At 42.5% G+C, this 72,089-nt stretch overlaps 2 protein-coding genes across 3 annotated transcripts in view; one reads left to right on the top strand and one right to left on the bottom strand.

The window, feature by feature from the left end:
• Positions 1-9,101, top strand: part of LOC117527697 (potassium voltage-gated channel subfamily A member 7-like) — a 17,200-nt gene extending 8,099 nt beyond the window's left edge. The window contains exon 3 of the mRNA XM_034190155.1: positions 7,803-9,101. Within this exon, the coding sequence (XP_034046046.1) occupies positions 7,803-8,735 (933 nt within the window). The 3' untranslated portion in view covers positions 8,736-9,101. The remainder of the gene's footprint in view (positions 1-7,802) is intronic.
• A 6,682-nt stretch (positions 9,102-15,783) lies between these two features.
• On the bottom strand, positions 15,784-58,279 carry slc1a9 (solute carrier family 1 member 9). Of its 2 annotated transcripts, XM_034191114.1 has the most exons (9): positions 58,144-58,279; positions 56,815-56,967; positions 51,018-51,274; positions 47,167-47,272; positions 27,691-27,817; positions 20,711-20,944; positions 19,840-20,034; positions 17,453-17,587; positions 16,680-17,303 (listed from the first exon to the last, which is right to left on the bottom strand). In XM_034191114.1, exons 1-9 carry the CDS (start codon positions 58,145-58,147, stop codon positions 16,724-16,726), a joined length of 1,791 nt encoding a protein of 596 aa, XP_034047005.1. In that variant the 5' UTR covers positions 58,148-58,279; the 3' UTR covers positions 16,680-16,723. The 2 variants fall into 2 exon arrangements, with proteins under 2 accessions (XP_034047006.1, XP_034047005.1); XM_034191115.1 differs by lacking the exons at positions 16,680-17,303; positions 17,453-17,587 and adding an exon at positions 15,784-15,971.
• Positions 58,280-72,089: the final 13,810 nt, after the last annotated feature.

The following is a 72,089-nucleotide window of genomic DNA, read 5'->3' as shown; positions in this document are numbered from 1 at the left end:
TTTGGCACTTTGTATGAATGCTAATATATATATATATATATATATATATATATATATATATATATATATATATATATATATATATATATATATATGTACCTTTAATGGTACTATAAATACACTTTATGTATGTTTTCTAGAGTCGGTTAATCAATTATTCACTATACCACCACCAAGATGTAACAATTTCAGCCCCAGTTGCTCTGTCTGTCTGTCTGTCTGTCTGTCTGTCTGTCTGTCTGATAGTCTGCAAGATACCCCCAAAAAACATAAGTGGGTTTCAGTGATAGTCTGTGGACTCAGAAGAGACGGTTCCATTTTTGACCAGATGTGGAAACAGAACATTTTTTTATAGGATCTAACATTGATATAGGCATTATTTCTACCTTGGAAAAGCAGCAGTTCCACCTGCATTTAACCCCAGTTAAGGAAAGACAAAGAGATGAATATTCAGCTTTTACAGGTATATGACATTCATGAGTACACTCTAGTTTGATCTGGTGACTGGAGCCCTGGTGTCTTCTAGGCTTTCTTTAATCTTCTCTGGTTTTCACTTTGAAGTTTCCAACTTGACCAGGACATCTGCATCGCATCATCAGTTGCTTTCGATGGACCACAGTTGTGGTTTGGGGATTTTTCATTGAAATCCTGCTCATCACTGCCAAGACCCACATTGACCATCAGTGTGTCTGCATGTGGTGTCACTTACCTCAGTAGTGATATTCATGTCTCTGGGAGCTCATTCTGTTAGTCAAGAGATGTCTAAGAAGGATAACTGGACAGAGGTTGCTTGGTGATGGCAGTACTTTTGCAGCAGAGTAAAGCTCCAAGTGTTTGGTACTTCCGGTCCTACTGTAGGGTTGTGAGATCTGGATGCCAACCAGTAATGACTATGACTACATTCCTACTTGATCCCACAGGAGAATCCTTACATATGACTGGAAATACCTTTTCAAATGAAGGGTTACTTTGGGAGACCCAGTGTAGGTGAACTGCTTGTATTGTGAAGGAAAACCAGGTGACTCTACAGCCATTTCCTGCCTTTCTGTGCGTTTGACCCAACACTTCTGATGACCACAGCAACTGAGTGAGGCCCAGAAGACATTCACATATCACCCATGGCTGCAGTGGATAGTTGACTATTTTTGGGATATATGGAGCGCTGGACTGCTTGGGTGGCTGCCAGTTGGGACCCAGGGTGGCTCCATAGGGTGGTGCAGCACCAGCACAAGCACTGGTCCAAAACTGAACTTGGAGCTGTCCTCACAAGTTAGAACTATTATACTGAAGCAATGTAGAAGGTCATGATATGACAAAAAAATTAAAGTGGTCACATTCCAGAGGTTTGACTCTTTGACTGGCTGAGCAAACATGAGCACAGCAAAGCAACAGGGGTCACTGTGCCAATGATGCAGCCCTCAGGACTGAAAATAAAGGGAACTGGACGAGATACAGAAGAAACCAAGACATTTTTCTGGGATTATTTTGGACTCGTCCTTATATCTGATCCACTTAGACTGAGTGGAAGGAATGAAAGGAGATGAGAAGTGCAGTTAAACCCTGATGGAAAAACAAGAGTTGGGAAAGACGAGAGGGAAGGACGAGAAAGCGAGGCTGAGCAGGTTTAGTGGTGGGTGGGGGCACGTGGAGGGCTGAATGATGTTGAGTGAAGGGTGAATAATGAATGGGGAAGTCATGGCCTAGACAAACAGGTTTTTGATCAGAGGGTCATAGGTTCAATTGTCAAACCAGACAGGGGAATTACCCAGGTGCTCTTGAGCATGGCTTTAACTCCACAGTTGCTCCTGATCTGCAGTTGCATGACAGCAGCATGACATGGGTGTGTGAATGGATGAATAAGAGGCACCGCGCTGAGAGTGTCTGCTTTAGATGGTAAATGCAGTCCAAGAGACGAGTGTGAAGGAACGGAGACGAGCTTGTCTCACATTACCCCCCGAAGAACTGAACGGGTTATATATAGAGAGAGAGAACGCCATCAACACATAAACCAGCGTCTGTATAAATATACACAGTGACTCATACACATGGACAACGGCTCAGAAAACAGGCTGATCTTCACCTTTTTTGATGACCGCTGCAAAATAAATGACATAGTTGGAGGTGTAGGTGATTCTGGAGGATCAGGGAGGAACTCAACAGTGCATGTTGCCCAGGTAGACCTGTAGAACATGCGATTGAGAAGTTTTAAGCCTGACCCTGAAAAAGTAGGGCGTGGTTCTCCATCTTTTGTATTCTGAGAAACCAACATAGAATAATAAGTGAAATAAGGGCCTGGCTTTGATTCCTCATCACGTTTCGTGCATCTTTGACTGAACACTTCATCTGCAACATCCCCGTTCACCCACCTGTAAATGGTTGCAGTGATGGACCGGTATCCTGCCCAAGGGGAGATGCTCCTCTTATGGAATCCGGGGATTAGAACAGACACTAATGGGCCTCGGGGTCTATATAGGACTTACTTCTTCTTGTAGAGTGAAGACAAAGAAAAATACTCATCTGGCACTGATGTACTGTTAAAAATGAATCAAATTCAGCAGGTGTAAACTCTAAAGTGTTGAAATGTATTTACAGCATCATTTCAGGATTTTTCAAGCAAATATCAAGTAGAGTGAGTGAGGGGGAAAAGCAATGACAAACATAAAAACAGAGTGTCTGGGACTATACTGTGTGCTGCCGGCTATGAAAAGTTGAAAATAAAACATCTTAAACCACCAGCAACTTCCCAGAAAAAGAAAGAAAACAAGCAGCTATGTTAAGTGGACTGTCAGATGACTCTCGTCTGGGGTGAAACACAACCTGGAGTCACATGAACTTAATTCTTTTTGCATGTTTAAATATAGAGAAAGTGATTTATATAAAAGTCTGTGCAGACTGATAAAACATGTGAGTGAAAATGGAGAGGACACAAAGTTAGCACAGTATCAAAGACTGCTCAGGCTCCATCAGCTTGTGCTGACACACATCATATTCCAAATGTGCTGAGGACAAATTCTGACAATAATTACTTCTCACGTAACTCAACTCTTTGACTGTTTACACCAGCTCTCTGTGCTCAGCCTGGTTTCCATGGAGCTATTTATGATTTCTTTGACTTACAGTGCATCCGAATAGTATTCACTCTCCCACATTTTATGTTACAGCCTTATTCCAAAATGGATGAAATTCATTTCTTTCCTCAAGATTCTACACACAATACCCCATAATGACAATGACAAAAAAGTTTTTTTTTTTTTGGATTGTTGCAAATTTATTTAAAAAACAAAACAAAACGACAACAACAAACTACACAAGTATTCACAGTCTTTTCCGTGAAGCTCAAAATTGACCTCAGGTGCCTCCTGTTTCCACTGATCATCCTTGAGATGTTTCTCCAGCTTAATTTGACTCCACCTGGGGTAAATTCAGTTGACTGGACATGATTTGGAAAGACACACACCTGTCTACATATAAGGTCCCACAGTTGACAGTCAGAGCACAAACCAAGCATGAAGTCAAAAGAATTGTCTGTAGACCTCAGAGACAGGATTGTCTCCAGGCACAAATCTGGGGAAGGGTACAGAAACATTTATGCTGCTTTGAAGGCCCCAATGAGCACAGTAGCCTCCATCATCAGTAAATGGAAGAAGTTCAGATCCACCAGGACTCTTCCTAGAGCTGGCTGCCCATCTAAACTGAGCAATCGGGGGAGAAGGACCTTAGTCAGGGAGGTGACCAAGAACCCGATGGTCACTCTGTCAGAGCTCCAGCATTCCTCTGTGGAGAGAGGAGAACCTTCCAGAAGGACAACCATCTCTGCAGGAATCCACCAATCAGGCCTGTATGGTAGAGTGGCCAGACGGAAGCCACTTCTTAGTAAAAGGCACATGGCAGCCCACCTGGAGTTTGACAAAAGGCACCTGAAGGACTCTCAGACCAGGAGAAACAAAATTCTCTGGTCTGATGAGTCAAAGATTGAACTCTTTGGTGTGAATGCCAGATGTCATGTTTAAAGAAACTAGGCACCATCCCTACAGTGAAGCATAGTGGTGGCAGCATCATGCTGTGGGGATTAACATTTATTTAACCAGGCTGGTCCTATTGAGATCAAGACCTCTTTTGCAAGGGAGACCTGGACATTTATAAGTTTCCAATTCACCTAACCTGCATGTCTTTAAATGTGGGATTAAACCGGAGCACCTGGAGGAAACACACACAAACACAGGGAGAACATGCAAACTCCACACAGAAAGGCCACAGGTAGGAATCGAACCCATGGCCTTCTTGCTGTGAGACAACAGTGCTAACCATTAAGTCACCATGCTGCCCAAATGGAGACTGGTCAGGTTTGAGGGAAAGATGAATGCAGCAATGCACAGACATCCTGGATGAAAACCTGCTCCAGAGCGCTCTTGACCTCAGACTGGGGCGAAGGTTCATCTTTCAGCAGGATAATGACCCCCAGCACACAGCCAAGATATGAAAGGAGTGGCTTCAGGACAACTCTGTGAATGTCCTTGAGTGGCCCAGCCAGAGTCCAGACCTGTATATGATTGAACATCTCTGCAGAGATCTGAAAATGGCTGTGTGCTGCAAAGAGAAATGGGCAAAAGTGCCCAAAGATAGGTGTGCCAAGCTTATGGCATCATATTCAAGAAGACTTGACATTATAATTGCTGCCAAATGTGTACCAACGTAGGATTGAGCAAAGAGTGTGAATACTTATGTACATGTGCTTTATCAGTTATGTATTTTATTGAATTTGTAAACATTTCAAAAAAACATTTCTCATGCTGTCATTATGGGGTATTGTGAGTAGAATATTGAGAGGAAAAATGAATGTACTCCATTTTAGAATAAGAATGTAACACAACAAAATGTGGAAAAAGGTTAGCACTGTGAATGCTTTCTGGATGCACTGTAATTCCTTTATACTCATATTTCACAGTTTGATAGATTATGTGGTCGGTATGAGACTTTCCTGGTGGCAGGAGTGGTGGCCTAGTGGTTAGTGCCCTTGGTTTCAGTGCAGAAGGCTCCCAGTTCAAACCCTACTGCTGCCCCATTTTTCTATATAATGTGGAGTTGCATTTGGAGGGGCATCTGGTGTAAAACTTGTGCCAAATCAACATGCAGGATGGACCTGGAGTGAAAACAATGGAGCAACCAAAGGGACTTACTATGGGACTTTCATGGTATCATAACCTTCAGCAAACATACTACGGGACATAACAGTATTCCGGGATAGGCCAAAATTATATTGCACCTGTATTCATTTGAAATGTCCACCAGGTGGAGATATTGCTCTTTTTCAAGAACCTTAAGACACAGTGATGACCAACCTGTTGCTTATACTAGTAGATTAGGCACACACGGTGTCCAATGGAGTATAAAACATTATTTTTGTTTCGTTGTGCACATTATCTCTTGTTATTGCTCCCTTTCACAAGTGCAAGGAGCTAGTTACTGATGTTTGTTGGAATTAATTCAAAGTAAAATGTCACTTTTAGGGGGAAAAAAGGTCACTTGTTCATCTGCCAGAAATAATTTTCACCAACACGTAGTAACGCCCAAGTCGTCACATTTGGTTGCTTGGTCAGTGCCCCTTCATGTCACATAGTGACATATACGAAAATGTGTTTTTTTGGGGGGATAAACAGCAGCATCTTTTCCCTCTGATAACAGACTATCTGCTTGGCTTACATGTCATAGAGGAACATTTGTCTATGTTTGGGTTAGCGTTATGGATTAGGGTATGGTTAGATTAAATTAGATTACACAGAATTTTATTAATCCCTTGGGAAGACTCCCTCAGGGAAATTAAGGTTCCAGCTGCATTGTATCGTAGCACACGAGGTAATAATCACACAGAGTTCAAAAGTAAAAATAAAAATCAATTTATAAAATGTAAATACAAATATAAATACCAGAAATACTACCCACTACTGCCTTACTGGCTACTACTGTTCCTCTCCTTCCTGTCCTCTGTCTTCCTGTTACTCCTCCTCCCCCTGAGTGAGGAGTTGTACAGTCTGATGGCCTGAGGGACAAAGGAGTTTTTCAGTCTGTTGGTCCTGCACTTGGGAAGGAGCAGCCTGTAACTGAAGAGGTTCCTCTGGTTGCTGATGACGGTGTGCAGAGGCTGACTGGCATCATCCATAATGTTCAGCAGTTTGCCCAGTGTTCTCTTCTCTGCCACCGTCACCAGAGAGTCCATCTTTCTGCCAACCACCCGGCTGATTGGCGTTTCAACCTGCTCTCCTACTGTTTTCACTCCAGTGAGGAGGGTAGCATTATACCCTGCAGGATTAAATACAAGACAAGTGTATGAGCTCTTCTTGAGCCAACGGCCATCATGCACAAAGGCGGTTCTGATAGTCAACTCAGCACCAGTTCCGGCAACATGCAATGAGTTGTTCCTATGACCGTCTCAGCTATATTGTGTTGCTGACTAATAGGGCATCTCATCAAGGGACACTACACCTGACATCATGGTGCAGCCTCACAGTTTAGTTCTAAGACAGTCCAATTTAGAGTTAGAGATATGGCTACCACATGCGGGGCAACTGATGCGCTACATCATATGGCAGTGGCGAGAAGTGAGGGAAGTCAATGTTACTACATCAACAATGTGACCATCACACGCCAAAGCCACCAGAAAACTGTCTCTTAACCTAGGACCTTGGAATGTTAGAACCACAAATGGAGTGACACATCAAAAAGACCTTGCACTTTGCACTTTGAGATTCCATGGAATGTGCATTACAAATAAAATGTATTATTATTATTAAAAAACCTGATTGTGTAACAGCGATTAAGTGTGTAGAGTTGGAGAAAGGACACAGCTGCACCCTCAGTGAAGTTCAACGAAGGGCTCAGTAAATCTTATTGAAAGAAGTCATACAATATTCTGGAATGGTGGGAAAAAAATCATCAAAATGAGCCATTTTCATCAAAATGTGACAACTTGGGTGTGAGACTGGATTGAAATTGAATGTCTGTGAGCTATTTCACAAAATGTGTGATGTGTCTTCCTGATGGTGCATTGTCCTCGAGAAATGGCATATCAGTCAACAACACAACACTAAAAGACCTCGTCACGTCATGACAGAAAGACGCACTGATCAAATGTAAAAATGAGAGGAGTTGGGACAGAGAATGTGTAGAAAATCTTGCTGCATTTTCTATACAGACTTACAGAGCAAAAAAGTCTGATGTTAGCTTGTTAATAAACAAAGTTATCTGCCTTGTTAGCAACACTAGAGTTTAATTTCACTAAGCACTGTACTTATTCTTGAAGCAGATTTTTATCTGGAATTCAGTAAGGAGCTGCAGGTTGTGCAATGTTTGTCTTTCTGTTGTAGTCATTCTTCAAAAACACACTTTGCACATTTGGTGGCTTTCCTCCTATAAATATGTGTGTGTGTGTGTGTGTGTGTGTGTGTGTGTGTGTGTGTGTGTGTGTGTGTGTGTGTGTGTGTGTGTGTGTGTGTGTGTGTGTGTGTGTGTGTGTGTGTGTGTGTGTGTGTTTCAAACAAAATATTCCCTCACTCCGTCAGACATGATATACAGCTCTTGGCTATTTGAAGTTCACTGACTGACTCTTGTGGAATAAAATCAGGTTTGTTTCCAGTATTGCATTTACACCATGTAAACTGCTGTTGACATGTTTGCTGTTCTGGAACTGTGCCATTTCCAGCTGGTGATATATTGTGAGGCCGGTAATCAGCTCATGCCTGCATGATCTGGAAGACCTCAATGTTTTGTTCAAATGTTCATACATTTGTTGTTGTTGTGTTTTGCAGCAATTCACCACCATCCCTCACCCCACAATAGAGAACGAAACCATCTCTGTCCCACCTGGTTTCACGCCCTTCCAAGACCCTTTTTTCATCGTAGAGACAATCTGCATATGCTGGTTCTCCTTTGAACTCATCATTCGCTTCATCTGTGCGCCGAGCAAGATGCGTTTTTTCAAAGACGTCATGAACATCATTGACTTTTTTGCTATCATTCCTTATTTTGTCACAATAGGAACAGAGCTGGCCAAAGACAAGGATTCTCAGCCCTCCGTGTCCCTGGCCCTCATCAGGATTATCAGGCTGGTGAGGGTATTCAGGATCTTCAAACTGTCTCGGCACTCCAAGGGCCTCCAGATCTTGGGCCAGACACTGAAAGCGAGCCTGCGAGAGCTCGCCCTGCTCATTTTCTTTGTCTTTATTGGCGTCATAGTCTTTTCTAGTGCTGTCTACTTTGCTGAGGTGGACAGTCCCGGCACATCGTACACCAGCATCCCTGAGGCCTTCTGGTGGGCGGTGGTGTCCATGACCACAGTTGGCTACGGGGACATGTACCCAGAGACTGTTGGGGGAAAGTTGGTGGGCACCATGTGCGCCATCGCTGGCGTGCTCACCATCTCACTGCCAGTGCCCGTCATTGTGTCCAACTTTAGCTACTTCTACCATCGTGAGATGGAGTGTGAGGAGAGTACGGAGTACCACCATGTTTCCACATCACTTTGGGACAGTGACAAGCAAGAAGATGAAGAGGAGGAAGATGAGAAAGAAAGGGATGAGGGGCCTGAGGCCATGGGTGATTATTCGCCTCTGTATAGACACAGTAACTTCCCCTCTCCTCTTAACGGCACTCTGTTGACTGGACTTTGTGAACTTCAGCCAGCAAGCGAACAGAGACCTTTGCACTTCTGCTTAGGTGAACCTCTCATCACTCAGGTTTGATGAATAACAGACCGAAAAGTGTTTAAATTATTTGGAATCCTGCTTTTCTTTAAGAAAAGATGGAAAGACATCAAAAGAAACAGAAGGAAATGAGTAGCAAAAGAATGTGGGACAAAAAAGAAGAGTAACGCTGTATTCATATGTTGATGGTAACCACTGGGCCTCCACACCCCCCAACTTTATACTCATAATAACTGCATTTAGCATTTTGCAAATCAAAACAGGAGTGTCTCATTTTTGATTGATTCACCTGTCTGTGAAGTTACAACTTATTTTTTCTTTGCAGCATTACACTAATCATCCCTCTTAATGGTTAGAAAATCAAATGTGTCTGCAAAAAAGAATGAATCTCTCCCTGTCCATCTTTGATCAAAAAACGTAAGTCCCTTCGGCTGCTCCCTTGTTTGCACTCGGGGTCGCCACAGCAAATCCAAGGTGGATCTGCATGTTGAATTGGCACAAGTTTTACGCCGGATGCCCTTCCTGACGCAACTCCACATTACATAGAGAAAAGTGGCAGGGGTGGGATTTGAACCCAGAACCTTCTGCACTGAAACCAAGTGCACTAACCACTTGGCCACCACTGTTGAATAATAATAGTAAGTTGCTCATAAAACCAAGGGACACAACTGTAAGTTGATTTTATATTCAGCAAAAGTTAACTTCTCAAATGAAGTCGAGACCTTGCTGCACTTTGAAGCAGTTTTTGTCACCATCTAGTGGGTGATGTGAGCATTTCTGGGCTTCTGGTACATTTAACTTGAAACCCAAAATTTTGTACAAAAGGCATTTATAGATGTCAGAAATGCATGATTTTTTGGCACACAGAGCTTTGACCACTCAGTATTAATGTATAGAAATTTTGATTTTGATTTTGAGAGTTTTACGATTCTTGACTTTTAAGATATGAAAGTTTGTTGGAAGGATGTACAGAAGGAGGAAGGATGGAGTTTCTCCTGACATGCATAGCTTACAGTTGTGAATAATAATAATAATAGATAAATAACACACCTGCTTTATCCTTGCTGAAAAAGTTGAAAATTGTAAACATTTGGTGACCCATACATGATTTATAGTATACTCCTCTCACAGCCAGTGGTGGTGAGATTTTCCAGTATCTTTTTCATAGAAAATAAAGGTAATTTTTTCCCCATGTTCCCATGCTCCATTCTCTGTGGGCTGCTGCCTTGCTGAGTTGGCTGCTTTGGCAAATTAAAGCCAGAGTTGAAGAAATAACTGCTCCTGTGAGTCTGTAACTTCATTTTTAGAACGTGGCTCCAGGTTCTTGTCTGTGCAACTTCTATAATGAACACCAATTTGTAATATGGAAACAGCAAACCGCTCACAGCCCAACACACGTGTTTACTTTCAGCCCATCGCCCTGAGAACAACACGTAAGAAGTCATTCATGTGATCATACAGGTGCAAGAGATGCACACGTAAAATACGATAAGTTACAAACAATACTGCAATTAATGTAAAATCATACATTAACAAGACAACAGTGTTTCCTAACATGTAGCACTATGTGCAGTGACAGTAACTAAACTTGATTAGAACATTTTAAATAATTAAGGGAAGCCAAGATATGATCTTCAGGTAACATGACGTAAACATAAACAATGGAACATCTGATTTATTGCCGACTGCCACAAAACCACAAACGTGAATGCAGCTTTACACTCCACACCAGTTTCTGATTACTATGAAGCACTTAAGTTGTGTTTGACTGCAATGAAATTGTGAATGTAGATTTTATATCTTTTGTAGGATTAGTCAAGAAAATGCAGTGATTTTTGAACCCTGAACTGTACATGATGTATCAGTTCTAATCATTTACCAACAAAAATAAAATAGAATTTGTTTGATCTTTATTTTATTTTATTTTTACTAAATGTTTTGTCCTTTGTTTCACTGCACTCAGTCTTTGGGAGATGAAGGCACAAAAAAATCTGTCCATGGTAGATGAAGCCACAAACTGGACAATATTGTTGTAAAAAAATAAAAAAATAAAAAAGAATGGTTACGACAGTTGTGAAGTAGCCTGTCATTACTTTGAGGTTCTGCAACTATTCAATTTTAAATTATTGTTTGATGATATATACACAGATAGTGAAGAGCTTCGCTCATTAATGTTAGTGACATCGAACACATAATGTGTGAAATTCCAAGTGTTCCAATATTTTTGGAGGGCACAGTATCCTAACCTTATGATGAGTGCAAAATGAGTGTGGTATTATTACTGTTTTGTTTAAGAAGGTTTAATTTTCACTGTTGCTGCACTTTGTGTGAAATCACAGTCATATATCATATTGATATGACAATACTGAAATGTTTCTGTGTAGGCTCTCAGTAGTCCAGGTGGTTTCCATAGTAGAGAAGCTTGAATCTTCGACTGGACTGGGTTGCTTGACGCGAGGACATTTCGCTTCAAATCGCAGAAGCTTCCTCAGCTAAAATTCTTGCTCTGGTAGTCTGACTTAAGGCTGGGTTTCAACTATTTCACATACAATGCCTCCTTCACCCCTCCCTCAAACCATTTCACATAGTTGAAACAGTTGAAACCCAGCCTTAACTGGGTAGGGGGTCTGAGACACGCTTTGTCCCCTGTTTACAATGGGGTACTCAGGTCAAAGCAGTTTCAGTCTTTTGTTCATGGTAATGAGTCATTCATGTCATCAGGAGAGCCGTCAGGAGAGGCATCAGTCCCATCGTTAGGAGGGACAGCTACCCTGTCATTAGGAGGTTGCTAACTATAGCACAATAGGTGCTAATTAAAGCAATTGTTTAGTCACTAGCCAATAGCAGTCGGCCTCTCGGTAGGAGGGGTCTGGTTAGGTTTAAAACTCCAGCTTTTGTGGCTTCTGTTTGTTCTTCTCTACAAGAGTCAAGACAGAAGTCAGACTACCAGAGCAAGAATTTTAGCTGAGGAAGCTTCTGTGATTTGAAGCGAAACTTCCTCGCGTCCAAGGTTGGGTAGGATTACTTTCAAATGTAATCCAAAAGTAATCAGATTACAAGTAATCCAAATGGATGTACATAGATACATGTTATCCACATGTATTCTGTCAAAGTAATCCTACCCAATCTTGCTCGCGTCAAGCAACCCAGTCCAGTCGAAGATTCAAGCTTATCTACTAATACTGAAATACGATAATTTGGCTATATTGTACAGCCCTACTGTCAACTATCTGAAAACTTTGAATATTAATTTACATCTACATTTAAAAAATGATTAAAGTGACAGGCTGTTAAGAGGGCTGTAATTAGGGGGTTCTGGGGGATGGAGCCCCCTCCAGAAGCTGAAAGGCAATATATGTATATATATGTGTGTGTGTGTGTGTGTACTTAAAAGGTGGGGGTCTGGGGAAGCGGAGCCCCCCCAGAAGCTGAAAGGTTTTAGCCATGCTAATGCTCCCCTGAAATATTTACTACTAAAAAAAGTCTGAAGGACCTAAATGACATGGTGAGATGTTGAAGAGCTTCACTGGTGTTTTAGTAATAAATAAAAATAAAAATTTGGATGCCATCTTGAATAACTGGCTTGAGGCCAGTATTTATTTTTGAGAACATCCTAATTATGTTTTGGGGTCATCTAAGGAACCTAAAAAAGTTTGTTTGGTTTAGGCCTGGGGGTGGGGGGTGGGGGTTGCAAAGGTAGTGGTTGTAGCTCCCCTAGTAGATGGGTTATAGAGTCATATATCCTCCTAACCTCTGTTTTCTCATGATAATGACACATTAAAATGATATAAATATGCCATGATTGAAAACGTAGGGTGCACACACACACACACACACACACACACACACACACACACACACACACACACACACACACACACACACACACACACACACACACACACACACACACATATATATATATATATACATATACACATACAGGTTGAATAACATTTTGGTTGAAAAATAAAGTATTTTTTAATATAATTGCTTCCTTTTTAATTTCAGCATTTTGAACACTCTTTGATGCCTGTGTAATAAAGTATTTTCTGGTGAATTCTGCACACTACAGATGGTCACACACACTCGCTGAGAGGGTGTCGACACCTTTGGGAGTGAAGTGGAGCCTGACTGTGCTGTCATGAATGATGTTGCCTCTAGATGTCAGACTGGGTGTTAAAACAGAATTGCTGTTTTAACATGGAACCTGTTTGGACTCCTGATTTTACAGCAGTGCAACACAAAAGATCTTAATAAAAGCCAAATGCAAATTCTCTCACATGAAAACAATCATAATTCTAATTTTGAGTTCCAACAAATCCATGCGATCCAACATATGTCATATATATATAAAATATTCATAGTAACTACAGACATCAGAACTTAGTTATTGAATTAAATGTTGTAATATTTTTTCCAAGTTCATGAGTTTAATTTTGGAATTGCATTCACATAAATCTAAATGAATGCAATTACTATACTTCAATTATGCTGATGTGGTTTTAATGTCAGAATCTTCTGTTGGTGCTAAACCAAAAATCTACTAAAGTGTAGTGCTGTCTTTTAGTATATTATTACCATTTATACCCATGCTAAATACCTACCTTTATAATTCCATTCTTGGAAATAGAACAAAGGCTTGCTTAAAAACATGAATATGAATCACTATTGAATCACTATTTTCCCTGTAGTTTACTTTTTCATACAAGTTTAATTCTTGAGCAGCTATTATTTAGATAAGCAAACAACAAATACATCTTGTCAAGTCAAGGGTCACCAATTGGCAGTGAAGTGTCACAGCCACACAGTAGGACAGGAAGCACCAGGACCCTAAAGACCCAGACCTTGGCATTGATGAAAACCTCTCTGCATTGACCTCATGACTCCATGAATTTCCAGGTGTCGCTAAATCTCAAAGGCCATGGACCCAGAGACATGAATGTCACTGCAGAGACAAACCAACGGCTCTCCAAGTCCAACACTGTCAGCACAGGTACACTGGTTCAGGAAGTTGTTGAACTATTCAGAATGAATGCAACCCCATTGTGCCACATGGTTAAAATGTCGTAGCTGATGTTCCCTCTCAGTGCAAGTCAAAGTCAAATCCAAAATATTCCAGTCTGAGATTTTACTCCAGTATTTGCTTGATAGTCTTGGGGCAGTTGCAGCATATACAGAACAGCAGGTTGTCCACTAAGCAAAGGGGCGATGAGTTTGATCCCCACATACAACTGAATGTCAACATGTTCTAATCTGGTCGTCCTCGGGGAGCGTCAAACCCCGAGGACATAAGAAACCGCAAAAGTGTCAAACTACTCTGTCAGCGTTACGACATCAGATTGAATAAATCACCTGACTGTTAGGCCAGTTTGATTTACAGCGCCTCCAGTGGCCTGTGGTGGTGTAACATCTCCATGTTGGATGATGGACAGCTCTCTCAGGCTACACAACAGCTCTAAACTCATCATAGATTTGACACATTTTTTTGGACTAAGATAAACTCATTGCCAAAGGTATATCTCATCTGTGACGTACAATATCGCCAACATCAGTCCTGCTTGCGATTACCCACAATGCCCTCACTCGGTCTGGGAAGAATGAAAAGGACTGACGTCTTTCTGGCCATCTGCCGGCCCTGCTCCCTGTGGTCTCGCTCATCTCTAACTCTTCTTTGAGAGGATTAAGTGAGTTGGTATCACTGTGTGTCTTTGTCTCATCAGTGTGTAACTACAGCCTTGTGAGTGAAGTGCGCGTTTTTGTCTGTGTGTTAGTCGTACATTTACCACCTCGTAATATCTGCGTTTACTTTATTTGTAAGTCACAGACGCATGTCCTGCTTTCCCACGCAAATCCTTACACAGATTGTGCAAGATGTTACTTAAGCAGCAGAGAAAACACGTAAGAAGTATTTAAAATAAATATCTAACATTTTATTACACAGAATATACACACAACCTGCAAATCTGAGTTAAGACTCGAGGACGGGGAGGCGGTCTATGAAGTTTGAAAAGTCAATTCAGCAGGACACAGGAGAAGGATGTTTTACAGTAATTAAGAAATCATCACAAGAAAATAAGAGTAAGTATTCATTAAAATTAAAAATATTTAAACATACAACAGAACAGAATTACAGGCATTTGAACAAAGACGTCTTATCGTTTCAAACATCAAACCACAACATAAAAATACAACGCATAGCTAAACTCTTCATCAACAGACAGTAGACATCAATTAATATTGGTCGGAAATGAGGTTATGAAGGGGAAAAGAGAGATTATAAAGTTTAATTTACAAATAAGCTTTTGATCATGAGGTCATCTGACTTTTTTTGCATTTTCTTCTAAGTTGCATGTTAAAAAGCTGTAAAAATCCAGCTATGAGCTGTTCACTAATATTTTGGTATCGGCATTATTTTTGCCGATATGAAAACTTTTATTTTACAGAATAAACAATGCAGGAAAAAACACTTGTTGCCCACACTGCACTGTTTACAAAGCTGTCAAGCATGGCTGGGGCCCCATCACCCCTTGGTCACATTAGTTTCAAGAGACAGAGGCAAAGGGACCAGCTGCCATTCATTTTCAAACAGTGTGAGCATTTCACAGGAACAGGAGACAAGTGCTGGCTATCCCGCCAGCTAGGCGGGGCCAAAATAGATGAGAAGTCTATTTTATGCAAATGCTGAGTGATGCGACAGTGACTGCCAATTTGACATACATTACATTAGTTGGATATTAGTTATATTTATAGTTCTTTAAAATAAAGTTAATGTTTACATTTTAAAACACCAAGCCTCAATACATTTTTTTGTCATGTATATATCAGCAGATATATCGGTATCGGAAATTTTTACTCCCTAATATCCACATCGGTCGGACTCTAATAAATACTACTGTCAAAGTCAGCTGATCAATCACTTTTAGTGTTTTGTTGAGATCACTGAACTCCAGATACCTATAAGAAGTAGTCAGTTAACCTGTCACACATCCACTGTGGACCTCCACCAGCATGTTAAATGTTTTTAAAAGCTGTCATAAAAATAGAAACCAATTGACAGGGAAGCTTTTTCATGATCAAATCCAATCATGGCAGCTCACACGATGGGATGGCGTGCCTCCGATCATATGCAGTGTCATCGCTCTCCTCTCCATCGCTCATGTCTCCCATCACTCTCTCCCTCTCATCCTCCTCTTCTGTTTCACTCTCGCGCCTCAGCCGCTCCCTTTCCCTGTCCCTCCCTTGCTCTCTGTAGCAGCGTGGCAACGTGGGAACCTGAGAACACAATAACAGATGAATCAGATTATGTACTCCAGAGGTCTCACACTCATGTTACAGGGGGGCCACTTGTCAGGTTGTTCTCTCTGTGGGGGGTCACCCAAACATTCAACAGAGAAAACTCCATTATTGTAGTGCTACATAATGTATTATGGAGGAAAGCAACAGACGGGATGCTGCTGAAAGTCTACAGAGAAAATAAGGTTTGAAAGGAGTGTTTTGGGCATCATGTGCCACTTGTTGTTGGCCTTAACTAATTTAGATAAAAACAGTGTGCCATCAGGGCCAATAGTATGCACACACGATTTCACTGATATGGTCTAAAGCAGAGGTGGGTAATCATGTGCCATGAAGGGCCAAGACACTTTCTATACATCCACTCACTGCACTTACAGGGGACATGCTGTGGAATGTCCCCATAATTTCATTAGAACAGTCTTCAAAGTATGCATACAAAGGAGTGAACGTCAGAGAACTGAATAATGTAAATAACCCTTTTCCTCCTTGAATGAGGTGGTCCAACCAGGATTCATCACATTCCATATTCATCCCACTCCTCGGAGAGGAGTGTTCAGCATGTTGGCAAAATGAAAACTATGAAGTAATCACACTGTAGCCGTGTCCCCGTACAGGCAGGGTGCTTTACTGAAATGCATTTTGGTGGAGCCTTTGGTCTGTGATGCCACGGTGACCCCATTGTACATTTGGCCTTCAACAGATACTGGATGGTAGAGGGTTGTGCCTCTGTTTTAGCATACCGCTATGATGCCATTACATAAATGGTAAACTGACCATTTATCCCAAAACAAGGTGCAACTGATCAAAGCATTTTCAAAGTGGTGTTCTAGCAGTGGGAGAAATTTGTTTATGGCAAAAGATATTCTGGATACCTGGTTATCGTGGCAGGGCAGGGCGGAGTAGCCCGGCTCCGTCCTGCGGAGGAAGCGTGGAGAATGAGTACAGAATGGGCGTTGGGAATGGGAGCACACGGAGTGCGGAGAGGGGGAATTGATGGAGTGCGGTGAAGGCGATCGGGCGGAACGGGCCGGTGAGTATGTGATGGAATGGGACTGAGAGAGAGCGTGGCCGTGATGGTTTTGTTTCGGAGGACGGGGCGAACGAGGTGGAAGTTCAGGTGGCTTCAGAGGGTCAGCAAGGTCCACGTCTGGAATAATGGGGGGTGGGGGAATGAAATCCTGCTCCTGCGCCAACGGGAGAATCTGCATTTCTGCAGCGTCGAGTTCAGCAAGCTCCGCTCTCGACAAATGGTCCACGATCCCAGCGCCGAAAGAGTCACCAACCACGTTGATGGAGGTTCGCATTCTGTCGCTGAGCAGACAAAAGGTATCATCAGTTTTAAGGAACATCAGTAAATGTTGCTGTTAATCCAATAAACTGTTTGACCAAAAACATAAATATATTAAAAAGATCTTCACTGCTTCCAGATCTCCTGACCACAACTCGGACATCGGACTCACAGCAGCCAGTCAACGGCAATCAGCAGGCTGATGTCCTGGGTGGGTAGACCCACTGCAGTCAGGATCAGCAGCATGGTCACCAGTCCAGCACTGGGAATACTGGCGGCTCCAACACTGGCCAGGGTGGCGGTCATACTGCGGACAAAGGGTGAAGAAAACATGGAAGTTCTAGTCCTCTGTCACCGTCTATCTGTCTCTACGGTGGATGCAATGCCTGAATTTGTCAGGGAGAAATGTTTTCTGGCACACATTTATTTGTTAGATTGTTAGCAGGGTGACTTCCAACAGATTTTCCATCCTGTCATAAAATACATCTCATTCAGGGCCAGACTGAAGAAATTCTTGACATAATGAGACAAGATTTGTGAGCCACGTTGACAGCATGTGCTGTAATGAGTCGACCGTGAAGGTTGCTTGTGTTGACATGTTTGCACTTACATATCACTTGATATTAGTCCCACGTGTGCCTGCAGGCCAGTTTCTGCACCACCCCTCCCTGTGATATTTATTGTTTGACACTATTTATGTTGCCAGATCTGAAAACTGAGCACTCTATCTTGATTTTTTTTTATTTATCCTTTTTTTTACGTAGCAAACGGCAGCAATAATGATCACGCTGCAGTGCCTGGGAGGATTACTGAGGCATTTAATCCATGTGGATCTCGTTGTAGAACAATACCACCACAGATGATACAAGAGTCATACTTTTCAGAATGAGATTCAGGAATTTTGTGGTAAACACCCGTTCACAAAAACCATAAAATAAACGCTTCAAAGAGCCGAGCGCCATTTGTAACCTGGCAGCTCTGCAATCTCATCCAAACAGACTGGTTCTAATCAGAATTAAATGTTATGCCGAAATCCCACAAATGGGGAATGAAACTCTCATTACTTACTTCCGTGATTCACACAGAGTTTTGGGCTTCCATTCATCTTCAGGGATTATGGTGCACAATATCAAATGGATATGTTTGACAGCACATCTGTGTTTAGTCGAGACCACCAAAACCTTCTGATGTTTATTCAGTTAACCAAGTCTGATAAAAAGCTATTTTTTGGAATAATCTTGCTGACAAACCAACAAACAGAACCATAACGCTTTTTGGCACAAGATTTAACTGCATGGAAATGGTTTTGCTGCCAGGAGAAATGACTTAAATGTGCACGGTTTGTCCGAGGAGGAAAACCCAAACTCTTGTGTGACTGATCCATACGTCCCACGTTTTGTTATTTAGGGAGCGGGGGGGGGGGGCAATGTGTGGTCCCTTTTTAAGCACTTAGAAATCATAAAGACACCAATATTTCACAGGCTATTTAATGATGATGCAGTAGGAGCTGATGAACTGTTACTGCCGGCCGAAGAAACATTCCAGACTTCTGACACAATGCACCAATGGCTTGTTTCCAAATAATTTTTCCAATCAATCAGATCAGGTGTGTGTCTGCCAACTGAGATTACACCTGTGCTTTTGCCTCATTTGTGTTAAAGTGTAGGTGACACGATATTTAATTTTTTTTTGGAGTATTTAAGAGTAAAATTAAACAACAGTTTGAAATTGATCCTTTCCTGGTGCACAGTTACTGAAGAGATAAATACTCAGATTTTGAACTGTGCGCCACTTAAAATCAGGAACTTCCCGGTGAGTTCCGACACTTGAGAAGAAGGAGGAAGTGATATCAGCACCGGAACCATTATCTTAATAGTCCCAATAATTTCTGAATTAATTTATGGATTTTTACAGGCTACTGACAGCCCCGTTTCCACCGAGTGGTTCGGGTCAGTGATACACATTTTTTTGTACGTGTCAGAACGGTTAATTCTCACCAGCAGAATCATTTTCATTGGCAGGTGGAACACTTATATTGATAAGCATGTGCACACAATGTCTGCAGCTATTCCACTCGACACGGAGGCAAAACTGAGTATTTACACATTATTTTATTTTATTTTACTGTTTTGCAGCTCATGGGATAATTTTGTCACATGCAGACTGAGACGTTATGAGCAGGATCTGAGGATCTGCTCCAGCCTAAATCCACCTTCACATCCATTCGGTTACAAGCCATCACCTCCTCCACCTTATCTGCCTTTGAGGACTTCTTGTTTCACTAGGAATCCCGTTACCCATCTTGTTTTCGGGGTTCCTGTTGGGCCTTCATGGTTACCATAGTGGCCACAGGACACATGATCCATTAGCCAGGTGTCACCACGTGGACAAGGGGTTGGATTTTAACAACAGCTCATATCATGTTAACTTGAAGATACTGTTATGAATCTGTGTGGAATAAAGGAAACTCCTCTGTTCTGTCAAACAAGAGCACCACAGAGCTCCAAATTAGGAAAGATATTTATGAAGAGGGACGTGTCCCAGTGTTTTTTTTTTTACCTGACAGTGATGATCTGTCCTCCATCCAGTGTGATGTCATTCATCTGGGCGATGAAGATGGCGGCCACAGCCTCGTACAGGGCTGTACCGTCCATGTTGATCGTGGCACCGATGGGCAGCACGAAGCGAGTCACTCGCTTATCAATCTTCAGGTTTTCCTCCAGGCAGCGGAAGGTGACGGGTAACGTCCCCGCACTGGGAACCGACAGATAACTTTATTAAAAAAAAAAAAACACAAAATACGTAGACAAATGCTGAAAGAGAAAACCGCAGACATGAAGTTGGAGCAGAGGGGTGATGTTTGGGCAGAGACGAAAAAAGAAAAGAGCTGTGGACATTTGAGCCTGGGCCTAACAGCTGGTGCAGGACACTGTTGCAATCCGCCAACATGTGAATTAAAGGAATCTGATTCCTGGCTCCGCTAAGCTCGGGTTATAATATAATTAGACAACGCTGACAGGATTACCCATATTCCCTAAAGCCCCGTTAATGTGCCAAAATGACAGTTGGTTGCAGCAGCAGTGCCGAGCCAAGCGGAGGCCGGCGTGCTACCCACGCGGGCAGTTTGCCCGATGACGACTAATCCCAAGGCTTACACGTCTACTATGGGATCTGCCTGATGCTGGCTTCTCTATGATCGTCTGGGCTCACCCATGTTTGACCTGCTGCCCTAATGTGTCAGCTCAGTTGTATCAACAGAGAATTTTGCCATTAGTCCCAAAAGCTAAAGTCCAGTAGCAGGCGACGCCAATCAATCACAGCAAACACAGCAGCTGCTGCAGGAGTACATGCTGTAAAGAAACATGTGACGCACATATGTTAACACATGCCCAAACACACACACACACACACAGCTTGTAGTCGGCTCTACCTGCTCGCTGTGCCCAAAGCTGTGACCCAGGCCTGGAAGATTCCAGAGTAGAAGGTAAAAGGGTTTTTCCTGGTAATAGCAAAGAATATAGCAGGTAGGATCAAGCCGCCGTGGATCACCAGGCCCACTATGACCGTCACCATGTACATGCCAAGCTGACGGGCCACCACCTCCAAGTTCCCAATGGCTGCGATCTTCCCCGCAATCAAAGAAGCAATGCCGATAGGAGAGTACCTGGCAACAAAGTTACAGAGGAACATCGCCTTCATTTCATTTCTTTTGGTTATTTTCCCTCATGATCTCAGGAACATGTTTTTGCCTGATCTTGCTTGCAGCCGATGATTCCCACTAGAGGGCGACAGAGCAGCATTGGGAAAGTGTTGATCTTTATTTAAAAAAAAAATGTAATTTTTATAATAGTTTCAACATTTTTTTTTTACATATTCCAACAACATGTCACTTTATTATTTTTTAAAGTATAGTAGCAGTATGCTTCTGCCTATTTCATTATTAATATTTTTTCTATAATTTTTTTTCTACTATTTAATCTATTTTATGAATCTCTCAGCTTTATGAGCAATGTTGTCAAAGGTTTAAGCAAAAGTGCAGAATCAAATACAGAACTCTGATGTCTGGTGGGAAAACCTAATAACAGTGCAGAAGATAACTGAAACAATCCTACAAATGGTGATAGAAGCACCAAATTCAGCACAAATACTCCTTAAACCTTACACTTTTGAGAAAAAAAAAACAAACAAAAAAAAAACAATTGGCCACTTGAATTTTCAGTAGGCACCCAGGTAGGGCTCCACTGAAAAATGACATAGGGGTCAAATTAAAAGATGCTCCAGTTACATTGAAAACTATACCACATTATTTGTATGATCATAAAGATTTCACAAAGGTATAGTTTGGACTATCTGTGACTGAATTCTAAGGAGCTATGGGGTAAAAACAGCAAGAATGGTGACAGAAGTCAGTTTTAGTTTGTGTATCCATTGTATTCTATGACGTGACATATGTTACATATGTAACATGTAACATGATAACTAAGCATGACACATGTTGAAAACTAGTCCTTAACTGCTGGTAATCTCGTTCACATAAAATCCTTAGAAGATTGCCTTGCAGCAGTGAGAAGTTGGATGTCTAGAAACTTCCTACATTTAAACTCTGATAAGACTGAAGTGATGGTTCTTGATCCAGTCAGACATTGGCATCAATTTGACCAGTTAACACTCAGCCTCGGCTCGTGTGTCATACATCACACTGACAAAGTGAGGAACCTTGGGGTAATTTTTGATCCTTCGTTGTCCTTTGGCCTCCATATTAGAAATATTACTAGGACTGCTTTCTTCCACCTGCGAAATATAGTGAAGATTCGTCCAATCCTGTCTATGGCTGATGCTGAGACCCCGATCCATGCCTTTATCTCTTCTAGATTGGACTACTGCAATGTTCTATTTTCTGGTTTACTGCAGTCTAGCATTAGGGGTCTCCAATTGGTTCAAAATGCTGCTGCCAGCGTGGTGTCTGTTTTTGTAACCCTCCTGTCCTCTGCACTGGCAGAGGGTCACCCCTTTGAGTCTGGTCTGCTTGAGGTTTCTTCCTCAAATCATTAGAGGGAGTTTTTCTTTACCACTGTTGCCTGTGTTCTTGCTGTAGGGGTTGGTAAGGTTAGACCTTACTTGTGTGAAGCACCTTGAGGTACCTTTGTTGTGATTTGGTGCTATATAAATGAAAATAAATTGAAAAATTGAAATTGAAACATCTTATAAACCCTGTCCTAAAAACTGGTTGTTATTGTTGTCATTATTTATCAGCAACATTGTTCTGATAAAGAATGACAACAATAAATTGCTTGTGAATTTCTCAAAAAATAAACAAACAAATAAATAAATCAACTGCTGTTATTCTGCTGATGAATTTTCGCAATCATCTTCAGATTTAAAGAAAAATTCTGTCATATTTTGGTATGGTATGGAAAATGCTATGCAAAAAAAAAAAAAAAAAAAAACCCCAAAAAAACCTGCAGTGATCCTGACATTTACTTTGACTTCTATTTCACTGCAGAGAATATGAGCCATCATATCACATTTTATATGGCCAACTTCATATAATTTGTTAATATACGTCCATTCCTGCAATTAAAACAACCAATACATTCCATAAAAAGTTGGTATGGGGGCTATTTTGGGCTAACAATGAGGAAAATAAATACCTAATGATGTTATTTCAAACAGGTGTTTGGAATCATGATTTGGTTGTTGAAATGTTTAAAAATAGTGTTTGTCAATGAAAGATTTGAAGGGATTTGCATATTTCTTCCTCTCCACTGCAAAATATCTTTAAATGATTCAAGGAATCTGGAGATATTTCAGTGTGCAAAGGGCAAGGGTGCAAGCCTAAACTGAATGCCTGTAATGTACAATCCCTCAGACGAAACTGCATCAAGACCTGGCATTCATCAATAGCTGATATACCCACATGGGCAACAGGTTATTTTGGGAAAAGTTTGTCAAGCACTACAATATGGAATTACTTTCACAAATGCCATTTAAAACTTTAGTGTGGGAAAAAGAAAACTGACATTAATCTTCTACAAGTGGGGTCAACTTCTCTGGGCTCAGAGGCCTCTGGGTTTGACCATCACATTGTGGAAATATGTACTGTGTCAAGACAAATCAATATTCCACATTTTTTTCAAGAAATGGGCGCTGTGTGTTGCAGACCAAAGATGAAAAGTGCCCTTGCCAAAGGTAATTTACACTTCTGTGAATCATTCATTCATTTTTGATACCCACTTATTCCAATAAAGGGTCACTGGGTGATATGTAGGTGGGTACACCTTGAACAGACTGCCGGTGGTGATGGCATCATTAATGCAACAAAGTACTTTGAGATTTGAATGCAACATATGGTACCTTCAAAATAGCATCCTTTCCAGGGATGTCAATGCATTTTTCAACAAGACGACACAAAACCACATTCTGCACACATTACAAAGACATAACTTCAGAAGTAAAAGGTGCGGCTACTGGATTTGTCTGCCTGCAGTCCTGACCTGTCCCCAACAGAGAACCTGTAGAGAAATGTCACATTGACGACTCCAAACTGCTGCACACTTTAAAGATGTGCAGAAAGAATGAGAAACATTTCATCGTTTGGTATTGTAGCGTACATTCATCATGTTTTGGACATAATTCACCATACTGAGTGTGTTGCCTGCTTGGTATGTAGTAACACACCCAGATGTGTGGCGCGCAGGCAATGTGTCCTATGTCCTGCATGTGTTAACACACCGAGGTGTGCATACAGAGTTTCCTGTCTAGGCAGTGTGTGTTCTATGTATATAAGGCTCTCTGCGCCTTTGATGTTTGTTCCTGTCTTGGCTCCTGCGTGGGCAGTCGGCAATGCTCATTTCCTGTAACTGTCTCACATGCTGATGTTTCCTGTCTTATTTGTACAATCATGCTGTACATACGACAAAGCTTTCTCGGCTCCCTGTGGTGTTTCTCTGTCAGGACTCCTGTGGGGTAATGGGTGGGGCCGAGCTGTATAAGGGTCTGTGGCTTGTATGAATAAAGAGGCAAAGCAATGAAAATGTAGATATAATGAGAGAAATAAATGGCACACATTTGCGTTGCCAAAATGGGGAAATTGTGTCTCCGCCATCCATCACAATTTCTACAGTGTCATCAATGCCAAAACAGCCGTTATATTTTCTTAGAAGGAAGGCATTTACCACATGACAACGTGGTAAATGCTTTAGAGCGCCAACTCACAGCAGGTGTGTTGAGTGCATTAAAGGTCTTTACAGTGACAAACACACGTCATTTTGTCCTCACCCATCTCAGCTGCAGCTCCCTGTTCTGGCAAGTGGTTTGTCATCGGACGTGTCTGACATCAGTGTGGTGTGGTCAACGCCAAGAGTGTTGCAGCTTGAAAGTGCAAAGATCTATTTCAGTTCATTTTGTTGATTTTATGGTCATTTTTGTTGCTTTTTAAACGGTGTTAGTACCAGCATGAGCACGTTAATGTGCCAGGCAGAAGACTAGCTTCAGTAAACCAGATGAATTAAATGGTGGGAAAATTGTGTGGTTGCCAAGCAGGAGGAGTGCAAATAATCCGCTTAAGCTGCAGCAATTCTGTTTTGGGAGAGGCCAATAAGGTGAGTGATGACAGCCTACTTTGCAAAAACATCCTGTTATTCATCTGAAAGTCTTAATCATCCCCTAAAATAATTCACAGTACAAATGAATTGGTATGGTACAGCCGGCCGACTTTTCTACTTTGTTTGATGTTATCATGTGTCATCACTGATATCAGATGTTTGAAACAGTTATTATCTCCAGGGCAGCAGAAGTAGGAATAGAAATCTTCATTTCAGAATCTCGTGCAGTTTTTGAAATACATGTATAGTTAGTGGTATATTTTAGGGCATTTTTACTCTTAAAAGTCTGGAAGAAGAGCCGTACCCAGGTTCATGTTTTCATAGGCTTGGTCTGGTTACTTTGGTTTTATGTTGAAATTCTGGCTTTGTATGTAAGAACTTTCCAGGATGTACTCATGTCCCGTTATGTTCATCTGTGTGGTACATCTGCTTATACTTGACAGTGATTGGTTTGGTTTACGTCCGATTTTGGCTTATTTTCAATTTGGCAAGTAGTTTGTTTTTGAATGGAGAAAATTTTATGCATCTTTTTTACTTCTGATGAAATCACAGTTAAAAACTTCATCTCCTCCTCTCCCCATGTGCTCCCACATGCCCGTTTTACTACTTTCATTTCTTTTCTTCTTCTGTTGTGTAATGGCTTGATACTTCTGTTTTATTTCTTCTTCTGCCATTTGATGGGTGACAATAACCTGCCTTAACGTCCTGTAATTGGTCCAAAAGTCTGAACTATCTAGAAAGCATTTTTACACTGCACATGAATAGGGCTGTGGTTCAGGTTGATCCTTGATCGAGACCAACTCTTCTGGTCAGACAAAAACCTCTGGTCCCTTGGCCCTGACTGTGGTCCGAGGCAGCTTTCACACCTGCCATTTTGGTTTGCATCAACCTGAAATGTGAGAAGGTCCAGACCCAACAAGGAAGGTGTGAAAGAATCCTTAGACAGTGACCTTTGATTTGACCTTGACCTTAGACCTATGACCTTGGCATAATGTGTTGTGACAGGATAGCACACTGAGTTTTTCTACCATGTTTGATTAAAACTACAGTTTCCAACTTCACTGATAATCAATATGAAAACTGAGTTGTATTTACGTGTGATTTTTCAGTATTTAAATATCACCAGAGGATAGTAAAAAGTAAAAAATTATTTGAAGAAAAACACGACTTAAAGTATGAGTAGTTGTGCTTTACATTCATTTTAATATTCCATGATCATTTGCATCTGTGTTTGTGTGTGTGTTCTACTGGCCAGTACACCCACAAAGAAATTATTATTATTATTACTATTATTATTATTATTATTATGGAATAAAAAAATATAGCTCACATATTGACTTTAGGTGGAACTGATTTTGTGTTGACATGCCAATAAAAAAGGGTGGGGGGGTGGGGGACATCAAACACTACATTAATTATAACTCTGGGATGCCTAAAACATTTGCACAGTACTGCATGACTTTGGCACGACCTGTGTTGTGACAGGATGGCCCATTATATTTTTCCACTAAGTTTGTTTGAAACTTCTTTTTATGTCTTGAAGCCATCACCACAGGCAGAAGAGAATGAGCTGTGATTTGACCTTGACCTTTGACCTATCACCTTGTGACAGGATGGCCCACTGGGCTTTCCCATCAAATTTGACTGAATATGCTCTTTGCTTTTTGAAGCTTTTGCAGTGAGAATGACTTGAAATTTGACCTTGACCTTTGACCTTGACATGACCTGTGTTTGTGCGAGGACAGTCTACTGAGTTTATCCACCAAGTGTGGTTGAAGTCGCTTTTTGCATTTTGCAGATGTCACCACAGACAGTCAAACAGTCAGACGTGCACGAGCGTCTTTGGGCCTCCTGCACCAAATCAGCCTTCATCATCTCTTAAAACAGTTTCTTTTTTTGTCTGCATGAGTCCGTGACACATTCCTGGATCTCACGTTTTTGGAGCCATGCGTGCCTACGTGCCGCTGCAGGACGGACACATTAAACTGGTGTTCCCCTTTAAGCGGGTCTCACTACGCCACCGCGGCGTTCAGTGACAGATGTTTGCTGGACCGCGGCGTGTATACGACTCGGTGGATGCGTTCCTCGTATGATCCATGTTTTTGTATACAGTGGATTCCGGGCTTGGCGATCCTCGCCGGCCTATGAGTAATCTGTTTATACTGAGCAAGTGAGACAAGCAAGGACACAATTCCTTCGGTGTCCAGCTGCACATGTAGATGGCCTCGGAGATCTGCGAGACGAACATCACGTTGTTTTTACTCCAACCGCCCCCTCCCTGCCTCCCTCACTATAAGTGGCACTAGACTTTCTTTCCGTGCACGACTCCTGCGAAGCCTCAAAGTGTCCACGGGCCTCTCGAAGCGCGCTCTCACATGCATCCTACTGTCTGTCCCACATCTGCTTTCTGCTCTACTGCCAAGTGTCTCCTCTGCCATCGATCCATTACTTTCTGGAGACCTTCCAACCCTGATCCCCTGGGAGCCCACAACATTGTTCCGGTCCTGCTACTCCCCACATACCACAGACTCCAGCATGTCCCATGGAATTCCCCCCCCCCACTCCTCTTCACTTCCATCTGTCTGCATCCTTCACTATCTCACTGTTTTCACAGTCGGTCTCATACAATCGCCTTCCTATCCGTTGCTGTCACTCACATCTGTCTTTGGTATCTACAAAATGTCAAAGCCATGTAGCCGTTGACCCACATGAAGGAAAAACAGACACACGTGTTGCACATGCTTGCAAACTCAGATAGGCTTGAACAAATGTGTACGAGACAAAAAGGGGGGGGGGGGGCACTGACCACATGATCAAGGACACCATGGTCATGATGATCTCATTGAGGATGTTGAAGAAGCTGCACATGATTTTCCCCCTCTCTCCCATCCTGCCCAGACATATTCCAAAGGTGATGAAAAATCCAATCAAACCTTGAGAAAGACAAACCAGAGGAATGTGATGTTACAGCTGGAAAAACAGGAAGACATCCAGAATAAAACATAATATACTCATTCAGATCAACAGGAAGCAAATACTGTATCCAGGTACATTTTCCCAACAAGGAAGTTTGCTTTCTGAGGCCCTCCTGTCCTGTGCACCAGCAACATTTCTTGTATATTCACGTTGTGAATTGTTTTGTAATTTCTGTCAGTAGCATAGCTTGAGTCTGGTCTGCTTGAGGTTTCTTCCTCAAATCATCAGAGAGAGTTTTTCCTTCCCACTCTCACATGTGTTCTTGCTCTGGGGGTTGGTAAGGTTAGACCTTACTTTTGTGAAGCGCCTTGAGGCAACTTTGTTGTGATTTGGCACCACATAAATGATATAAATTGAAGGCAGGACCTGCTGGCTCACAGACACTCTGGAAGCAGACGTTTGGACTGATTGTAAATGTTTGGGTGAAATTATTCCCCAACATACAAAACCGTCTGCCATCTGCATTATAACCCCGTTAACTGTGATTCTTTATGTTTTTATCTGTATTGTTTGTTTTCTCTTTTCTTGTAAGGCACCTAGCATGAGTCCAAGACAAATTTCCCTGAGGGGACAATAAAGTGTATCGTATCGTATCGTATTGTATCGTATCGTATCGTTTTCTTCAGTTTTAGTCCTCAGTGGAAGAATTTTTACTAGATACAACAAACACTTACTTTTCTTGGGGTTGAAGATGAAAGTAGGTCTTTGTTTTCAGAACAGGTGTCACAGATCACAAAAGCTACAGTTCTGGGTTGGATGCAGTTTTATTAAGCCACGGATTGGATCATTTTTTTGGAATCAACAAAATAAATAATAAATAAAAGACACCCCTCCCCCCCATAAAAATCTTCTGTTTTTAATTTTAAAAAAAATAACTTTATGCGTAATGAAATAAAGGAACTTTTGTTTGTGGTCCTGACTGAAACACAGTGTCCAGTGTTTTGCTGAATATTTTAAAATAAAGTACTTAATTGTTGAGGAACAGTGTTGGGGTCAGAATTGAGGTAACACATGGATTTCTTTATTATTTTTATTTTATTTTATTTTATTTTTGTTACAAGGAACACAGAATACAAGATTGATCTTCCTTCTTCCTTTTTGTTCATGATAAATGTTTATGTAAGTAGGCAATGAATGAAATGGCATAAATATGAACATTATAGAACAAAATAGAATTTGTCAAAATCTTGGCAAGAACACACACACACACACACACACACACACACACACACACACACACACACACACACACACACACACACACACACACACAAAGAAGCAAAACTGATCTGAGTTAATAATTAAAATAATAATAACAAGTGGTGAGGATCCGTATTGTCTTCTGAGAAGGGATCAACAAAATTGTATTCATAACCGTTTCTGGTTCATTTAAAGGTGTCGTTCCTTTTTTGATTATATTAACCATTTAAGTCATAAAAAGGATTTTTCTCAGCACCATAATAAATTTGTTATTATGAATTAAGGATTCACATTCTTATATTGCCAATATTATCTGAATTTAACTTGCCTGGAAACAGTTTATGTTTCTAATCTACACTGTAAAAAATGTCCGTGAAAAACACATTACAGTGAAAAACTGTGAAATGGCAACAGGAATAAACCGTAAAGCAAGAAGAAGCTTATTGTTGTAGAATAAACATTGAATTACCATAAATTTAAAAACTGTCAAAAATGTTATTTTTAATTGTTTTAACATGTGAAATATATGGTGAAAAGCTGAAATGGTGACAGCATTGGACAGTCATATTAAAAATAGCACATTACTGTATTATTCACAGAATATCACCCAAGTCATCCAGAGGCATACATTTTTAACTTACGGTTCAAATTCAATCAATCAATCAATTTTATTTATATAGCGCCAAATCACAACAGTTGCCCCAAGGCGCTTTATATTGTAAGGCAAGGCCATACAATAATTATGTAAAACCCCAACGGTCAAAACGACCCCCTGTGAGCAAGCACTTGGCGACAGTGGGAAGGAAAAACTCCCTTTTAACAGGAAGAAACCTCCAGCAGAACCAGGCTCAGGGAGGGGCAGTCTTCTGCTGGGACTGGTTGGGGCTGAGGGGAGAGAACCAGGAAAAAGACATGCTGTGGAGGGGAGCAGAGATCAATCACTAATGATTAAATGCAGAGTGATGCATACAGAGCAAAAAGAGAAAGAAACACTCAGTGCATCATGGGAACCCCCCAGCAGTCTAAGTCTATAGCATCATAACTAAGGGATGGTTCAGGGTCACCTGATCCAGCCCTAACTATAAGCTTTAGCAAAAAGGAAAGTTTTAAGCCTAATCTTAAAAGTAGAGAGGGTGTCTGTCTCCCTGATCTGAATTGGGAGCTGGTTCCACAGGAGAGGAGCCTGAAAGCTGAAGGCTCTGCCTCCCATTCTACTCTTACAAACCCTAGGAACTACAAGTAAGCCTGCAGTCTGAGAGCGAAGCGCCCTATTGGGGTGATATGGTACTACGAGGTCCCTAAGATAAGATGGAACCTGATTATTCAAAACCTTATAAGTAAGAAGAAGAATTTTAAATTCTATTCTAGAATTAACAGGAAGCCAATGAAGAGAGGCCAATATGGGTGAGATATGCTCTCTCCTTCTAGTCCCTGTCAGTACTCTAGCTGCAGCATTTTGAATTAACTGAAGGCTTTTCAGGGAACTTTTAGGACAACCTGATAATAATGAATTACAATAGTCCAGCCTAGAGGAAATAAATGCATGAATTAGTTTTTCAGCATCACTCTGAGACAAGACCTTTCTAATTTTAGAGATATTGCGGTAATGCAAAAAAGCAGTCCTACATATTTGTTTAATATGCGCTTTGAATGACATATCCTGATCAAAAATGACTCCAAGATTTCTCACAGTATTACTAGAGGTCAGGGTAATGCCATCCAGAGTAAGGATCTGGTTAGACACCATGTTTCTAAGATTTGTGGGGCCAAGTACAATAACTTCAGTTTTATCTGAGTTTAAAAGCAGGAAATTAGAGGTCATCCATGTCTTTATGTCTGTAAGACAATCCTGCAGTTTAGCTAATTGATGTGTGTCCTCTGGCTTCATGGATAGATAAAGCTGGGTATCATCTGCGTAACAATGAAAATTTAAGCAATACCGTCTAATAATACTGCCTTATGGAAGCATGTATAAAGTGAATAAAATTGGTCCTAGCACAGAACCTTGTGGAACTCCATAATTAACCTTAGTCTGTGAAGAAGATTCCCCATTTACATGAACAAATTGTAATCTATTAGATAAATATGATTCAAACCACCGCAGCGCAGTGCCTTTAATACCTATGGCATGCTCTAATCTCTGTAATAAAATTTTATGGTCAACAGTATCAAAAGCAGCACTGAGGTCTAACAGAACAAGCACAGAGATGAGTCCATTATCTGAGGCCATAAGAAGATCATTTGTAACCTTCACTAATGCTGTTTCTGTACTATGATGAATTCTAAACCCTGACTGAAACTCTTCAAATAGACCATTCCTCTGCAGATGATCAGTTAGCTGTTTTACAACTACCCTTTCAAGAATTTTTGAGAGAAAAGGAAGGTTGGAGATTGGCCTATAATTAGCTAAGATAGCTGGGTCAAGTGATGGCTTTTTAAGTAATGGTTTAATTACTGCCACCTTAAAAGCCTGTGGTACATAGCCAACTAACAAAGATAGATTGATCATATTTAAGATCGAAGCATTAAATAATGGTAGGGCTTCCTTGAGCAGCCTGGTAGGAATGGGGTCTAATAGACATGTTGATAGTTTGGATGAAGTAACTAATGAAAATAACTCAGACAGAACAATCTGAGAGAAAGAGTCTAACCAAATACCGGCATCACTGAAAGCAGCCAAAGATAACGATACGTCTTTGGGATGGTTATGAGTAATTTTTTCTCTAATAGTTAAAATTTTATTAGCAAAGAAAGTCATGAAGTCATTACTAGTTAAAGTTAAAGGAATATTGTACTTGGCCCCACAAATCTTAGAAACATGGTGTCTAACCAGATCCTTACTCTGGATGGCATTACCCTGATCTCTAGTAATACTGTGAGAAATCTTGGAGTCATTTTTGATCAGGATATGTCATTCAAAGCGCATATTAAACAAATATGTAGGACTGCTTTTTTGCATTTACGCAATATCTCTAAAATCAGAAAGGTCTTGTCTCAGAGTGATGCTGAAAAACTAATTCATGCATTTATTTCCTCTAGGCTGGACTATTGTAATTCATTATTATCAGGTTGTCCTAAAAGTTCCCTAAAAAGCCTTCAGTTAATTCAAAATGCTGCAGCTAGAGTACTGACGGGGACTAGCAGGAGAGAGCATATCTCACCCGTGTTGGCCTCTCTTCATTGGCTTCCTGTTAATTCTAGAATAGAATTTAAAATTCTTCTTCTTACTTATAAGGTTTTGAATAATCAGGTCCCATCTTATCTTAGGGACCTCGTAGTACCATATTACCCCATTAGAGCGCTTCGCTCTCAGACTGCGGGCTTACTTGTAGTTCCTAGGGTTTGTAAGAGTAGAATGGGAGGCAGAGCCTTCAGCTTTCAGGCTCCTCTCCTGTGGAACCAGCTCCCAATTCAGATCAGGGAGACAGATACCCTCTCTACTTTTAAGATTAGGCTTAAAACTTTCCTTTTCGCTAAGGCTTATAGTTAGGGCTGGATCGGGTGACCCTGGACCATCCCTTGGTTATGCTGCTTTAGACGTAGATTGTGGGGGGGTTCCCATGATGCACTGTTTCTTTCTCTTTTTGCTCCGTATGCATCACTCTGCATTTAATCATTAGTGATCGATCTCTGCCCCCCTTCACGGCATGTCTTTTTCCTGTTTTTTTCCCTCAGCCCCAACCAGTCTCAGCAGAAGACTGCCCCTCCCTGAGCCTGGTTCTGCTGGAGGTTTCTTCCTGTTAAAAGGGAGTTTTTCCTTCCCACTGTTGCCAAGTGCTTGCTCATAGGGGGTCGTTTTGACCGTTGGGGTTTTTCATAATTATTGTATGGCCTTGCCTTACAATATGGAGCGCCTTGGGGCAACTGTTTGTTGTGATTTGGCGCTATATAAGAAAAAAGTTGATTGATTGATTGATTGAATACTCGGCTCAATAGAGCTCTGACTCTTTGTCAGCCTGGCTACAGTGCTGAAATTTTAACCTACTCATTTTTACTGTCATGTCTGAAGTTTTATGAAGTGAAAATATCAGATATATGTTTTCGTTTTAAAGTAATGTGCTAATTTTTAAGAACCAATCAGTGTTTAGCAGAGGCACTTTTACCCAGAATGCGTTGCAGTCTGTGTTTGTTACAAAACCTCAGAATTAGTGCATTATTCAACATTAAAAGATATATGTTATATTTTAACTTTGTACAAATGACAGAATTGACATTAATGGAGTTATTCTATCAGTATTTTCACAAAACCATAAGTTAGTATGACTTTATTTTTCAAGACCTCCGCCTGACCGGAGCATTATGATTAGTAGAGAGCTGATTTTGGGGGTGATCTCAGGATTTGTCTGTGCAGCTTCCTACAGGGGGCAGTATGGTCAAACATGGAAATACTGCTCATTCTTTGGGTCTTTTGATGCTTTCAAAAGTGATCGTGTTAAAAGTCAATTTCAGCTTCTTAGTAATTGCAAATGTACCAGAAAAAACACTGGAATTTATCGATTATCTGTAATTTCCGATACATTTTTGTGCTGTTGTTTTTAGTGGGAATAAATCATAAAATAGGGTAATAAATTATGTGGAATGGATAGAAATTCACCTTAAAAGCAAAGGGTTTATACTGTGGATTGAACCGTCATACTGTCAAGGCATAACTAATTGTGCTGTTGTTTGAACAGAAATTGACCATAAAATAGGACAATAAATGCTGTGGAATGAATAGTATTTCACTTAAAAAGCAACAGGGTTACACTGTGAATTGTATAGCTATACCATGAGCCTATATACAATTTCACCGTTATTTTAACAGTAACTCATCTTTATTGGAACATTTTAAAACTGTTGTTTTTACAAGTGTTAATATACCTTACCGTGAAGCCACATCACTGTATTTTTTACGGTGAAAAAATGGCAACCATAGCTGCCAGTTTTTCATCGTAAATTTGACAAGATTGTTTTTTTTACAGTGTAGATGTGCTAAAATACAGTAAGAACACGACTTTTTAAATCCCTGAACTGCAAACGTGGCCAGTATTAGCATCATGGAGCCAAAGAAGCATGGTGGATCTTCAATTACGACTGAAAGTAAAAAAAAAAGAAAAAAAAAAGGAGAATGATTCTTGGGGGCCCTGTCAATCAGGGGCCCAGAGAGGCCCCTAATACAATTATAATACTAACAAAATAATATGGGAGGTGCAGGCTCAGTAGTATTTCTTTTCATGGGGTCCAGAATCCCTGGTGGTGCCCCTGCACACAGGTGACCAGTGATCCTGTTTGGAAGAATTTAGGATAAGAGATAAGAATATCAGGATAATAGAACCAGGCCTCAATTCTGCTACAGGGCTTTCCGATGTGACGCATGAGACACATAAATGATGTGCAAACAACACACAATCACCAGATACCCCGGTGCTCCCGCTGCCATTCTATTCTATTCTATTGTATTCTATAGTACCAAATCACAACATAAGTCACCCCAAGACACTTCACTAGTCCTTTAAAACAACTTGCTTCATCTGTTGGCCTAAAAATAAATCAATGGGCACAGAACAGCATGATGTAAAAATAATCAGGTTGAATGTCATTTGATGTTTTTGTTTTAATATCCATGTTAATACATTTAAAACTGGACTGGTGCCTAAACTGTGTCGAAATCAACATTTACTATTCAGTAGTTTGCAAAAAAATGGGACAGAACAAGAATTAAAGAAGAAGGATAGAACAAGACTGAAATTGACGATTGGTCTTTTTTTAATTGCCAGTGTGCCGTGAACAAGCTCAGTTATGTGGGAGAGTTCATGCGTAACCAAGTCACAAGTTCAGCAAAAATTTCCGACAAAGGCACCTAAGCCACCGGTAAGCCAACCCAGTACCTGGTCTATACCAGTGGTGGGCACAGTTCGACAAATCCAATAACCGCTAATTATCGAAGCTAATGTTTTTGCTAGTGGATTAGCTTTTCAGATAACTTTTAAAACCATCAGCGGCCAATTATCTTCCGATACATTTATTTCCGATAACTTTCAGTCCGCTAACATTTTTTTTGCTGGCAAAGTGAGCAAAGTTTAACAGTCAAAAATGCTAAACTCAAACATTTTAGTTTGTCTGTTGTGTGTTTGTGGCTGTTGCTTGCTGATGACATCATTAAGCGCAAAATGTGATTCGCCGGTCGATGCAGGGAGCATTATGGGTAGTGTAGTTCAGGTTCATGCTGGACGTTACAGTGAGTGCTACCGTCCGCTTGATGCAGAAACAAAACAAATAAATTTTAACTTTTTCTTTGTGGCTTACGGCATAATTCAATCACCAAGCCTCGGTGGGAGAGAGAGAGAGAGATCTCACGGCGCAGCTGTGTTACAGAAAGAATTTATATTTACTACGTGTATTTTACTCTGCCAATCAATACGTTAATGGACGTATTTTGGTTGTTTAAGCTGCAGAGTTCAAGTGTGTGAAAAAAGGAGCAGCTTTTAGTTCCTAAATGACGGTGTATATAATACTGAGATAAACTGTGACTTCTAATACTGCATTTTACCACTTTTGAAAGTTGATGACAGTGTTTGAGGTTTTTATTCCATTCATTTTTCATGCATTCTTTTTGTGTTTGTGATCCTTGAATTTACCCAGCACCCCCTGCGGCACTTGAGGTGAAACTGGTTTATCAGAAGCCGACAGTGTAATGTGATGTGGCCACATCCGAATCAATACTAAAAGTCATTAGTTATTGGTTATCTGTAATAAAGATAATTTTTTTTTTTTTTTTTTTGCAATTTATCAGTTTAGACTTTTTGTTTTTATGCAAATATTTGCTCATTTTGAAATGGATGCCTGCAACATGTTTCAAAAAAGCTGGGACAGGGGCAACAAAAGACTGGGAAAGTTGATGAATGCTCAAAGAACACCTATTTGGAACATTCCACAGGTGAACAGGTTAATTGGAAACAGGTGAGTGTCATGATTGGGTATAAAAGGAGCATCCCCAAAAGGTTCAGCCGTTCACAAGCAAAGATGGGGTGAGGATCACCACTTTGTGAACAAGTGTATGGAAAAAATAGTCCAACAGTTTAAGAACAATATTTCTCAACATTCAGTTGCAAGGAATTTAGGGATTCCATCATCTACAGTCCATAATCTAATCAGAAGATTAAGAGAATCTGGAGAACTTTCTACATGTAAGCGGCAAGGCTGAAAACCAACAATGAATGCCTGTGACCTTTGATCCTTTAGGCAGCACTGCATTAAAAACCGACATCATTGTGTAAAGGATCTTACCGCGTGGGCTCAGGAACACTTCAGAAAACCATTGTCAGTTAACACATTTCTTCGCTACATCTACAAGTGCAAGTTAAAACTCTACCATGCAAAGTGAAAGTCATACATCAACAACATCCAGAAATGCTGCCGCCTTCTCTGGACCCGAGCTCATATGAAATGGACAGACACAAAGTGGAAAAGCGTGCTGTGGTCGAGGCTCGGACTGATAATCTGTGATTTTGGGCATTTGCCTGGTGGGCCGCTGCACGTTTAGACGTGCGTGGGCTGGCCTTCCCATATTTATAGAGATTATGGAAATATACAGTGTTCTCGAACGCTGCTGCCAACACAAGGAAAGTCCGTGATCGGTGAAGCTACAGCATTTAATCGGCGCAGCTGCAGAGCCACTTCCTGAATTTGTGTCAAAATAAAAGTTCTGTAGTGTTTCATACACGGCGCAGTCTTATTCTAGGTTTCAGTTTTGTTTCCGTTTGATCACACAACGGAGACTTACATCGAGCACAATGATTGACATGACCAACAGCCAATGACAATGGAGAAGCATACAGGGTGGCCAATCAGATTGCAGGAACAGCAGGTGGCCGCTCCGCCCCTGTGAATAGACTGACTCCTCGGTGCCTGGACTTCTCTCCGCTCTTCTACTGATACAAGGTTGGAATCATTTCTTTTATCTTAATTAACTGTGCTTTACTTTTGTTAATCTTTAAATGCAACAGCTACGGACTTCAGCTCCTTAATTTGCTGCTGTGTGAATCCTAGCAGTGGTTACACATTACCCCCCCCCCCTCTCTCTCTCTCTCTCTCTCTCTCTCTCTCTCTCTCTCTCTCTCTCTCTCTCTCTCTCTCTCTCTCTCTCTCTCTCTCTCTCTCTCACTCACACACACACTTTGGAAACACAAAAACTTTTTTCCGCTTGTGTGCATTTGCTTCCGTTTTGTCAGACCCGGCGCCAGAAAAAAAAAATATTAAGGAGCGATGAGTTTACCACAGGGGGCGGGGTCGTCCCCCCCCCCCCCCCCCCCCAAAAAAAATAGTGCGCACCGGAGGAGACGTGCGCTCCTGGAAAGCTCGTGTATTTATGCTGCACTGTTGTAAGAGACTGACCAAGAGTGAAGAGTGATGACAGTATTTTTTTAAATTATTATTTGAACTTATAGACCCTCGGTCAAGTGATCTCCTGCATACCACAGAGCCGGTGTTCTGTCGAGATGAGGTGCGCCAACTTTCGACACTCTGAGCTGTGACGTACCTTCGCATTGTCCAATAGGAACGACGCATCGGGCCAAAACACGGAAGACTCGTGGCAGAAACCACCAATCTCTACAAAATGGATTGGACCAATCTGATTGGTGCAGAAACCACTGATCTGTACAAAACATTAACGTGTGACAGGACTGCTCATTTATAGAGCAGTTTTCTGAAGAAAAATTATTGGAAATGTTTTTTTGTTGTTGTTACCTCAAAATTTCTGATTACTGTTAAAAAAGTTTAGAACATTTGTAATTAAAATAGGTAAATAAATCAATAAATGGTTCTTTAGAAACCTTTAATCTGTATTAAAACCACCTGTTATTTCAGATTAGATAATTTCTTGTTTAACATAAGGAACCTCAGACATTTATTTTTAGACAAATAAAAAAACATGGAAACTTGTATATTTTTTGAAGTCTGGTAGATTATTTATATCTTATTTCAACCAGAAAAACAAACACTAAATAAATACAAGTGTTTATTATAAATGCAAAAGGAAATAATTTAACAATGACTGCAGTGTCGTGACACAGACCCACAACAGGGGGCGTTAATGAAGGGACAATGGAATAACCAAAAAGTAACAATTTAATGTTGTGAAGGTCCACAACGGAATACAGACAGATACGAATATGCGCTATATCAATCCGACAAAAAGGTGATGTGTGGCAGGCTCGAAGATAGGAGACGTCTGGTGCAAGAAGAGCCGGATCCCACACAGACCTCACCACCAACGGACCTGAAGAACACCGGAGCCGCCAAGCCCTGCGCCCCAGGTGGCCACTGTCTTCAGCAGTCAGACCCGGTACTGCTGGCAGAAAACAGAAACAGTTCTGGATGAGTGTGAGTTCGCACACTCAGTAATCCCACAGTCTGTACACAGTAAGGAGGGAGCACCTCCACCTCCAATCACACACTTGTGCAGCTCCTGTCTAACCACTTATCTGGTTGGGGTGTGAAGCGAAGCCGTCACTGATCACACCAAACGCCAATCCCACAGATAAGGCAATCTCCACAGGAAAACGGCTGCAAAAGAAGTTCAGACTATTACACAAGGTTTTGTTCAGCAGAGAAAATTACCTGTATGGTAGAAGATTTCTCGGCGAGGAAGTGGAGTTGCAGTCCGGTCTTTGTAGTGGTGGTGATGGGTGACAGCTGGTGTTGATAGGTGACAGCTGTCACCTCCAGCGGCTCCGACGCCCTCTCGTGCTTGGAGCCCGCACTCCAAGCAGGGCGCCATCTGGTGGTGGTGGGCCAGCAGTACCTCCTCTTCAGCGGCCCACACAACAGGGCCATACCCCTCCCAGTCCACCAGATACTGGAAGCCCCGACCCTTGCGACGGATGTCCAGAAGCCGACGCACGGTCCACGCCGGCTCCCCGTCGATGATCCGGGCAGGAGGTGGTGTAGGTCCAGGGGTGCAGAGCGGTGAGGTGTGGTATGGCTTGATCCGCGACACATGAAAAACAGGATGGATCCGCAGTGAAGCTGGCAGCCGTAGCTTCACTGCGGCCGGGCTGAGGACCTTGGTGATGGGAAAGGGTCCGATGTACCTGTCTTTCAGTTTATGGGAGTCCACTTGGAGCGGGATGTCCTTTGTCGACAACCATACCTCCTGCCCAGGCTGGTATGCAGGGGCCGGGGAACGCCGGCGGTCTGCATGGGCCTTGGCCCTCGTCCGGGCCTTCAACAGGGCAGAACGGGCGGTCCACCACACCCGGCGGCACCTCCTGAGGTGGGCCTGGACCGAGGGCACACCGACCTCTCCCTCCACAAGCGGAAACAATGGGGGCTGGTACCCCAAACACACCTCAAACGGGGAGAGGCCGGTGGCAGACGACACTTGGCTGTTGTGGGCGTACTCGATCCAGGCCAGATGGGTGCTCCAGGCCGTCGGGTGCGCGGAGGTAACGCAACGGAGGGCCTGCTTCAACTCCTGGTTGGCCCGCTCTGCCTGTCCGTTCATCTGAGGGTGATACCCGGACGAGAGACTCACGGTGGCCCCCAGTTCCTTGCAAAAACTCCTCCAGACCTGAGAGGAGAACCGAGGGCCACGGTCTGAGACGATGTCCGCTGGTATCCCATGCAGACGCACCACGTGGTGGACCAGGAGGTCTGCTGTCTCCTGGGCCGTAGGGAGCTTTGGGAGGGCCACGAAGTGGGCCGCCTTGGAGAACCGGTCCACTATCGTTAAGATGGTGGTGTGGCCCTGGGACGGCAGGAGGCTTGTGACAAAGTCCAGGCCGATGTGGGACCAGGGGCGATGAGGCACTGGTAGGGGTCGGAGGAGTCCTGAGGTCCTCTTGTGGTCCACCTTGCCCCTGGCACAGGTGGTGCAGGCCTGGACGTAGTCCCGGACGTCGGCTTCCATAGACGCCCACCAGAAGCACTGCTGGACTACTGCCATGGTCCTGCGCACTCCGGGATGACAGGAGAGTTTGTACCCATGGCAGAAGTCCAAAACCGCAGCTCTGGCCTCTGGTGGGACGTACATCTTGTTCTTCGGGCCGGTTCCCGGGTCCGGGTTCTGTGTCAGGGCCTCCCGGACGGTCTTCTCCACGTCCCAGGTGAGAGTGGCCACGACAGTGGACTCGGGGATGATGGTCTCTGGGGGGTCTGACAGCTCGGCCTTGGCTTCCTCTTCATGCACCCGGGACAGTGCATCCGACTGTTGGTTCTTGGTCCCGGGGCGGTATATAATCCGGAAGTGAAAGCGCCTGAAGAACAGTGACCAGCGGGCTTGCCTGGGGTTCAACCGCTTGGTGGTCCGGATGTACTCCAGGTTCCGATGGTCCATGAAAACCGTGAATGGCACCGTCGCTCCCTCCAACAGGTGTCTCCACTCCTCCAGAGCCTCCTTCACCGCCAAGAGTTCCCGATTGCCGACGTCATAATTCCTCTCAGCCGGGGTCAACCTGCGGGAAAAATAGGCACAAGGGTGGAGGACCTTATCGGACTCCCCGCTCTGGGACAGCACGGCTCCTATCCCTGAGTCAGAGGCATCCACTTCCACTGTGAACTGGCGAGTAGGATCGGGCTGCACCAGAACTGCCGGACGAGGTTGTACAGCCTGCTGGACGGGTACTCAGCGCCCGGAATCAAATCGATGGCACAATCGTACGGTTGGTGCGGGGGAAGGGCGAGTGCCAGATCTTTGCTGAAGACGTCAGCAAGATCGTGGTACTCACATGGCACCGCCGTCAGATTGGGGGGGGACTTTGACCTCCTCCTTAGCTATCTCACCGGGTGGAACCGAGGATCCTAAACACTCCCGGTGGCAGGTTTCGCTCCACTGCGTCACAACCCCAGATGGCCAATCAATCCGGGGATTGTGTTTCCACACCCATGGAAAACTCAAAATCACTCGGGAGGTAGAAGGTGTTACAAAAAACACTATCTCCTCCCTGTGATTCCCAGACACCACCAAAGTCACTGGCTGTGTCTGGTGTGTGATTAATGGAAGAAGAGTGCCATCTAGTGCTCGTACCTTCACAGGGGAAGGCAGAGCCACCAGAGGGAGCCCTACTTCCTTTGCCCATCTGCTGTCCAGCAGATTCCCTTCTGACCCCGTGTCTATAAGTGCTGGGGCGTGAAGGGTTAAATCCTCACAAAGGATTGTGACTGGGATTCGTGCTGATTTTCGGGGTTCCCCCACGTGCGTGTTATGGCCCACCCTTAGCCCAGTTTCTAAGGACGGGCGTTGTAGTTTGACCGTTTGAGGACAGTTCCTCTGTATGTGACCATTAGACCCACAGAAAAAACACTCCCCGTGGGCCTGCCTCCTTTGTCTGTCCTTTGATTTTATTTTGGCCCTGCTCGTGTCCATAGCTTCGTCAGCAGGGGGAGCTGTGGCCACACGGGGCCCTCTGGCTGTGGAGCGTGGGGACGACGGCACCCTTTCGGACCCGGAAGGAAGAGGGACGGCCCGTGCCCGGTCACGACCCCCGCCCTGCTCCTGACGGTGGTCCTCTAACCGGTTGTCTAAGCGTATAACCAGGTCGACAAGCCCGTCAAAATCCCGCGGTTCCTCCTTAGCCAGCAGGTGCTCCTTCAGGACCGGAGACAGCCCGTTTATGAAGGCGGCGCGGAGTGCAACGGTATTCCAGCCGGACCTCGCAGCCACGATACGGAAGTCGACTGCATACTCGGCTGCACTCCGGCGCCCCTGTCGCATTGACAGTAGCACGCTCGAAGCGGTCTCGCCTCTGTTGGGATGATCAAAAACAGTTGCCCCAAGGCGCTTTATATTGTAAGGCAAGGCCATACAATAATTATGTAAAACCCCAACGGTCAAAACGACCCCCTGTGAGCAAGCACTTGGCTACAGTGGGAAGGAAAAACTCCCTTTTAACAGGAAGAAACCTCCAGCAGAACCAGGCTCAGGGAGGGGCAGTCTTCTGCAGGGACTGGTTGGGGCTGAGGGAGAGAACCAGGAGAAAACCATGCTGTGGAGGGGAGCAGAGATCGATCACTAATGATTAAATGCAGAGTGGTGCATACAGAGCAAAAAGAGAAAGAAACAGTGCATCATGGGAACCCCCCAGCAGTCTACGTCTATAGCAGCATAACTAAGGGATGGTTCAGGGTCACCTGATCCAGCCCTAACTATAAGCTTTAGCAAAAAGGAAAGTTTTAAGCCTAATCTTAAAAGTAGAGAGGGTGTCTGTCTCCCTGATCTGAATTGGGAGCTGGTTCCACAGGAGAGGAGCCTGAAAGCTGAAGGCTCTGCCTCCCATTCTACTCTTACAAACCCTAGGAACTACAAGTAAGCCTGCAGTCTGAGAGCGAAGCGCTCTATTGGGGTGATATGGTACTACGAGGTCCCTAAGATAAGGTGGGACCTGATTATTCAAAACCTTATAAGTAAGAAGAAGAATGTTAAATTCTATTCTAGAATTAACAGGAAGCCAATGAAAAGAGGCCAATATGGGTGAGATATGCTCTCTCCTTCTAGTCCCCGTTAGTACTCTAGCTGCAGCATTTTGAATTAACTGAAGGCTTTTTAGGGAACTTTTAGGACAACCTGATAATAATGAATTACAAAAGTCCAGCCTAGAGGAAATAAATGCATGAATTAGTTTTTCAGCATCACTCTGAGACAAGACCTTTCTAATTTTAGAGATATTGCGTAAATGCAAAAAAGCAGTCCTACATATTTGTTTAATATGCGCTTTGAATGACATATCCTGATCAAAAATGACTCCAAGATTTCTCACAGTATTACTAGAGGTCAGGGTAATGCCATCCAGAGTAAGGATCTGGTTAGACACCATGTTTCTAAGATTTGTGGGGCCAAGTACAATAACTTCAGTTTTATCTGAGTTTAAAAGCAGGAAATTAGAGGTCATCCATGTCTTTATGTCTGTAAGACAATCCTGCAGTTTAGCTAATTGGTGTGTCCTCTGGCTTCATGGATAGATAAAGCTGGGTATCATCTGCGTAACAATGAAAATTTAAGCAATACCGTCTAATAATACTGCCTAAGGGAAGCATGTATAAAGTGAATAAAATTGGTCCTAGCACAGAACCTTGTGGAACTCCATAATTAACTTTAGTCTGTGAAGAAGATTCCCCATTTACATGAACAAATTGTAATCTATTAGACAAATATGATTCAAACCACCGCAGCGCAGTGCCTTTAATACCTATGGCATGCTCTAATCTCTGTAATAAAATTTTATGGTCAACAGTATCAAAAGCAGCACTGAGGTCTAACAGAAAAAGCACAGAGATGAGTCCACTGTCCGAGGCCATAAGAAGATCATTTGTAACCTTCACTAATGCTGTTTCTGTACTATGATGAATTCTAAAACCTGACTGAAACTCTTCAAATAGACCATTCCTCTGCAGATGATCAGTTAGCTGTTTTACAACTACCCTTTCAAGAATTTTTGAGAGAAAAGGAAGGTTGGAGATTGGCCTATAATTAGCTAAGATAGCTGGGTCAAGTGATGGCTTTTTAAGTAATGGTTTAATTACTGCCACCTTAAAAGCCTGTGGTACATAGCCAACTAACAAAGATAGATTGATCATATTTAAGATCGAAGCATTAAATAATGGTAGGGCTTCCTTGAGCAGCCTGGTAGGAATGGGGTCTAATAAACGTTGATGGTTTGGATGAAGTAACTAATGAAAATAACTCAGACAGAACAATTGGAGAGAAAGAGTCTAACCAAATACCGGCATCACTGAAAGCAGCCAAAGATAACGATACGTCTTTGGGATCATTATGAGTAATTTTTTCTCTAATAGTTAAATTTTTGTTAGCAAAGAAAGTCATGAAGTCATTACTAGTTAAAGTTAATGGAATACTCGGCTCAATAGAGCTCTGACTCTTTGTCAGCCTGGCTACAGTGCTGAAAGGAAACCTGGGGTTGTTCTTATTTTCTTCAATTAGTGATGAGTAGAAAGATGTCCTAGCTTTACGGAGGGCTTTTTTATAGAGCAACAGACTCTTTTTCCAGGCTAAGTGAAGATCTTCTAAATTAGTGAGACGCCATTTCCTCTCCAACTTACGGGTTATCTGCTTTAAGCTACGAGTTTGTGAGTTATACCACGGAGTCAGGCACTTCTGATTTAAAGCTCTCTTTTTCAGAGGAGCTACAGCATCCAAAGTTGTCTTCAATGAGGATGTAAAACTATTGACGAGATACTCTATCTCACTTACAGAGTTTAGGCAGCTTCTCTGCACTGTGTTGGTATATGGCATTAGAGAACATAAAGAAGGAATCATATCCTTAAACCTAGTTACAGCGCTTTCTGAAAGACTTCTAGTGTAATGAAACTTATTCCCCACTGCTGGGTAGTCCATCAGAGTAAATGTAAATGTTATTAAAAATTATCAGACAGAAGGGAGTTTTCAGGGAATACAGTTAAGTCTTCTATTTCCATACCATAAGTCAGAACAAGATCTAAGATATGATTAAAGTGGTGGGTGGACTCATTTACATTTTGAGCAAAGCCAATAGAGTCTAATAACAGATTAAATGCAGTGTTGAGGCTGTCATTCTCAGCATCAGTGTGGATGTTAAAATCGCCCACTATAATTATCTTATCTGAGCTAAGCACTAAGTCAGACAAAAGGTCTGAAAATTCACAGAGAAACTCACAGTAACGACCAGGTGGACGATAGATAATAACAAATAAAACTGGTTTTTGGGACTTACAATTTGGATGGACAAGACTAAGAGTCAAGCTTTCAAATGAATTAAAGCTCTGTCTGGGTTTTTGATTAATTAATAAGCTGGAATGGAAGATTGCTGCTAATCCTCCGCCTCGGCCCATGCTACGAGCATTCTGACAGTTAGTGTGACTCGGGGGTGTTGACTCATTTAAACTAACATATTCATCCTGCTGTAACCAGGTTTCTGTAAGGCAGAATAAATCAATATGTTGATCAATTATTATATCATTTACCAACAGGGACTTAGAAGAGAGAGACCTAATGTTTAGTAGACCACATTTAACTGTTTTAGTCTATGGTGCAGTTGAAGGTGCTATATTATTTTTTCTTTTTGAATTTTTATGATTAAATAGATTTTTGCTGGTTATTGGTGGTCTGGGAGCAGACACCGTCTCTACGGGGATGGGGTAATGAGGGGATGGCAGGGGGAGAGAAGCTGCAGAGAGGTGTGTAAGACTACAACTCTGCTTCCTGGTCCCAACCCTGGATAGTCACGGTTTGGAGGATTTAAGAAAATTGGCCAGAATTCTGCTGGTTTTCGGTGAAAAGTTTAGTGGCTGATGACAGATTGTGGAGTTTCTTTCGGTTTAAGCACAGCCCACAAAGCGGATCAGCGCGGCGCGGTCGGAGGTGGCGTCCGTCTGGCTGTTTCGAGCTGAAACTTCCTAATTTAATGCTCTGTTCACCCAGGACGTCGTCAGAGAACAGAGAAGTTTCAGAAGAAGCCGGCATCAGGAGTTTATGCGGACATTCCACTGTTAAAGGAGATTTTGTAATGAAAGAACGTGCGGGCAAATTCACTGAGTCGGTTCCGTGACGACGCCGCGACAGGAAAAACAGCTCCGTGTTGAAAACCATTTGTAAAATTCAGGCAGCTTTTGATGGCTTTCAACAAGTGAGTATCTCAGAAACTGTTTAACAGCTGGGCATGTTCCAACTTGCCCGTTAAGGTTTCCAATGGAGGTGTTTTTCCTGTGGCGACCCCCCGCGGTCGGGTCCGGTCCGACATGCGACTCTGCCCACACGTTCTTTCATTACAAAATCTTTAACAATGGAATGTCCGCATAAACTCCTCATGCCGACTTCTTCTGAAACTTCTCTGTTCTCTGACGATGACCTGGGTCAACAGAGCCTGAAATGTGGACATTTTCAGCTTGAAACAGCGAGATGACGCTGCCTCGGAGCGCAGATCGCCGTCAGGCGCCGTGGGCCATCCTTACGGCGACACTTACACAGCAAAATCTCTCATCAGCTGTTAAAATTTTCACCGAAAACCAGCTGAATTTATTGAATGGTGTCCACTCAGTTGTGCCTTACAGTTTTTGAAAAAATTTTTATCAAACAAAGCCGCAGTCTCTGAGCCATTGCTAAACAATGAAAAAAACGACGAGAGGGTGGACGACTCCTCACTCAAAGACTGCCCACAGGCGAATGACGTAACCGACAGGCGTGAAAAAACTCTTGCATGCCCACGAGGGTTCAAGCATGTCTGATGTAATCACACGTGATTCAAATCCATATGGTTTTTGAAAAAAATAATAAGGTCTGTTACTTTTCTAACAGACCTCGTATAGTATTTGTTCATTGGGGGTTCGGTATGGACGGGTGGGTGTGCGTGTTTGGGGGTGGATTCATCGGGCCAATAGTGGGCTGGTCCAGAGGAAAAATGCCAGGGCCGAAATCTGTTCCCAGTCCGACCCTGCTGTGGTCTGATTGTGTTACAGGCATCCGTTTCAAAATGAGCAAATATTTGCACAAAAACAATAAAGTTTATCAGTTTGAACATTAAATATCTTGTCTTTGTGGTGTGTTCAATAGAATATAGGTTGAAGAGGATTTGAAAATCATTGTATTCTGTTTTTATTTTCATTTTACACAACATCCCAACTTCATTGGAATTGGGGTTGTATATAAACCCAGCCTGTGCCTCCGCAGTTACTGAAATATAGGGAGGTGTCATTTCAGTGTGTGTGTGTGTGTTTGGGGGGGTTGTTGGAGAAAATATTTACTTGAGTTTGTTGAGAAATTTCAGTTCAAAGTCTGCTTGTTGGCCTCAGTGGATACTGAGATATTGTGCAGTTTTTTGAGCTGTGCACTAGTCACTTGTGTATTTGTGGAAAACTCTTCATTTAGAGCCTCTCAAAAGGTCCATCCATCCATCTATTTTCTTCTTCTTCATCTGAGATCAGGTCGCGGGGGCAGCAGCTCAAGCAAAGCCGCCCAGACCTCCCCTCAAAAGTTATACGTAACTTATAAATGATTTGACACCAACATGAAGAGTGTATGACCAGCGGCTCCTGAGATATGACATAAAGTCACCAGAAGCACGTAGAGACAAACAGGTGCACTGTGCACGCTGCGTAAACCGTGTGGTCAGTGTGTCAGCTGTCACCGTGCGCTCACCAAGGACATTCATGCCCGACTTATACTCCAGTTTCTTCTTAGTGACTAAGACGGGCTCAGTTTGGTTGGATGCTGCCACCGGCACTGTTTTCAACACCGTCTGAACCTGGAGGAAAGAAGACAAGAACATCCAGACTGATCAGAACCAAACAGAACAAAACCATCTCACTCACTTTGCCTGTGAGCAAAAAATAAATAAATAAATAGAAGAAAACAAAGGTTCCTGGTTTCATGATGAGGTAAGGAGAGGAACCCAGAAAAATAAAAAGAGAATTAAAGTTGAAAGACAATTCCTTTCTGCAAAAGCAATTGTCTTTTATGTCTTCAATGAATTCCCCATGAGCACGAATAGAAGAGGCAATAAAACAGAGATGAAGAGAGAGAAAAGACATGTGGTGAAAGGTAAAGAGAATAAACAGGAGACAGAGAAGAGAACAGAATGGCCGTAAGCTGGTGCTCATCAGTCCAGGCTTTTTCACCAGCAGATGCCTTCCTGTAGTACATAAGGATGGGACTTTGCAGCTGTAGAGAGATTAGCAACAACAGAAGAGCTGACCCCAGGCAGCGCCTGATAATCACACAGAAACACAAGAAAGGAAAAGAAAACCAGGACTTAGCATGTAGACTTTGAACTGGAAAATGACTATTTCACTTCGTTTCCGGTCTCTCCAGCATGAAGAGGTTGGTGCACGCTTTTAAGATGTCCCTCCAGCTCACAGCGTTACATAAAGTGACCCGTGACGTCTTATAGTTCTGCTGAATGAGAGTGTTAATCTGGCAAAAATAAATAAAAATACTTGGGACTTGAAATAAGCAGGTGCTCAGTACAGAAGAAGATGTGTGACTGGATTTAGAAAAACAGATGGATTGGAGATGCTTCTCCATCAGTGTCTTGTTTCTGTCATGTTGTGTTTGATGAACATCATCATTTTGAAAGGTAACAAAAAGAGAACTGGGCCCTCTGGAGAACTGGGCCTGGTTTAAAAATCAGCCTGGGTTAGGATTAAGTTTAGCACTGAGCCCAGTTCAGACCCGGGGCAGAGAGAACATAAAGAGGGCCGACTCCCACAAAATGATGTAATCTGGACGCCATTTTGATTGTGTGTAACTGGGGCAGCTTGGCTGCTGCAGTGGAGTGATGTTTTGTAAACAAAACATCTGTTGAGTGTACTACAAGCTACTATTTCTATACTGTATTTACTTATGTTCATTGTTAGTTGGTTTTATATTTTCTGTTGTGTTTTTAATCTGGTTCTTTTTGTCTCTTTCTCTAAAATTGTATTGTAGCATTATTAGTTATTATTACTATTATTGTTGTTGTTGCTATTATTATTATTAATATATAAACAAAAATAAACTTAAAAATATTCCAATTTGTAATACATTTGACTCTTTTACGACAACAAATGCTGAGCCATTAATTATTATATAGAAAACAAATGCACACAAACGTGCTGACAGCTGCAACAACTTAATGCTAACTTTAACATTGAAAACACCATAGACATGCTAATGCGTTAGCATCGGTCCCGTTTTTAAATTATGAAATACATCTGTCAACTGTTTCAGAAAACCATAACAAGTCAGTTTAACATAAAAAAGGTAAATATTACTCACAGACATATGCTCTTTAGGGTTTTAGTGGGGGAAAATTAAGATAAAGCAAAATAAAACAATGAATAAATGAAGTAGTAGATTGAAGCACTGCTTCGATATGTGAATCACTGCTTCAATTGGTTCAAGGTTCAAAGCAAAGCTGCGCTGCAGAAAAGTTGATTACAGACCTGCTGCAGGTTCTGTAATCAATGTAGAGAAATTATCATTTTCCTGACAAACAGGAAAACAACAGCCACTCTGAAGGACCAATAAGGGAATCGTTAAGCAAAAAGGTTATTGATGTCAGTGGATCGAATCATTTCGTAACGATACCTGAAAGGAACCGGTTCTCGATACCCATCCCTAGTACTGAATAGCACTGATTAGTAGTCAATACTAAACAAGCACATGGCTCACCTCATTTTGTCCTTTGGAAAGAAGTAGAATGCCACTTCCTTGTTTGTTTTAGTGTACTTGGTGCAATTGATAGCCGGATGCCTTCCTGTGCAGCTTCCATGCTGCAGCATCTCCTGGGTTCCACGCCACTACCTGCAACTACTACATCACGTTAGGAAGTCACAGCTGTGCCGCCGTTCATCTGCAGTCAGCTTCAGAGCGTGCCACTCTGCTCCAGTCAGCTAAGTTCCTGTCGTCTCTGAGTCCGTGAGATTCCACCTCTCATTCTCATTCTCTCATTCTCATTGTGTTCAAAATAACAGCAGTGTGTTTAAAAAGGAGAGTAAAGCTCAAAATCCTAATAGCTTTTATTTCTATTTGCACAAATGCATTGGGAACACTGCACATTCTATTCCAAATCAAAACATGAAGAAAAAAATGATCATATTTGTTATTACTTTGCAGAAAGTGAAAAAAAAGGAATATTAGGCTGTTCAAAAAACATTTTCTTTACAAACGTTTTTCACATTGTCATTATGGGGTGTTGTGCGTAGAATTTTGTGGGGGAAAATTAATTTAATCTATTTTGGAATAAGGCTGTAACATAACAAAATATGGAAAAAGTGAATACTGCTGTGAATACTTTCTGGATGCACTGTAACAACAAATTTGCTTAATTTTTCTTTATGTTTTTGTCATGCTTTCGTCCTGGACCTGCCCCGAATCTGGTTTTGTCCCCCAGTCTCTGTCTGTTTCCCTCTCTTTGTCCTTCTGTCTGACCCTGAATGTTTATTTTCTGTTTCTTCCACTTTGGTCTTGGTTTTATGATCTGTTACACTTCAGCCACTTATTGAGTTCTGTTCTAGTTTAGTCTTCATCCTTTACTTTCTGGTTATTCAGTCACAGGGTTTTCTGTACACTCCTGCCACATGTTGAGTTCTCATCTAGTTTAGGTCCAGCCTTTAATTTTCTGTTCTGTTCCTGCCTTTGTTTATTCTGTTACCACATTTGTATTCTAGGTATCATTATTTCCTTATTGTTTAACATTTGTTCTGTCACTGTCATATTCCTCTTTTTCCTGCTTTTGTCTGACACGCCCACCTGTCACTCCACTGTCTCACTCAGCCACGCCTTCTTTCCTGCACCTGCATATCATCACGCCCTGATTATCCTCTGATTTAAACCCCTTGTCTTTAACAGCTCACTGCTAGTTCGTTGTGCATATTGCCTCGTTTGAAGCCTCTCGTGTTTTCTGCCATAGTCTGTTTTTCTTGCCGTGTATGACCTTCGCCTGTTTTGACCTTGCCTTTTGCCTGAGCCAGTTAACCTGCTTCTCTGTGCCTGAACCCTGCTTGTTTTTTGACTCCGTTTTTGCCTCTTCTGATACACCTGTTTGCCCGTGCTGGAACTCTGCTCGTTACTGACCACGCCGCCGCCTCACGTCTGTCTGTACCTCCGCCTGCCTGCTTGTGACCCTGTGTATCGACCAGAGCCTGTTTTTTTGAATTAAACCTTTTTCTAAATCCGTCCTCTGAGCATGAGTCTACATTTGTGTCCACCTGCCTGTCGTGCCAAGTCCTCACACTTCCTGACAGTTTTGATTTGTAATAGAATGTGCAGTGTTCCCAATGCATTTGTGTGTATGGAAATAAAAGCTGTTACAAGGATTTTGAGCTTTACTCACTTTTTAAAACACACTGCTGTTATTTTGAACACACCTGTACTTAAATAATCTGAAGTTATTTGAAATGGTTTGGATCCAATGCTATCACCATCAGACGTTTGAGTATGATTTACACCAATAACAAGCCAAAGTGATCTAGCAAGTACCTTGATGTGGTGCTCATACTGAGTAGTACCTGTTGTAAGGAGGCCTGCACCAGGTTTTCAGGAAAGAGGTTTCTGATCAGGTCGAGGAAGGCATCAAGGCTGCTGACCTCCTGATTCTTCTCGGGAGCGGTGGTCCTCTGAGCTCCCCTGAGTTTGGGGTTTCCTGGGTGGATCCCTAACACCAGAATGACCCCGAGGACAGCAGCAATTACAGTGGTGGACATGTAGTACACCATGGCTCTACTGCCCATCCTGCCGCTGGAGCGGGCGTCTAGACCAGCCAGGCCTGGAAGCAGATTGTTCACAATCCCATAAAAAACTCTACATGTTGATGCAAATGTCGTCAAGCGTTGTGGTGTTTATGTAAAACTGTTTTCAGTAACGTTAAGTGAAGTTGTTTTAAATTCTGACATTCACAAAGGCCAGTCACTGTTTTCTTTGTATTTGTTTAAATGTAGGTTTTATTGCTGTGATGGACGGCTAAAACAATAAAAAGCTCTCTCTGTGTCCAAATATATGTGGACCTAATGGCAAATAAAATATTTTTCAGAGTGTCTGTTATGCTCTTTGGTCAGAATGTCATCAGAGTTTTTACTTTAGGAGTAAGAAAACTACACACAGCAGTACAACGGATAATAAGGACTTTGGGTTGCTGGAAGAAGAGAAAGCTCAGTGATTATTTCTGCAGAAATGTTTAAATCCTGCAGTGGAGTGTAGTTTAATTCACTTAATAACTGCAGGCAGCAACATTTCATTTATTCACAGGTGTCAAAAACATTGAACAAGTCATTGAAAAATCAGTACAAAAGGAATCGAGGTCCATGGTCGTCTCTAAATGCAGCAGTTTAGTCAGTGGTCCATTCTGTTGCAAAGGTGTCCAGCGTCTGCTCTCTGAGATGGATTTGGCTCATGAGCCTAAGGTCAAGCGTCAGGATCATACATCATTGAACCCTGAACTTTAACCTTTGTCTTAAATATTCCAGTCACTCTATACTCCTAAGATGCATTTGCTGTTGTTCCATCCAGACTGCACTCTCGAGACTATTTCTGCACCCAGTTTGCCATCTTCACTCTACAACTAATCCACAGTATTTAAATCTATTAGTAGTATTGAATCCTGACCTCTGTTAAACCTCAATATTCTGTCTTATTCCTATTAATCTTCCATCCTGTCTTTGAAATCCCTTCTCCAGTCTTCTAAGTTGCTTTGTACATCCTCCCTTCTGGTGCAAAAGAACAGAATGTCATCTGCAAAAAGGTTACACCTGGAGGACTGGCCTCTGATTCCAAATACGTTCTTACTGGAATGATGCTGGTGACACTCTCATTCTATCTTGCTCCACTTTCACAGACTGGAGCAGTACCAGACCCACTCGCACCATGTGTTTGAAGTATGACTGACCCAGAATACATTTGTGTATTACGAGAATAACTGCATCAGGCCTATGACTCTTGACATCACCACATTAGCAATTTCTTTTTTTTGTTGTATTATTCTAGCATTATATCTACTAATATAGGCAACAGGCTGGCTGTCATTACTCAAGGCTCTTAATTAATGCAGGTACATTAAAATTTCGACCAAGAGTTCTAGTTATCTATATGATGTAAAATTCTTGAAAACAGACTTCAAGGGGTGAAAGACACAACTGGTTATAGGTCTGGTGAATAACCTGAACACTCTACAACCTTCCATGTTTTCTACTTAATGTAAACCAGCAGACAAAACGTGTCAGCGGGCTTCTGAATTTATTCTGCTGTTATCGTTACGAGTTACATCATCAGTCAAGATTAGTGAGCCTGCTCCAGAAGCAGCCACTGCCGAGCCATGATATGACCTCTGCCATGTTTCATGGATTAGATCAATCAATCAATCAATCAATTTTTTTTATATAGCGCCAAATCACAACAAACAGTTGCCCCAAGGCGCTTTATATTGTAAGGCAAGGCCATACAATAATTATGTAAAACCCCAACGGTCAAAACGACCCCCTGTGAGCAAGCACTTGGCTACAGTGGGAAGGAAAAACTCCCTTTTAACAGGAAGAAACCTCCAGCAGAACCAGGCTCAGGGAGGGGCAGTCTTCTGCTGAGACTGGTTGGGGCTGAGGGAGAGAACCAGGAAAAAGACATGCTGTGGAGGGGAGCAGAGATCGATCACTAATGATTAAACGCAGAGTGGTGCATACAGACCAAAAAGAGAAAGAAACAGTGCATCATGGGAACCCCCCAGCAGTCTACGTCTATAGCAGCATAACAGATGCTTTCTTCCTCCACACTTTAGACATTCCATCACGTCGGTCGAGGTTAATCTTGATGTCATTAGTCCATAAAACTTCCAGAATGTTTTTCTTTTCTTTTCAAATTCCAACATGGCTTTCTGATTCTTAGGCTGAGTAGTGAAAATCAGACATGATCCTTGCTACAATCCCTCCTCAGCTGTGAACTCATCTGTCACTCTCCTACTGCATACTGCACATAAATGTATCTTACAACAAGCTCATATACTTGTCTGCCACTCTTGATTATCTCATACAATACCACAACTCTTTTCTCTGCATAAACATCCTTGAAATCCACAAACCCCACGTGTATAAAATGTATAGAATTAGACTAAACCAAATTATTTTAAGGTGTCTTGTAAAGTAGGGAAATGACCCACAACAACACACTATACGAAACACCTCGACACAGGTACAACACGGCCCATGATATTCCCGACACACTGGAGATGGTTTGTGCTGAAAGTGTGTCATAATTACTGTCATATTTGCATTCGTGGTAGATGGATTCACCCTTTAATTACTACATTGAAATGCTATTGTTCTTAATAACTTTAAGTATTTGGTGAGAAAAAAATACACACTGCAAAATACTAGTATGAATAATTCCTCAAGGCCAGTGTTTACTGCTGTGCTACCACCCATCTCACTGCCTTTGGCTGGCACAGAAAAAATAAATATCAAATCAATTTTATTTATATAGCGCCAAATCACAACAAACAGTTGCCCCAAGGCGCTTTATATTGAAGGCAAAGCCATACAGTAATTACAGAAAAACCCCAGCAAGCACTTGGCTACAGTGGGAAGGAAAAACTCCCTTTTAACAGGAAGAAACCTCCAGCAGAACCAGGCTCAGGGAGGGGCAGTCTTCTGCTGGGACTGGTTGGGGCTGAGGGAGAGAACCAGGAAAAAGACATGCTGTGGAGGGGAGCAGAGATCAATCACTAATGATTAAATGCAGAGTGGTGCATACAGAGCAAAAAGAGAAAGAAACACTCAGTGCATCATGGGAACCCCCCAGCAGTCTAAGTCTATAGCAGCATAACTAAGGGATGGTTCAGGGTCACCTGATCCAGCCCTAACTATAAGCTTTAGCAAAAAGGAAAGTTTTAAGCCTAATCTTAAAAGTAGAGAGGGTGTCTGTCTCCCTGATCTGAATTGGGAGCTGGTTCCACAGGAGAGGAGCCTGAAAGCTGAAGGCTCTGCCTCCCATTCTACTCTTACAAACCCTAGGAACTACAAGTAAGCCTGCAGTCTGAGAGCGAAGCGCTCTATTGGGGTGATATGGTACTACGAGGTCCCTAAGATGGGACCTGATTATTCAAAACCTTATAAGTAAGAAGAAGAATTTTAAATTCTATTCTAGAATTAACAGGAAGCCAATGAAGAGAGGCCAATATGGGTGAGATATGCTCTCTCCTTCTAGTCCCCGTCAGTACTCTAGCTGCAGCATTTTCAATTAACTGAAGGCTTTTCAGGGAACTTTTAGGACAACCTGATAATAATGAATTACAATAGTCCAGCCTAGAGGAAATAAATGCATGAATTAGTTTTTCAGCATCACTCTGAGACAAGACCTTTCTAATTTTAGAGATATTGCGCAAATGCAAAAAAAAGCAGTCCTACATATTTGTTTAATATGCGCATTGAAGGACATATCCTTATCAAAAATGACTCCAAGATTTCTCACAGTATTACTAGAGGTCAGGGTAATGCCATCCAGAGTAAGGATCTGGTTAGACACCATGTTTCTAAGATTTGTGGGGCCAAGTACAATAACTTCAGTTTTATCTGAATTTAAAAGCAGGAAATTAGAGGTCATCCATGTCTTTATGTCTGAAAGACAATCCTGCACTTTAACTAATTGGTGTGTGTCCTCTGGCTTCATGGATAGATAAAGCTGGGTATCATCTGCGTAACAATGAAAATTTAAGCAATGCCGTCTAATGATACTGCCTAAGGGAAGCATGTATAAAGTGAATAAAATTGGTCCTAGCACAGAACCTTGTGGAACTCCATAATTAACTTTAGTCTGTGAAGAAGATTCCCCATTTACATGAACAAATTGTAATCTATTAGACAAATATGATTCAAACCACCGTAGTGCAGTGCCTTTAATACCTATGGCATGCTCTAATCTCTGTAATAAAATTTTATGGTCAACAGTATCAAAAGCAGCACTGAGGTCTAACAGAACAAGCACAGAGATAAGTCCACTGTCCGAGGCCATAAGAAGATCATTTGTAACCTTCACTAATGCTGTTTCTGTACTATGATGAATTCTAAAACCTGACTGAAACTCTTCAAATAGACCATTCCTCTGCAGATGATCAGTTAGCTGTTTTACAACTACCCTTTCAAGAATTTTTGAGAGAAAAGGAAGGTTGGAGATTGGCCTATAATTAGCTAAGATAGCTGGGTCAAGTGATGGCTTTTTAAGTAATGGTTTAATTACTGCCACCTTAAAAGCCTGTGGTACATAGCCAACTAACAAAGATAGATTGATCATATTTAAGATCGAAGCATTAAATAATGGTAGGGCTTCCTTGAGCAGCCTGGTAGGAATGGGGTCCTACAGCAATGGGTCATAAAATGCTGCAGAGGCTCTTTGCCTCGCTGATGTACATCCTTCCCAACTGTCATCAACACGTTGCCTCTACTGCAGCCTGGTAATAGGCTTAAATTGATGTTAACACAAGAGCACTGAGACAGGATGATGAGAAACTCTGTACATACAGTAACTTCATGGGTATTGTGGGGGTCAAAATCCAGTCAACACTGCCAGCATTTATATAAAAGATGGCAATGATTCCTAACACTTGATTATCAAACCATTATGACAAAGAACTGTAATTGGGGCTTGATGTTGTACAGTTTAAACAGGAACATTACTACTAATAACTAAATATAACCAACAGCCAACCAAAGTACGTCACTCTACCTTCACTCAGATTGGCAGTGGCCGTGTGACATCGCTAACCATTTGCATAAAAGAGACTTCTTGCTTATTTTGGCCCCACCTAAGTGCTACTATATTGACCACTTGAATTGCATAATAATTATGTTACCTATGCCATTTATTTTGTATAGGTAACATAATTATTATGCAATTCAAACAATATACTTTATGTATTTTAAATAAATACTGTCATTATTATTGATTCAGAGTAATTATATTTTATTAATACTAAATACATAAAGCTGAGGATTATGCATTTCAAATAAATAGGATTTATTACAGTAATGAATATACATCATGTAAGGTTTATTTGGTAGGTTTGTATTAAAATTATCTAAAGAAAGTAAATGGGAATTTATCATGTAATAAAATTCTATAAATCTTAAAGTTAGGGTTAAATATTTCTGTGAGTGCACGTTATTGACATGAATAGTTTTGCTGCAATGTATGCATTTAAAAATCTATATTGTAGTAATGGTTTTTTAGCTTTGATAGTTAGTGGCTTGTTTGTAAGCTTCCAGTGTACCTGTACGCCAACGCTGCCCACTGCTTTTTATCACACACACCATATTTGTACGGTCACACCTGTGATAAGGCTGGAGATGATCAAAGGTAGGATGAGCATCTTCAGCATCCTCATCAGGATTTCTCCAGGGAAGGATACCATTGTGAGAATAACAATATCCGACAACTTTATATACCGAAGCAGCATCCCGAACACGGCTCCCATGACAACACCTGGGGATGAGGTATTGGAAGACAGATGCAGTCAGTATTGTCAAGTCTATATTGATTTACTTAGAATGTGCAGGTATATACTTTTTTAGACTACTGCTCCATCCCTAAGGGTATACTGTAACTAGTCTGGCAACAAATGGGAAAGAAACCATTATAATGTCCATATCCGTTTGTTTGTCTGTTGATATCTTCAAAATGCAAAGAACAATTTAAAGGAAATCCGTTCAGCTGTTCACAGCTGTATCTTGACCACAGACACACACACCCACACACACACACACACACCCACACACACACACACACACACACACACACACACACACACACACACACACACACACACACACACACACACACACACACACACACACACACACACACACCAGTGAAACAATACCCTGCTGGCCGCTTAGCTGACACGCAGGGAAATAATTAAATTCTCTAAACTGCATCACGACCCCTCAGAGGGAACTGCCTCCCTGTCTGGGAACCTTTTAACATTTTATGCTATGAATTCATTTTAGTTACTTGACTTTAGATGAGGTTTTATGTGATTTGTTGACCTTCAGAAATGTACAGTTCTTGGTTTATACAAATGAATATTTAGACAGTATAAATATTAAAAAATGATGTTAAATATCAGCAAGAAGCATGACAAAAATCTCAAACATCTGCACTGGCACTGGACTTGCAGAACTGTAGTTTATATTTTGTTTGCAGGCTTGCTGGCGTTCTGCTCTGAAAAAAAGTGCAGTTTTTACAAGTGACATGTAAGAGACCTCTGACTAATGAGCTCCATCTACAGTAATGTAAACAGGTTTAAATCTACGTTTAAATCTGGGTGACAAATGATCAACAGGAATAACTCTCTACTGCACTGTGCTGGGGTTTTCTTTTTTTCTTTTTTTTTTTGATAAAGAACATACTGCAGCTATACAAAACATACCGAAGATTTAGGACTGGCGAGACACACAAAAGACAACAACAAGCCAAAGAAGTCTGATGGGAAAAAGAACTTTTTGCCTGCACATTTAACACGGTTCAGGGTTTTAAAATAACGGAGACAAGCATTCAATTAAAGGTTTTGTCCAACAGCAGAGTTTAAGGCTTACTTTAAGAAATATTTCAAATAAAATAAACAGACATTTAGGACCTAGTTTGAGCTTGGAATCATACCCATGACAGTGAGTCCCAGCAGCAGGTTGTGGGTGTTGCGGCTGCAATAACCGGCATCTTTATACAAGACCTCTGTGCTGTCATCTGGCTGGTTGTCTTCTTTGTCTTTCTTTGCATTGGACTGGTTGATGGTTGGCTGGTTTGTCATCCTGCCTGTGGATCATAAAATAACAGATGTGTCTCAAAAAATTGGAATATTGTGAGAAAAAAAATCTATATTTTTTGTCAGTTATTTCAGAAGGTGACAATTATATATATATTAGACTCAATTCAATTTTTTTTTTTTATATAGCGCCAAATCACAACAAACAGTTGCCCCAAGGCGCTTTATATTGTAAGGCAAGGCCATACAATAATTATGCAAAACCCCAACGGTCAAAACGACCCCCTGTGAGCAAGCACTTGGCTACAGTGGGAAGGAAAAACTCCCTTTTAACAGGAAGAACCCTCCAGCAGAACCAGGCTCAGGGAGGGGCAGTCTTCTGCTGGGACTGGTTGGGACTGAGGGAGAGAACCAGGAAAAAGACATGCTGTGGAGGGGAGCAGAGATCAATCACTAATGATTAAATGCAGAGTGGTGCATACAGAGCAGAAAGAGAAAGAAACACTCAGTGCATCATGGGAACCCCCCAGCAGTCTACATCTATAGCAGCATAACTAAGGGATGGTTCAGGGTCACCTGATCCAGCCCTAACTATAAGCTTTAGCAAAAAGGAAAGTTTTAAGCCTAATCTTAAAAGTAGAGAGGAATTGAATTGGGAGCTGGTTCCACAGGAGAGGAGCCTGAAAGCTGAAGGCTCTGCCTCCCATTCTACTCTTACAAACCCTAGGAACTACAAGTAAGCCTGCAGTCTGAGAGCGAAGCGCTCTATTGGGGTGATATGGTACTACGAGGTCCCTAAGATAAGATGGGACCTGATTATTCAAAACCTTATAAGTAAGAAGAAGAATTTTAAATTCTATTCTAGAATTAACAGGAAGCCAATGAAGAGAGGCCAATATGGGTGAGATATGCTCTCTCCTTCTAGTCCCTGTTAGTACTCTAGCTGCAGCATTTTGAATTAACTGAAGGCTTTTTAGGGAACTTTTAGGACAACCTGATAATAATGAATTACAATAGTCCAGCCTAGAGGAAATAAATGCATGAATTAGTTTTTCAGCATCACTCTGAGACAAGACCTTTCTAATTTTAGAGATATTGCGTAAATGCAAAAAAGCAGTCCTACATATTTGTTTAATATGCGCTTTGAATGACATATCCTGATCAAAAATGACTCCACGATTTCTCACAGTATTACTACAGGTCAGGGTAATGCCATCCAGAGTAAGGATCTGGTTAGACACCATGTTTCTAAGATTTGTGGGGCCAAGTACAATAACTTCAGTTTTATCTGAGTTTAAAAGCAGGAAATTAGAGGTCATCCATGTCTTTATGTCTGTAAGACAATCCTGCAGTTTAGCTAATTGGTGTGTGTCCTCTGGCTTCATGGATAGATAAAGCTGGGTATCATCTGCGTAACAATGAAAATTTAAGCAATACCGTCTAATAATACTGCCTAAGGGAAGCATGTATAAAGTGAATAAAATTGGTCCTAGCACAGAACCTTGTGGAACTCCATAATTAACCTTAGTCTGTGAAGAAGATTCCCCATTTACATGAACAAATTGTAATCTATTAGATAAATATGATTCAAACCACCGCAGCGCAGTGCCTTTAATACCTATGACATGCTCTAATCTCTGTAATAAAATTTTATGGTCAACAGTATCAAAAGCAGCACTGAGGTCTAACAGAACAAGCACAGAGATGAGTCCACTGTCTGAGGCCATAAGAAGATCATTTGTAACCTTCACTAATGCTGTTTCTGTACTATGATGAATTCTAAAACCTGACTGAAACTCTTCAAATAGACCATTCCTCTGCAGATGATCAGTTAGCTGTTTTACAACTACCCTTTCAAGAATTTTTGAGAGAAAAGGAAGGTTGGAGATTGGCCTATAATTAGCTAAGATAGCTGGGTCAAGTGATGGCTTTTTAAGTAATGGTTTAATTACTGCCACCTTAAAAGCCTGTGGTACATAGCCAACTAACAAAGATAGATTGATCATATTTAAGATCGAAGCATTAAATAATGGTAGGGCTTCCTTGAGCAGCCTGGTAGGAATGGGGTCTAATAACATGTTGATGGTTTGGATGAAGTAACTAATGAAAATAACTCAGACAGAACAATCGGAGAGAAAGAGTCTAACCAAATACCAGCATCACTGAAAGCAGCCAAAGATAACGATACGTCTTTGGGATGGTTATGAGTAATTTTTTCTCTAATAGTTAAAATTTTGTTAGCAAAGAAAGTCATGAAGTCATTACTAGTTAAAGTTAATGGGATACTCAGCTCAATAGAGCTCTGACTCTTTGTCAGCCTGGCTACAGTGCTGAAAAGAAACCTGGGGTTGTTCTTATTTTCTTCAATTAGTGATGAGTAGAAAGATGTCCTAGCTTTACGGAGGGCTTTTTTATAGAGCAACAGACTCTTTTTCCAGGCTAAGTGAAGATCTTCTAAATTAGTGAGACGCCATTTCCTCTCCAACTTACGGGTTATCTGCTTTAAGCTACGAGTTTGTGAGTTATACCACGGAGTCAGGCACTTCTGATTTAAAGCTCTCTTTTTCAGAGGAGCTACAGCATCCAAAGTTGTCTTCAATGAGGATGTAAAACTATTGATGAGATATTCTATCTCACAGAGTTTAGGTAGCTACTCTGCACTGTGTTGGTATATGGCATTAGAGAACATAAAGAAGGAATCATATCCTTAAACCTAGTTACAGCGCTTTCTGAAAGACTTCTAGTGTAATGAAACTTATTCCCCACTGCTGGGTAGTCCATCAGAGTAAATGTTATTAAGAAATGATCAGACAGAAGGGAGTTTTCAGGGAATACTGTTAAGTCTTCAATTTCCATACCATAAGTCAGAACAAGATCTAAGATATGATTAAAGTGGTGGGTGGACTCATTTACATTTTGAGCAAAGCCAATTGAGTCTAATAATAGATTAAATGCAGTGTTGAGGCTGTCATTCTCAGCATCTGTGTGGATGTTAAAATCGCCCACTATAATTATCTTATCTGAGCTAAGCACTAAGTCAGACAAAAGGTCTGAAAATTCACAGAGAAACTCACAGTAACGACCAGGTGGACGATAGATAATAACAAATAAAACTGTTTTTTTGGACTTCCAATTTGGATGGACAAAACTAAGAGTCAAGCTTTCAAATGAATTAAAGCTCTGTCTGGGTTTTTGATTAATTAATAAGCTGGAATGGAAGATTGCTGCTAATCCTCCGCCTCGGCCCGTGCTACGAGCATTCTGGCAGTTAGTGTGACTCGGGAGTGTTGACTCATTTAAACTAACATATTCATCCTGCTGTAACCAGGTTTCTGTAAGGCAGAATAAATCAATATGTTGATCAATTATTATATCATTTACTAACAGGGACTTAGAAGAGAGAGACCTAATGTTTAATAGACCACATTTAACTGTTTTAGTCTGTGGTGCAGTTGAAGGTGCTATATTATTTTTTCTTTTTGAATTTTTATGCTTAAATAGATTTTTGCTGGTTATTGGTAGTCTGGGAGCAGGTACCGTCTCTACGGGGATGGGGTAATGAGGGGATGGCAGGGGGAGAGAAGCTGCAGAGAGGTGTGTAAGACTACAACTCTGCTTCCTGGTCCCAACCCTGGATAGTCACGGTTTGGAGGATTTAAGAAAATTGGCCAGATTTCTAGAAATGAGAGCTGCTCCATCCAAAGTGGGATGGATGCTGTCTCTCCTAACAAGACCAGGTTTTCCCCAGAAGCTTTGCCAATTATCTATGAAGCTCACCTCATTTTTTGGACACCACTCAGACAGCCAGCAATTCAGGGAGAACATGCGGCTAAACATGTCACTCTGGGTCCGATTGGGGAGGGGCCCAGAGAAAACTACAGAGTCCCACATTGTTTTTGCAAAGTTACACACCGATTCAATGTTCATTTTAGTGACCTCCGATTGGCGTAACCGGGTGTCATTACTGCCGACGTGAATTACAATCTTACCAAATTTGCGCTTAGCCTTAGCCAGCAGTTTCAAATTTCCTTCAATGTCACCTGCTCTGGCCCCCGGAAGACAACTGACTATGGTTGCTGGTGTTGCTAACTTCACATTTCTCAAAACAGAGTCGCCAATAACCAGAGTTTGATCCTCGGCGGGTGTGTCGCCAAGTGGGGAAAAACGGTTAGAAATGTGAACGGGTTGGCGGTGTACACGGGGCTTCTGTTTAGGGCTACGCTTCCTCCTCACAGTCACCCAGTCGGCCTGCTTTCCCGGCTGCTCGGGATCTGCCGGAGGGGAACTAACGGCGGCTAAGCTACCTTGGTCCGCACCGACTACAGGGGCCTGGCTAGCTGTAGAATTTTCCACGGTGCGGAGCCGAGTCTCCAATTCGCCCAGCCTGGCCTCCAAAGCTATGAATAAGCTACACTTATTACAAGTACCTTTACTGCTAAAGGAGGCCGAGGAATAACTAAACATTTCACACCCAGAGCAGAAAAGTGCAGGAGAGACAGGAGAAGCCGCCATGCTAAACCGGCTAAGAGCTAATAGCTGCGCTAAGCTAGCGGATTCCTAAAAACACACAAAGTGAATAATGTGTAAATAATTTAGAGGTGATTCAGCAGAAGGAGTGCTTTAGTTAAGGCACATAAAGATTACACTGGGAAAGAAATCGTAATCTAGATAACTAGATCAATCTAACTGCGCAGATTAAACAGCTAACAGATACAGAAAAACACCGCTGTGCTCCGGAACAGGAAGTGATACAATGCCGCAGTGAGAGCCAACCACCAGTAGAGGCAAGCAAGATCAAATTCCTTGTACATGAGAACCTACTTGGCAATAAATTTGATTCTGATTCTGATAATTGCTGCTATCTAAAGAAAGAAAGAAAATTTTAGAATATTTTATAAGATCAATACAAAATGATTTATAATAGAGAAATGTTGAACTTCTGAAAAGTATGTGGATTTAGGCACTCTGTACCTGGTTGGGGCTCCTCTTGAATGAATTACTGCATCAGCCTGTGGCACAGCTGAGGGGTCCTGGAAGCACAGAGTGGTTTGATAGTGGCCTTCAGCTCGTTTGGATTGCTGGGTTTGGTGTCTCAGATCTTCCTCTTGACAACAGCTGAGAGTCTATGAGGTATTGTTCATGGGGCCATTCAAGTCCAATAGTATCAGTGTCAGCAAACCAGTTCCTAGTGGTTTTGGCATTGCGGGCAGGTCCCAGGTCCTCCTGGAAAATGAAATCAGTATCTCCATAAAAATTGTTCAGGGATAGAAGCATGTGATACACAACCTGCAATCTATTTCTCCTGATGCTCCAAATTTTATTTTGGAGGATTTTAATCACTGCAATCTTAAGAAATCACTGAATAATTTTTTATCAGTACGTCTCCTGTCCTACAAGGTGCAACAAAACTTTAGATCTTTGTTATGGATCTATTAAAGGGGCGTATAAATCTGAGGCAGGACCCGCACTGGGCTCTTCAGATCATAACACTGTTCACCTCCTTCCCACGTATAAATCTATGCTGAGGAGGGAAAAGACTTGCAAAAAGCAAGTCAAAGTCTGGAGCAATGACAGTTCACTTGCCCTACAAGGATGCTTTGATTGCACAGACTGGTCTGTATTCCAGGAGGACTGCTCACATATTGATGAACTTACAGATGTTGTGTGTAGCTACATCTCATTTTGCAGAGACTCCGTGATCCCTTCTGTGGAGGTAAAAAATTTTCCTAATAACAAACCATGGCTCTCTAAAGATATTAGGGGACTTATTCACAAAAGGAAAATTGTCTTTAATGTGGGTGATGACCTTACAGAGAGAAAACTAAAGAAGGAAGTGAGGTCTGAAATAAAAAAGGCAAAATTAAGGTATAAAGATAAAATTGAGGCTGAACTGAGCAGTAACAATCTGAGGAAAGCCTGGAATGGAATGAGAACAATGACAGGATCACTGAGGAAGGAGAATGACAACATTTCATTGGATGGTTTTACTTCAGATAAAGAGTTAGCAGATTATTTAAACAGTTTTTATCTTCAATTTGAAAATCAGAATTTTATTGCACGGACAGGTGTTTTTAAAGATACTTTGACAATGTCTCCAGCATTTTCTATTGATGTGGATGATGTGGCAAATCTTTTTAAGAAAACTAAGGCTAAGAGCCCTGGACCTGATAATATCTGTGGAAAAGTATTAAAAACTTGTGCAGATCAGCTGAGCAGCATTTTCCATTATATTTTTTCATTCTCTCTTGAGCTGCACAAAGTACCTAAGCTTTGGAAACATTCAGTTATTGTTCCAACAGCAAAGAGTGGCTCCCCCAAAGTATTTAATGATTTCAGGCCTATAGCTTTGACTTCTTTAGTGATGAAGACTTTTGAGAAGATCATCAGGTCGGAAATTTTGTTGCATGTTGAACAACAGCTTGACCCGCTGCAGTTTGCATATCGAGCTGGCAGAGGTGTCGAGGATGCAGCGGTAACATTACTGCACTTTTTGTTTAGGCATTTGGGGGGCAGAAGACACATGTCAGACTCTTATTTATAGACTTTTCCTCAGCATTCAATACCATCCAACCCTTTCTGCTTGCTGATAGGCTCTTCCATCATTTTAAACTTGATCCTCACCTGATTAGTTGGATAACTGACTTTTTAATTCACAGGTCACAGTGTGTGAGAGTTCACGGTGTTCTTTCTCGTGTGCTCTCCTCTTCTACTGGCTCTCCTCAGGGTTGCTGCTCTTTATTTTGTACACTAATGAGTGCCGCAGCAGTGTCAGTAATAGACACATCTTAAAGTTTGCTGATGATACAGTTATTGTCAGTCTTCTTCAGGGAGATGAGCAGGACCATGGGCCTGCTGTTGATGACTTTGTCTCTTGGTGTGAGGAGTCTTTTCTGGAATTGAATGTGTCAAAAACTAAAGATATGATTATTGATTTTAGGAAGTCTACCTGTTTTCCATCACCAACTGTTCTTAAAAATGTTGCTGTTGAGATGGTGGAGAGCTATAAATACCTGGGTGTGGTCCTTGATAATAAACTTTGCTTTGAACCTCATGTTGATGTTATCTCCAAAAAGGTTCAGTAAAGATTGTTCTTTTTGAGGAAGATGAGAACCTTCCAGGTTTCTTCTGAGATGATGACTCTTTTTTATAGAAGTTTTATTGAATCAGTTTTGACTTTTTGTATTGTTGCTTGGTTTGGAAATTTGAATTGTTCAAATAAGAGTCATCTTGGCAGTCTTGTCAAAACTGCTGGAAAAATCTCAGGTAGTCAGCAGGCCGAAGTAATGTCCATCTATAACAGACAGGTCCTGAGGAAGGCTAATGCTGTTCTGGATTGTTCTAATCATCCACTGAAAAAAGAGTTTGAGCTTCTGCCCTCAGGCCGTCGTTTTAGGGCTCCTATGAGGAGCACTGACCTCTACTGGTGGTTGGCTCTCACTGCGGTATTGTATCACTTCCTGTTCCGGAGCACAGCGGTGTTTTTCTGTATCTGTTAGCTGTTTAATCTGTGCAGTTAGATTGATCTAGTTAACTAGATAACGATTTCTTTCCCAGTGTAATCTTCACGTGCCTTAACTAAAGCACTCCTTCTGCTGAATCACCTCTAAATTATTTACACATTATTCACTTTGCGTGTTTTTAGGAATCCGCTAGCTTAGCGCAGCTACTAGCTCTTAGCCGATTTAGCATGGCGGCTTCTCCTGTCTCTCCCGCACTTTTCTGCTCTGGGTGTGAAATGTTTAGTTATTCCTCGGCCTCCTTTAGCAGTAACGGTACTTGTAATAAGTGTAGCTTATTCATAGCTTTGGAGGCCAGGCTGGGCGAATTGGAGACTCGGCTCCGCACCGTTATTGTACTTGGCCCCACAAATCTTAGAAACATGGTGTCTAACCAGATCCTTACTCTGGATGGCATTACCCTGACCTTTAGTAATACTGTGAGAAATCTTGGAGTCATTTTTGATCAGGATATGTCATTCAGCTCTAGGCTGGACTATTGTAATTCATTATTATCAGGTTGTCCTAAAAGTTCCCTAAAAAGCCTTCAGTTAATTCAAAATGCTGCAGCTAGAGTACTGACGGGGACTAGAAGGAGAGAGCATATCTCACCCATATTGGCCTCTCTTCATTGGCTTCCTGTTAATTCTAGAATAGAATTTAAAATTCTCCTTCTTACTTATAAGGTTTTGAATAATCAGGTCCCATCTTATCTTAGGGACCTCGTAGTACCATATCACCCCAATAGAGCGCTTCGCTCTCAGACTGCAGGCTTACTTGTAGTTCCTAGGGTTTGTAAGAGTAGAATGGGAGGCAGAGCCTTCAGCTTTCAGGCTCCTCTCCTGTGGAACCAGCTCCCAATTCAGATCAGGGAGACAGACACCCTCTCTACTTTTAAGATTAGGCTTAAAACTTTCCTTTTTGCTAAAGCTTATAGTTAGGGCTGGATCAGGTGACCCTGAACCATCCCTTAGTTATGCTGCTATAGACGTAGACTGCTGGGGGGTTCCCATGATGCACTGTTTCTTTCTCTTTTTGCTCTGTATGCACCACTCTGCATTTAATCATTAGTGATCGATCTCTGCTCCCCTCCACAGCATGTCTTTTTCCTGGTTCTCTCCCTCAGCCCCAACCAGTCCCAGCAGAAGACTGCCCCTCCCTGAGCCTGGTTCTGCTGGAGGTTTCTTCCTGTTAAAAGGGAGTTTTTCCTTCCCACTGTAGCCAAGTGCTTGCTCACAGGGGGTCGTTTTGACCGTTGGGGTTTTACATAATTATTGTATGGCCTTGCCTTACAATATAAAGCGCCTTGGGGCAACTGTTTGTTGTGATTTGGCGCTATATAAAAAAAAAAAATTGATTGAAATTGATTGATTGACTAAAAGATTTCAGGTTTCATTTATCCCCAGTGCAATTTTATTACTTAATGGCAATTAGCCTTTGATGTTCTCTTGTCTTGACTCATTTCTTCTCTACAAGAGTCAAGACAGAAGTCAGACTACCAGAGCAAGAATTTTAGCTGAGGAAGCTTCTGCGATTTGAAGCGAAATGTCCTCGCTTCAAGCAACCCAGTCCAGTCGAAGATTCAAGCTTCTCTGCTATGGAAACCACCTGGACAACTGAGAGCCTACACAGAAATAATAATAATAACTTTTTTCATGACATTCTGAGTTTTTGAGATGCACCTGTACAGATGTTATTCACAATATTCTGACCACAACATGCCTTCCAGGATTAGGGACAACCAGGAACATCTACCTCTTGAACAACAGAAATATTCATTCTCCTCATAAAGAAGCATCACTGCAAACTTACCAAACACAGCAGGTCATCAACAAGACAAGAAAAAGAAACCCAAGAGATTGTGTCTGTGCAATGTTGTCTATACACAAAAATGCAGAAACCTTCAGAACCAGACAACAAGTACCTGCAGACAGAAGAACATCTACATTCATGGGTTCGATTTGATTGTGGCACAAGAAAATTCAAGTTGAGATTTGCTTATTTAGTCCTCTTCATCTCGTAAGGGACAGAAGGCTGGACTATACATCGTCAACAAATTGTGTGTCTCCGTGACTTCAACGACTCTATCGGACGGGGCAGTAAACTCAAACTTCAACCAAGCTGGGAACACCACTTGCTGTCCAAGTTGAGTGTTGGGCATGGGGCTAACATCCCCATCCCATAAACACAACCATTTGAAATTACTAGATTGGACTGGATCTTGTCATGGTGTAGAGGCACTTCTCAGCGATTCCAAGGGCTGCACTGGTAGGGACAATAGCTCTTGGTTGGGTCAACCAAGCCCAGTATGTTGGGCATTGGGCTAATAATGCCATCCCTTAAAAACATCACGTTAACTAAAGCAAGTTGAAGTTACATGTAGAGTAAATCCATAAGGAAAGAAGTCAGCCTCTACCAACCACAAGCATCCTGAAGGTCAACATGACAAGGAATGTGTCCACTGTCCAATAACTACACATTATTACGGAGACGTCTCAGAGAACCCAGCACAGCCATGTCTCAACATTAATCATCTGTAAACACATCTGGAGAGCAGTACGGCCGTGCCAAGTCCTTGTCACAAGTATGAACTAACAGTCTGACTCAGTCAGACAATCGCAGTCACCCCGATTATAATCTATCAACTCAGCGGATGGCATTTTCTACTGAGGGGATGCATATATTTACCCCCCCCCCCCCCCCCAAAAAAAAAGCAAACAAACACACACTCAACCCCCCCCCAACAATACAAGAATTGTTACCTATTAACATGTTGGCCTTCTCCCATTCACCTGCACTGTTTCTCGCTCTCTACTCAGAAATCCCTGCAACACATCGTCCATTCAGGCACAAAGTGGGATTGCAACTTTCATCCGAAACAGTATATTTTAGGGGCGGGGAATGCAAAGGTTCAATTGCAGAGGTATAATCCGTAGTTGATGGAGCACTGAAGGGAGGAGGGGGAGGGCTGTCGGCTACCGGCCACAAATCCCCTTTTCCATCCTTATGTCAGTCTTAATATGAGCATTGTTTTGGACACAGCATGTTGCTCCAACGGAGATCACTGAGATCTTTCTGTTTGCATCATGAAAGTGAAGCACAGGTTTGGTCTTCTGATATTTATAATATTCAAGTGATGACGCATTTGAAATTTGATATATGATAATAAGTTGACTGCGATGGACTGGTGACATGTCCAGGGTGTTTTCCACCTCCCATCCAATGACTGTTGGGATTGGCTCCACCTCCCCTGTGACCCTTAATTGGAGTAAGCAAGTGAATACAATGAATGAATGAAGAAGGAGCTGAGCTAAATATACAATGTGCACACCTGGATTTGATTTCCAGTCAAGCTTCCTGTTTTTGTCATTGGTCAAGACACTTCATTTGAAGACCTGAATGTAAGAATAACTTAAGACACAAAATAAGAAATTGGAGAAGTTGATGATCAAATTTTTCAAACCATGCTGCAGCTGTATCTACGACTATAAGCAACACATTCTGTTGTGTGGGCCGCTGAAGAGGAGGTACTGCTGGCCCACCACCACTAGAGGGCGCCCTGCCTGGAGTGCGGGCTCCAGGCACCAGAGGGCGCTGCCGCCTGATGAGAGCAGCCAGGGTGACAGCTGTCACCCATTACTGGACACAGCTGACTCCACTCAGCACGGAGGTATATCATCAGGACGGCGTCTCCACCTCGATGCCGAGATATCGCCTTGAGATAGAGGTAACATTCTCTGCAGCATATTCTGTGTTAATCGATAAACTTGTTAAACCTTTCAGGACAGCGGACTACCGCAGGCCGAGTGACTAGATAAGTACTCACCTTCCTGCTTTTTTGGGACGAGAGGTGGAGGCAGCTTCTCCCCTCTCCGTGTTACTGGGTGCAGCCGCATCCACACCTGTGTGTTGTTGCTCTCTCTTGCCAGCAGTACCGGATCCGACGAGCGGAGGCAGTGGCCACCTGGGAATTCGGGACTTGGCGGTTCCAGTACTTCCAGGGTTCGGTGGCAGAGGAAATCTGGATGGTTCCGGTTCGACCTGGACGGACGTCTCCTACCTTCGAGCCTGCCCACACGACACCAGCAGAATTCGGCTTATCCCCAAATTGTTGATTGTTGTATTGGTTGTGCTCGTTTCACAATAGTAAAACTTATTTATCTTCTCCATTGTCCGTTCATTTGCGCCCCCTGTTGTGGGTCCGTGTTCCTACACTTTCACAACAGGATATCTCGGCCAGCGTCATGGATGCCGAGGGGCATCAACCGGCTGTTGAACGGCCAATGGAAGAACAGGGAGCGTCGGCGTCTTCGGGAGGGGTAATCGGTGAGTTGCAGCGGATCCTCACCGCTTTCACCACTCGGATGGATTTAATGACCGAGCAGAACGTTCTCCTAAACCGCAGGGTGGAGGCTCTCGCCGCACAAGTGGAAGCACGCCCTTCGGGCGCCGCTGCGGCTCTCCCTCCCGAGGACCCTGCGCGTAATAGTGACGTTCCACTGGTCGTTCAACGGCCCCTCCCTCCGTCCCCAGAAGCATACATAAGCCCTCCAGAACCGTACGGAGGCTGTGTGGAGACGTGCGCGGATTTTTTGATGCAGTGTTCGCTCGTCTTCGCACAGCGTCCCGTGATGTACGCGACTGACGCTAGCAAAGTAGCTTATGTAATAAACCTGCTTCGCGGGGAGGCACGCGCTTGGGCTACAGCGCTCTGGGAGCAGAACTCCCGGCTCCTTCATACATACGATGGGTTTGTGCGGGAGCTCAGAACGGTGTTCGATCATCCCAATAGAGGAGAGACCGCTTCAACCGCGCTACTGTCAATAAGACAGGGGCATCGGAGCGCAGCTGCCTATGCAGTCGCCTTCCGCATCGCGGCGGCGAGATCCGGCTGGAATAGCACTGCCCTCCGCGCCGCCTTTGTAAACGGACTGTCACTGGTCCTAAAAGAGCACCTGGTGGCGAAGGACGAACCGCGGGATTTAGATGGGCTTATCGATCTAGTCATACGACTCGACAACCGGCTAGAAGAACGCCGTCGGGAACGAGGCGAAGGGCGTGGCCAGGCACGCGTCGTCCCTCTCCCTTCCGGTTCCGACCGAGCTCTGCCCTCCCCACGCTCCTCTGTTCCTGCGCTCCGTGCACCTACGGCTCCCCCTGCTGACGAAGCTATGGACACGAGCAGGGCAACATTTAGGGCACCTGGAGCACAAAGGAGGCGGGCCCACGGAGCTTGTTTTGTTTGTGGCTCTGGCAAACGACTGCCCCGAGCGGTTAAACTCCAACGCCCGCCCCTAGAGACTGGGCCAGGGGTGGGCCGAAACATTCACGTGGGACACACCCACATTGCCACACGACTCCCAGTCACGATCCTGTTTGAGGATTCAACCCTGAAGGCCCCAGCACTGGTGGACACGGGCTCCGAGGGGAATCTGCTAGACAGTAGATGGGCGAGGGAGATAGGGCTCCCTCTGGTGGCTCTTACCTCGCCTGTGCAGGTTCGGGCACTAGATGGCTCCCTACTCCCACCAATCACGCATAAGACACCTCCAGTAACTCTGGTGGTGTCAGGTAACCACCGGGAGGTGATCGAGTTCTTTGTGACTCAGGCCACCTCCCGTGTGGTTTTGGGTTTTCCCTGGATGCTAAAACACAATCCCCGGATCGATTGGCCGTCCGGGGTAGTGGTTCAGTGGAGCGAAACCTGCCATCGGGAGTGTCTAGGTTCCTCGGTTCCTCCCGGCTCCCAAGCTAAGGAGGAGGTCCGAGTCCCGCCCAATCTGAAGGCGGTGCCGGCGGAGTACCATGACCTCGCTGACGTGTTCAGCAAGGATCTGGCTCTCACGCTTCCTCCCCACCGCCCGTATGATTGTGCCATTGATTTGGTTCCAGGCAGTGAGTTCCCGTCCAGTAGGCTGTACAACCTCTCACGGCCGGAACGTGAATCAATGGAGACCTACATCCGGGACTCATTAGCTGCCGGGTTGATCCGGAATTCCACCTCTCCGATGGGTGCTGGTTTCTTTTTTGTGGGTAAAAAGGATGGCGGGCTTCGTCCATGCATTGATTATAGGGGGTTGAACGAAATCACGGTTCGCAATCGATACCCGTTGCCCTTGTTGGATTCAGTGTTCACACCCTTGCATGGAGCCAAAATCTTCACCAAGCTTGATCTTAGGAATGCGTATCATTTGGTTCGGATCCGGAAGGGAGACGAATGGAAGACGGCATTTAACACCCCGTTAGGCCATTTTGAGTACCTGGTCATGCCGTTCGGTCTCACTAATGCTCCCGCGACTTTCCAAGCGTTGGTAAACGATGTCTTGCGGGACTTCCTGCACCGGTTC

The sequence above is a fragment of the Thalassophryne amazonica genome, chromosome 16, assembly GCF_902500255.1.
Source record: "Thalassophryne amazonica chromosome 16, fThaAma1.1, whole genome shotgun sequence".
Classification (NCBI taxonomy): domain Eukaryota; kingdom Metazoa; phylum Chordata; class Actinopteri; order Batrachoidiformes; family Batrachoididae; genus Thalassophryne; species Thalassophryne amazonica.
Note: the sequence above shows the minus strand (reverse complement) of the source record. Positions and strands in the feature narration are given on the sequence as shown.

Coding starts and splice junctions, on each gene's coding strand:
- slc1a9 (XM_034191114.1), bottom strand. Junction 27,818..47,166: donor GTCGGGCATGAATGTCCTTG/GTGAGCGCACGG, acceptor GTCTTTCTCAAG/GTTTGATTGGATTTTTCATC. Junction 17,588..19,839: donor GGACAGATCATCACTGTCAG/GTAAAAAAAAAA, acceptor CTTTGTCCGCAG/TATGACCGCCACCCTGGCCA.